General features: G+C 42.1%; 1 long non-coding RNA gene across 1 annotated transcript; it reads right to left on the reverse strand.

Moving 5' to 3' along the window:
* Positions 1 to 12,210: 12,210 nt before the first annotated feature.
* Positions 12,211 to 56,069, reverse strand: LOC128352940 (uncharacterized). Its single transcript, XR_008320725.1, has 4 exons — positions 55,944 to 56,069; positions 36,009 to 36,073; positions 35,662 to 35,749; positions 12,211 to 12,339 (listed from the first exon to the last, which is right to left on the reverse strand). It is a non-coding gene; the product is annotated as an uncharacterized LOC128352940 (long non-coding RNA).
* Positions 56,070 to 72,089: the final 16,020 nt, after the last annotated feature.

Below are 72,089 nucleotides of genomic sequence, written 5' to 3' on the forward strand. Positions count from 1 at the left end.
AGCTCAGGACTGCCTGTGTAATGCTGCAGAACATGTTAGCTACTTATTTTAAGATGTTATACTTTATGGCTATGTTTCTTCATATTCGCTTTAGTCACCAGTGTTTTTGAACAAACTAACTAAACTGCTAATGAAGGGGGTTGCTGTAGCACAGTACTGTGAGACTGAGGATCACTTCCTTATTGCTGAATATTTTTCTCAAACCAATTATTATTTTGTGCCCATCAGTGCCAACATATAGCTACACAATAGTGTTTGAATATTATAATAAAGCCTTTTGGAAGCAGGAGAGATTCTGATATTTCAGGCAACACTGTATAATATTATTATTTTTGGCAATAGTTAACCTCTTAAAGTCAATCACTGGTTGTCTCTCATGAATTTTTCAACATACTGCCTTTTTCTAGCTGTTCTGATCCTTTCTTTGTCTTTGTTTCCATCATTATGCCATTTATATAATCCCACTGAGGCCTTTTCAAGTAGAATTAGAACAGCACTTAATTAGTGGAATTAGAAATGACAAATATCACAGTTTTTATTCGGTTGATCTTATCTAAGCAGTTCAGTGGATGAACTTGAATAATTTGAAACTGACTTTTAAAATCTTCCAAGGTTTTGAAGAGTTCGGTTTTTATATTTCCTGATGCCTTTCTGAATGCAGGATAAATATATAAAGAGATAAATATATAAATAGACATTGGGAACGGATGCATTCAAATGAAGCCATACCAAATGCAAATGAATTCAAATGAAGCCATACCAAATTTGCCACAAGCTCATTTGTTTCATTAAAGTTCCTTATTTTAAACGAAATTAACTTGCATACAGTTGTATTTAGGGATTATTAAATAAGCAGCAAGAATGACTACACACACACACACACTTATAAGGCTGACCTTCAGAACTGTTGGAAATCTGATGAGAGATTTCTCTTTAATATCTTGAGAGTCAAGAGGTTGCTCTGTTGGATAGAAGGGAGTTTAAGAAACTGCCAACAGCATTTTAATCTTAATTTCTTCTAAATTAAGTTCTTTCTTAATATTTGCTCATGCTGATATACATTTCTTGTCTGATGAAATATGTCTTACAAGATGTTATTGAATATAAAGGACTTTAACACGGACCCAGCAAAAAGAAACTTAGTTTGCCTCTAGATTAATTTCATTATTCAATCATTTTAGTGAACTTTGTCTTCTGAATATATTGACCAAGTGAAGCCAGTTTTTGCAATTCCCTATTTTCCCCTTCCAGCTGCAGCCCCCTGTGCCACACATGATTGTGCATAGGGTCCAGCAGTGCTCAGGAGTGAATTATGGGGGAACACAGGGACTACAGAGGGTAGGAGGAAATTGGCTTCTGTTCTTGTAGTGTCTTCTGTTCTTGAAAAAACAACTTAGTGACATCATGTGCTTGCGACGATCTATTTCAACTGCACAAGTGCACTGGAGTGCCTCACAGTTCTCAAGAGCTGCTGGGCCAGACAGACAGGCCCAGCGGTCACTCCGTCCACAGCCACCACTGTGGGCGGGAGGCCTGCTTGGCTCACCCCTGGCCACCAACCCTCAGCCGCGCACATGGTGACTGAAATTAAGAAACAAATCGGAGGTTTGGCGGTGAGGCAGCAGCGGGGTGGGTGCAGGGTGGTAGAAGGAGCCCCCCCTGGCCATTTGGAGACCCCCAGACCTTGGAAGCCATGAACCAGGGCCCCAAGGTCTGGGGGTTAGAGCTCCCCTGCACAGCACTAATCCCCAAACTAGGCCCCATGGTTCTGAAGCAGGTATGCACAAGTGTGCAACCATTTAGGAGCTGTCCCCATGCTCTGAATGTGCTCTGTTACTGTGGAAACATGTCAGTGTGCAAAATTGCCTGCATTTTGGAAATGCAGAGACTAGTGTAGGGGCTAGAACTGCTTGTACGCTTTTGTTTGAAGCACACATGCAGCATTAGTCAGGATGTCATTCAGTGAAAATTTCCCCCTACGTGCAGCATGACTCTAAATGCTTTGGAGACAACTCTGCACTGTTAGAGGAGATATGGGCCACCATATAATGAATTACATTAAAAATAATTATAAAGAACATACTCAATGGACAGAATAAAATTATACCAGACAACATCAGATGGCACTGTCCATCAACATACCTTGCCCAACCTAAAAATCTCAGGGAAAGAGCCAGATCTTCACAAACTTTCAGAAGGGGATAGCAAGGTGGTGGGCCTCCAGTGAAGTAGGTTTCAGAGCATTGGGCATACCACAAAGAAAGTACTCCTCTAAGTAGATACCCACCTTACATATTGGCAACAGCACTCTAAGCACGGCCTCACATATAAAATGGAGCATACTAGGAGAAGAAAGAAAAAAGCCAGCACACCAGTAGCTAATATGACAGGGATGTGTGAACCCAAAAAGCAGTCCTGGCTAAAAGCTGAACTGCATCCTTCTGCTCCAGCTGAAGCTTTCAAATATTTTTTTTAAGGGCAGCTCTTGTAGAGTGTATTACAGTAATCCAGTATGGAGATTGCCAGGTCATGTCTTACTGTGGTCAGGTCACAGATGATGAACCAGCTAAAGCTGGTAAGAAGAAAATCACAGTCACTGCTGCTTGGCCTTCCAACAGAATCCATGGAACAACATCACTCCTGAGCTGTGACTGGTCTTTTAGGATAGTACAGCTCATCCAGGAGTATTTGTACATCTATTCCCAGGTTGTCAGATTTCCCAACCAACAACTTGTCCATCTGTTAGGATTAAGTTTGTGCTTGTTCTCCCCCACTATATTTATTTTATTTAAGGAATCTGTATACCGCCCCAAACCAAAGTCTCAGGGTGGTTCACAACAACAAAACACTAAACAAAACATTAAAATCAATTAAATGCCTAAAACAGTTTTAAACAAATCAATAAACAATCTAAAATTTAAAAAGTTAAAAAGCCTGGGTAAAAAGATAAGTCTTCAGACACTTTTTAAAAGCCGCTAGAGACAGGGAGACTCTTATTCCCACGGGAAGCACGTTCCAAAGTCTCGGGGTGACAACAGAGAAGGCCCGTCCCTGGGTGGCCACCAGACAAGTCACAGATGAGCCTCCCCTGATGTACGCAGTGGACGATGGGGATCATGCAGAAGGAGACGCTCTCTTAAATAGCGTGGGGCTAAGCTGTTTAGGGCTTTATAGGTTATAACCAGCACTTTGTATTTTGCCCGGAAACTTATTGGCAGCCAGTGCAACTCCTGTAATATAGGAGTAATATGGTCTCTTCGAGATGACCCGGAGACCAACCTGGCTGCCCCATTTTGTACTAAATTGCAGTTTCCGGACTACGTACAAAGGCAGCCCCACATAGAGTGCATTGCAGTAATCAAGTCTGGAGGTTACCAGCAGGTGTACTACAGTTCTGAGATCATGAACCTCAAGAAACGGACGTATCAACCGAAGCTGATAGAAAGCACTTCTGGCCACTGCCTCAACCTGGGGAACCAGGGAACGGTGTAGATCCAGAAGCACTCCCAGACTGTGTACCTGTTCCTTCTGAGGAAGTGTGACCCCATCTAGAACAGGTAGATCAATATTGCTTCCCTAGTGACAACCCCACACAATAAGTACCTCCGTCTTGTTCGGATTCAGTTTCAGTTTGTTATCCCTCATCCAGCCCATTACTGTTTCCAAGCAGGCATTCAGAGAGGATATGACTTCTCCTGATGATGTTGGCATGGAGAAATAGATTTGGGTGTAAACAGTGTACTGATAGCACCCTGCACCAAACCCCATATAAAAGCTCAAATTTTGAAGAGCATTAGTCTCCAAACGACACCATCTGGGATCTGCCAGAAAGGTAGGAGTGGAACCATTGCAAAGCAGTGCCTCCCACCCCCAGCTCCCTCAGTCGTTCCAGAAGGATACTATGGCTGATAGTCTTGAAAGCTACCAAGACATCCAAAAGGACCAACAGAGTCACACTTCCTCTGTTGAGTCCCTGGAGGCATTTATAATTGCCACCAGGCTCTCCACAACAACCTCCTTGCCAGATAATATAACCCATGTTGGGCAAGGATCAAGAAGACAGTTGGTAGGGCACACCGTTTCGAGCAGCTTGTCCCCATCCTCAGGAGTCACAAACGGAAATTGATCCAGTCTAACCACAGAAGAGGGGTTGCTGGATACCTCTGCATCTGACACTGAGATAACTGTGGAGTCTAAGTGTAGATCGACCCAAATACAAGATATTTTGTCCATAAAAAACTCAATAAAGCATCACAGCGGGCAACTGATGTTTCCAAATTCTGATTCAAGGGAGTAGGGGGTCCAACTAGCCCCCTCACAGCCCTTAATAGCTCTGCTGGATGAGAGTTTGTGGAAGCAATATGGGCAGAAAAGAAACACTTCTTTGCTGCATGTATAGCCAGAGCATAGATCTTTAAATGCACTCTATGTCGTAATCTGTTGGACTCGAGTTGAGTCTTCCTCCACTTGCTCTCTAGTCGTCTACCTTGCCGCCTCAGCTCCCGCAGATCTGCTGTATACCAAGGAGCCATTTTTGAAGCTGGTCGGAGAGGACACTTAGGGAGCGATCATGTCTACTGCCCCGGTGAGTTGACTATTCCAGTTCTCACACAGGGCATCAGCAGGCTTGCTGGCAGGGCCAACATTAAATCCTTCCAAGGCTTCTTGGAATCCTATTGGATCCAATAACCTTTTTGGCTGGGCCATTCTAATAGGCCCCTCACCCCTGCAGAGGTGGGATGCAACTGTGAGTCCAACCTCAAGCAGATGGTGGTCCATCCATGACAATGGGGAAATCACAGGAGTCCCCACCTACAGAACATCACCCTGCTCAGAATGAAAGATCAGATCAAGCATGTGACCAGCAACATGTGTTGGTCCAGAGACCACTTGGGATAGACCCATAGTTACCATGGCCGCTATGAACTCCTGAGCTGCACCAGACAACGAGGGATGTGCGAACTGGTTCGAGTTCGAACCGGCTCGGTTCAACGGTTCGAACTTGTACCAGACAGGGCTCTGGTTTTGCTCTTCTGGTCTGAGTTCGAACTGAATCCAAACCAGTTCAGTTTGATATGGTTCAAACTGGTTCGAACCGGTTTGGATGTGCCATGGAGTGCCTAGGGTCTGTTAAGACTTTGTGTGTGTCTGTGCTCCATTTTGTGGATCATTCTTCACTTTTGCTCCTGGCCTCTATTTTGTGAGCCTCTTTTCCAGACTTTGCATTGGCTTGGCTATTGATCATTTGATTGGCCAGAATGAGTCTTGCGCTCTGGTAGGCTATTGAGTGTGCCAATGTTTGAGAGCTGGCACCCTGTTGGCCGTGAGGGTGGGTGGACAGTGCAAAGGTGGGGATCCCAAAGGAGGGAGTTTCAAACCTATTTAAGCCAAGCCGCTGGCCTAGAAAATTCTCTTTGGCTGCAGTTGTGGGATCATCTGGACCTTGCTCTGCTGACTAGCTGGTGTCTGTGTGAGTCCTTGACTGTGTCTGTCCTCCTTCTCTTTCTTTTGTCCATTCTCTGCCCTGTGTCTGTGACTGTGTTACTTTACAGATTCTTTTCCCATCTATTACTGTTGTTGTGTTTTCTTTTTCTCATCTATTCATTCTTTCATTCCTTTATTATTTGGCCAGGGCCTTAGGCCTTGGCCCTTACCACCCCCACCCCCACCCCATCCATCTGCATTGATTTCATACCCTGCCTCTCTTCTTGTTCATCTCTTTTCCTGCTGATTTATTTTTGCTTTGATTTTGTTCTTTGTTTAGTGTGCTTTTTAAAGTCTTTTTGTTGTTCCTGCCTCCCTCCCTGCCATCCCATCCCCTGACTGGATCCCATCCCAGGCCAGTCCCCTGGCTGACCCAGGGCCTAGGCCAGGGGTGGGGAACCTTAGCACTCCAGCTGTTTTTGGACTACAACTCCCATAATCCCCAGCCACAGAGGCCAATAGCTAGGGATTATGGGAATTGTAGGCCAACATCTGCAGGAGTGCCAAGGTTCCCCATCCCTGGCCTAGGCCCTGCAGCCTGGCCTGGTCTCCTCTGACCTCCTCCTGTGCCCTAATCCCCCCCAATCTATTTTCCCCATAATAAAAAAATTCCCTCCCCCCCGCAACTACTCCACCTAACGCCTGTGCCACCCACCCAGGGTTCCCCCTTTGCTTAAATTTTAAATTTCCCCCTTTGCTTAAATTAAATTTTAAATTTCCCCCTTTGCTTAAATTAAACACCCCCTTCCCCGATTGGCTTTTTCAAACTTAACCAAAAGGTTCCCTTCACCTCACCTCAATTGGCCTCCCCCCCAGTTAAAAGTTTTCCCTTCTCCCCAATTGGGTTTTTTCAAAAAAAATTCCCTCCCAGCTCCGAATTAATTGGTCTTTTTTGCCCCTTCCCCCCTTCCAAATTATTATTTTTTGCCCCTTTCTGGCCTTTTTCATACAGTCTCCCACCTTTACTATGTCTGAGCAACGTGAGCGCTGTGTTCAGGCCAGGCCTCACCTAAGGTTGGCAGGCAGAGGTGGGAAAGGCCGGGGGCAGGCTGTGCCTGCGGCTGTGGGGCAGAGAGGGTGAGGACTCAGGGACGAGCCTGACGATACCCCAGTCCTCCCCACTGCAGAATTCTTTGCCCCAGCTGAGAGGTTTGTGCACAGGCTAGATTTCCCCCAGCCTGCTGCCGGCTGAGGCAGAGGCACTAGGGCTGTGGTGGGTCCCTTGGTGCCAGGTGCTTCTGGGGCACCGCCAGTGGTGGTGGAGGAGACTGCTGGTGCAGGGGAGCAGGCAGAGGGCAGGGAGGTTGTTACGGCTGGCAGCGATGCCTGGCTACTACTGCTGTGTGCCATCCAGTTAGGTCTTATTGGCTTGTGTGGGCAGCAGCTGCTGGCTGTGTGCTATGCCCATGCTATGGTGTGTGATGTTGGTGTACCACTAGTAGTAGTAGTAGTAGCAGCAGCTAGTAGTCTGTGCTTGGTTTGGTTTGGATTAGTCCCCTGGCCTGCCTGGACCCCTTCTTGGCCTTTTCAGCTGTAGTATGTGCAACTGTGCATCCATGGAGAGCAGCAGAGCAGAGCAGGTCAGCTTCTGCCTGTGGTGGCCTCAGTGGGCAAGCACTGGGGCGGTGGGTTTTTTTGGCATCATCCATCCTGTAGGAGCAGCAGAGCAGGTCTGATTTTTCTCTGTGTGTGCTGTGCTGGCAGGCAGCAGTGGCTTTTTAGATCATTGTCATTGTCAACACTAGTTGGTGGCCTTTGTCATCTTAGTTGCTTGGGTAGGTAAGGTGGACTGACCTGGGTGATGTTAGGGTGCCCAGATAGGGGCAAAAAAGCTGAGGTGGCAATTGATGGGTGCCCCTAGTATTTTTTGGTGAATGGGGGGGGGGGAATTATATAATGAGGATTTGGGGCAGCCCCAAACTCCACCTCTGTGGGGTGATAGCACCCCAAAGTGGGTCTGGGCAAAAATGACCTCAATCCCTCCAAGAAATCCCCAGACTGATAGGAGTGATGGTTTTGTAAAATGATTTTCTAAGGCAGGGATCCTCAATGTTGGGCCCCCAAATGTTATTGGACTTCAACTCCCATAATCCCCAACCAAAGGCCACTGGGGTTTCGGATTATCGGAATTGAAGTCCACTAACATCTGGGGGCCCAACGCTGAGGATCCCTGTTCTAAGGCATTAAATAATATCTCATAAGGATTGATGACTTAACCTTTCACCCAGTGACACTTTCAAGCAATCCCTATGAGATATATTTAATGCCTTAGAAAATGCTAAAAACAAACAAACCATCACTCCTATTAATCTGTGGATTTCTTAGAGGGACTGAGGCCATTTTTGCCATGGCCCCAGACCCACTTTGGGGTGCTACCACCCCACAGAGGTGGAGTTCAGGGTTGCCCCAAATCTTCATTAAATCCTATGGGAATTTTTCTCCCTAGAAATTCACCATCAATCCTAGGGGCAACCAATTGCCTTGGGAATTTGTGAGTGGGAGACACCCATGGGTGCCTACCACCCACCCTAGCTTTTTGCCCCTAAGTACTCTACAGAGGGAGTTATGGGCAATTGATTGCTTTGAGGTTTAGGTGGTAGTTGGCAGGACTTAATTGCTTTGAGGTTTAGGTGGTAGTTGGCACCCAAGGGTGCCTACCACCCTACCTACCTTTTGAAACCAGTTCGAATTTGAACTGAACCGGGGGGTGGTTCAACCAAAACCAAACTACCACCACCCCCGGTTCGAACAAAATCGGGTGAACCGGTTTTATGCACATCCCTACAGACAACCTGGTCTCGAAGTGGATATTGAAATCCCGCAGCACCATAAGCCTGGGGGACTCCAATGCCAAATCCAAGACCAAGTCCGCGAGCTCAGTTAAGGACTCTGTTGGGCAGCGGGGTGATCGGTACACCAACAGAAGTCCCAATCTATCCCTGGTCCCCAAATGTAAGTACACACATTCAATATGATCAGAAACTCTGACAGGGATCCTGGTAAGGGAGATATTATCCTTAAAGACCACAGCTACTCTGTCTCCCCGCCCACGCTCCCTTACCTGCTCCTCTACAGAGTATCCTGGAGGAAGAAGCTGGGCTCAAACTGGACCCCCAGACTCCCCCTACCAAGTTGCTGTGATACACACCTGGTTTGTACACACTCTGTGATACATTCATTCATTCATTCATTCGATTTCTATACCGCCCTTCCAAAAATGGCTCAGGACAGTTTACACGGAGAAATAACAAACCTATAAGATGGAACCCTGTCCCCAAAGGGCTCACAATCTAAAAAGAAACACAAGATAGACACCAGCAACAGTCACTGGAGGTACTGTGCTGGGGGTGGACAGGGCCAGTTACTCTCCCCCTGCTAAACAAAGAGAATCACCACGTTAAAAGGTGCCTCTTTGCCAAGTTATACAAACCTTCATCCCTGATCAAATCATGGATAATTTAAGATTTGTTTTGGACTGACCTAGCATTACAAAGGAGCAAGGCAATGTTCTGTGGGTAGTTGGCACTGCTCCCCAAGGTCAAAGTGCTGGCAGGGCAGCCGGAAGGGAAAACAGCTATTAAGTTTCTGATTTCCCTTCCCCTGAAACGGCCTGCTGACTTGCCAACGTAACTTCTTCTATTCCCCACCACCACTGGAATAGCCGCCCTGAGACCAATGGACACGCCCTCCCATCTCCCCATCTACAGACAGACTCCAAAACATTCAAAACAGATCTTACCCAAGCCTTATATCACCCTTCCCCCAACCCTAAAAATGCTGAAACGGGGGAGAGGGGTAGCCCTTGCCCTCGTTGCTCCCCGAAGTGGCTCCCCAAAGGGGTGACCCCCTTTGGTGTCACCCCTTCAATGGCAGCCCTGGCAGTCTCTTACATAGCCCAGGGGTGGGCAGATGGAAGCCCAGGACCCCAGTCCTGCCAACACTAAGCAACGACAGAGGCGACAGGCAGAAGTCCCATAGGCAGGCAGCAGATGAAAGAAGAGCAGAGGAGCAACACCCAGCACCAGCTCTCACCTTGTGCCTCTTGCTGGTGGATGGTCTCCCTCCTCTGCTGGGCACCGGGAGCAGGCAGCTACAGTCCCAGGCGCTGGCAGTCTCCTATGTAGCCCAGGGGTGGGCAGATGGAAGCCCAGGACCCCAGTCCTGCCAACACTCAGCAACAACAGAGGCGGCAGGCAGAAGTCTCACGCAGTTTACACATTATTGTTGTCCTTTTTATGAATGCCCCTCCCGAGGCCTCGTGCAGTGGGGAGGGTGATTTGTCCCAATCCCGCCTTGGCACAAGCCCCAGAAGACTGCCCATTGGTGGGCTTGTTTGAAGGGGCAGGGCTTAAGCTGCAGTTTGGCTGCTCCCAGCCCCAAACATTCAGTCTGAGCCAGGCTTTCCCCTCCCTCCTGTCCCTAGGCACAGAGCAGGCTTCGGCTGGTTGTCCTGTTGGGGGCCGAGTAGGAATTTTTGGCTTCTAACAAGATTGGCATGTGTTGGGAATTTTTTCGCCTACTTCGCTCTGCTTACCTAACCTTGTCTAGTTAGTTATGGTCACAATGTTGGCAGGGACAGTGCGGGCTGGGTTGTCAGGAATGGGGGATTGAACATCGGTGAGCACCCTTGGGCATGTAATCTGGTGGATTGGTCAGACGCTCCCTTGTGGTTTTCGCGGCCCAGGGATGCTGGTTGGCCATGAGACCAGCTTCAGGACTTCGCAAATCCTAGGGCTCAGCGGTCTGGGAGCTGCAAAGGACTGGAAGTGTCCAGACCCCTCCAGGGTTGACTATGAAGGGATAGGAGCAGGTTGATTACCTGCTTCTTTTCTGCATCAGGATGTGTCGCCCAGTTAGGACACGGGCTAGGACTGTGAAGTCTGAACCCGGTCTTTGTTATGCCCGCACTGTCAAGGGGGGTGGAGCGTTTTTTCCCTCCTTCTGTCCGCTACTCAACTAATTAATTTCAATAAAGTTGTGGCCCATTATCCCAACACTTGGTGTCTGTGTCTTCTTAGGGCTTGGGTATGGTGACAATAGAGTTATTCACAGCTTATGTTCAAACGCTATGTATTCTATATTTTCATTGGATCCGGACCCCGTTGACTTTTCATATGGCTGTAGGTAAAGTCATTTACACAAAAAATGTGCCTGCAAATACAGACATAATGGGTGAATGGCCTTATGAAGAGAGACAGAGAAAAGGGGAAGAAAGAATGAGCCAGACAACTGAAGAAATATCTTTTGTGCTGCCTGGAATTTTGTACAGGAAGAATGAGAAATTAATTTGCTCTTGCATTTCAAAGTATTTCAGTACTCATTTATGATTGGCAACATGTGCAGTTGTTTGAAAAATATATGAATGACATATGTTTCATTAAAGCTGTAGAGTAATAGCTTAGGGAATTAACATTTCAAGCTGGAACTGAAGAAGAAAGTAAAGGTTTAGTTCATACTTAGCTCACGTTTAGTTGCTGGAACAATAAACAAACAAATACTGTAGTAGAAAATAGGTGCAGGTGATAAAATGCAAGTAATAGACTATGAGACAGTTTTAAAACTCAGGTGCATTTTGTTGACCCATTCGCTCTATTCATTTTTATCTTCAATGTTCATTGATTATGTGGAGGGGAAGGGAATGACACCTGATTTGTTTTATGTCCAAATCTACCCGCCCCCCAATCACCCCCGATTAAAATTGTATTTGCTTTTATTTGATTTGGATTTGGACCAGTTCAGACCACTTAACAAGGTCCTAGGGGCACCAAATTTGGGTGGTCGGTAGGTCTCCACAGGTGCCACCTACCACCCAAATTTCAAGGTGGTTGAACACTTGGTTGATTTTTAGTGAATTTTTTTAGATTTTACAGTTGAACATTTCCACCATAGGAAACAATGGGGATTTGAAGTTGCCATATCCTAACCCTAACACGGATTTAGGGATTTTTGAGGTGTTTAGACTCTTTGGTGTATAATGAATCCTCATAGGGATTCATTATGAGGAAAGGTTATTAGACACCAAAGAGCCTAAACTCTTGAAAAAAATCCTAGAACATAAACTGAGTAGTAGCCCACTGCCACGCAGGTGGGTGTATGGTGTAGTTGGCAAATGGCAGTTGACAGTTGGCACTGAATGAATAGAAGAAATGAAGGTGTGTAATGAATACTCATAGGGATTCACTGAGAGGAAGTTATTATACACCAAAGAATCCAAACACTTGAGAAATAGTGCTCATACATTATGCTCCATAACCCCACTTCTACAAGGGCTAGAGCTTAGCTTTTTCTTTTCTTTCTTTTTAAAAAATGAAAGCTGGGAATCTGGGGGAATTAATAGGAGAGATACGATCTTGAACTGATTCGAATCGAATCAGGCGTGATTCAATTTGGTCCCAAATCTAACCAATGGACCACAGGGGTGATGTGTTTTGTCTCCAAATCACCTGAATCAGCTAGATTTGGGTACAAATCTATTTGTACCCGAATCAATTTGCACATCCCTAAAAATAGTTTTGGAGCCAGCAGTGGAAATATTCAGAGTCAGGGCGGTTCCGGTGGGGTGTCCTTGTTGCTCCTTTTCCTATTTCGAGTCTACAGCCCTTCAAAAAATTCTACTTAGCCCCAGTTGAATAGAATGGAACCATAAAGCTCAATTACATTAAATAAGGAGGGACAAAACCAGCAATTTTTCTCCTCTCACATTTTAATCAAGCTGGAAAAGTATGTTGAGGCTTGTAAAAGTTTGTCACTTCCTGGCAGTGGGCTTTACAAAGCCCCTGCGTTTTTTTTCAGATTCTGCTTGGTAGAATTACAGCAGCATCCTCCTCCTACATGCCATCATCAGTCTTAAGTGTCCTTAAAAGAAGAAGAGCACAGGAAATAGATATATCAGGATCTAATATTTTCATCCGTTTGAGTTTCATGCTTATTAAAGCCAGTTCTCTTCCTAGTTGTTCTGTGAAATACCCCTCATCCCCCCCCGCTTGTACTTGATGTTCCACCATACCCTGCACATAGCTGTGGACTGCAGTTATCACAGCAATCACTTATTATGGAAACTGACAATGTTCCACAGAAGATGAAGAGAAGCCTTCACTTGAATAGAGCAAAGAGAGGTTGTCATGAAACAGTTCAAAGCGCTTTGGTGAATTTCCTGGAGTCAAGGGAAATAATTTGCATTTGCAGTGCATCACCCCTAAAGCCCTGCCATTGCACTGTTTTGGCTGTTAAAATAACTATTTCCAGAGCCAATTTGTGAATCAAGGCAATTCACAAAGCGGCAGAGCTTCGTACCATAAAAATAGATGCCAGAGATAATTGGGCAAGGTGGTGTCATGTCACTTGTGTGCAGTTCATTAATTAACTGCTTGAAACTGCTATAAAATAATAGCCATGTCATCAAGAAGAAAGTATAGAAATGGAAACTAAAACTGCTGTAAGGAAGAAAACAGAAGCAGCTGTTATTAAAATACCCTCAAGTTACCATTCATTTTTAATGGCTACCCTCTGGCCTTTCTACTGCCAAAACTGAACCTAGACATGCACCCAGCAGGCCTCCTGCTTATACTATTTCTGGCGAAGCTAGACTCTTTAGTATTGAAATCAATTTAGTTTCCAAATTTTTAATATGTAAGGGGTCACATCTCCAACCAGGCCAAGTTTACATTCAGTTGAACACAGAAATGATGGTGGAGAAGCAATTCAGTGCTTTTTCTTGTTAGAGTGAGCTAATGAACCAGTTCTCAATCTGTAATCGTAGTTATGCCGCTAAGTAGCCACTAAGTAATCGTAGTTATGCCGCTAAGGGGCCAGTTCTCACAATCCAGTAATTGTAGTTATGCCGCCGAATGTCAGATGGTGGAGAGAAGAGAAGGCACACACACTCCAATTCCTGGTCATCTTCATGGTGAAAAGGACCAGGAAGTGATTATATGTGAGAGTTCAATCATAGTTGCTCAATGTGGGCCTCAAACATTGGTGATCTTAGATCTGAAGTAGGTTGGCTGGTTTCAGTTGCCATGCCAAACAATTATGATGAATTCCCCTTTACCAGTAAAAGGCAGGAGGCTGGGGAAAGTAGAGCGGGTGGGAGGGGAGTAAAAACGTACCGTAAAAGTGCTGCTGCTGGCAGCTGCGGCCACTGCCATGGAGGGGGAGTGGCAGGCATGGTGCTGGTTCCCCACCACCAAACTGTGCTGGCTCCACACACACCCCACCCCCATGACCAGAACTGTCCCGGAGTACTGGCTAGATAGTCCAACTGTGTTTTTGTCTTAAAGGGGGGAAATTAGCTTGGCTTAGGGAGCAGTTTGGTTCCAGTATTAATTTAAGGAAGTCTTGGTGTATTGGAAAAGAGGAGGAGGGAGACAGTTTAAAGCTTTATTAAGGATAAAATGGGGATACAGAAGAAAAAAAGAGTTTGGTTAGGCATATACAATAATTCTTGGCTAATATTCTGAGAGTCTTTCTGGAAATAATTTAGCTGAAGTCCTAATGGAGAGTTAGTCAGTTTGGCTAAGGTTCTAAACTAGAGCCTGGATGAAGGCTTGTATTAAAGAGTGCCAGTGAAGCAGAGAGGGAGACAAAGAGAGAAAAGCGGTTGAGGAAGCTTAGAAGGGCAAGATGATAGCTTCCTTCGTTGGTGTGTTTATTTCATGTTAGTTGGCCTCTTCACCAGTAGACAGTAGAGGAAAAGCAAGAAAGAAATGAACAGTAAAAGACTGCAACTCACATGTCTGAGTGACTGCCAGATAGTGTAATCCAAGGAGACTCCTCTATATGATGTGAAGACTCTATCTCTGAAAACATGTGGTGGGGTCAAGGCAGATATTTTAAAAATGTACTCTGAGGCTTGAACTGAACCAATCAAAGGGGCTTATCCTTCTATACAGATGTGCTGCATTTAGTGAATGGAGCTGAGTGGCAACTTGGTGGCGACTGGGAGCTGGGCCTTCTCTGTAGCTGCTCCTAGCCTATGGAATGCAATTCCAGCAGATATCCATTATTGAGGCTCGTTGTTGGCCTTTAAGAGAGCCCTAAAAACTTACTTGTTTGGCCTGGCCTTCCAAGGTTTTTAAATTGTTTTTAAGTATAATTGGTTTTAAATGGTTCTGAACTGTTTTAAAATGATTTTTATATTATTTTAAGCAGTGTGTTTTAAATGGTGTTTTTAAAAAAATAAATTAACCTTGTTGTGCACTGTCCAGAGCCTTTGAAAGGAGCAGTCTAGAATGTAATAAATGGATGGATGGATGAATGAATGAATCAAGTTGCTAGTTTCTATGGACCACTTCTTCACTAAGTCCTCACTAGGTAATTTGTTATTCATAACAAATTGGGAAATGTACCATATCTTTGCTATTCCTAGAAGGAGTGTTTCAAACTGTTGTCGCAAATAAATACTATTCATTTTCTTCATCTAATCAAGTACGCAATTGCATGGAGAAAATAAAGACTGTATGTTTGTGTGAAGCTGCTGAAAGAGCTCTAGATAATCTTTCTCACCAGCTACTGCATGAAGAATTCTATAGAACCAGAATTTTTACTGATAATTGTATCAATGGAATGCTAGCTCTATTGCATTCTCCATGCAATTTCCATAACTACAGTGGTTCCCAGAAGTACCACTGTGAGAATGATAATTGCAGGATTATAGCTGGAGTACTAGTTGAAAAAGTACAATTTTCTCCATGATACTTCAGCCTCTTTTTAGTCCTGACCTAATGTTTGTATCTGTATAGCGACACTGCGGCACAGAGACAAATGAAAAAGACCAAATAAAATAAAACAATATGGGAATTGCTTAAGTGAATACTAAAAATTTCCAGTTCTATTCCTTGGTGATGCTGATTCTTTCATGATAACAAATGGAACAGGATCATCACACCATGATGAATTAACTGAAACTTTAGCACACACTTTTTTGTCAGGTTGCTCACAAATCTGCTGAAAATTTAAGGAGTACACTGCTGAGAGAGGCCACTCTTCATACTTATCTCTGGATATTTGTGGAAAATGTCTAACTTTAATGAATCCAAGGCTTTGTCAGAGATGGTTCATGAATTTAAACAGATGAAATATTTCTCTGAGTGCTTATTCTACTTTTGACATTGCTCATATTTGATCAGTTAATGGTGTCTCCTGCTTTGCTATTTCTAAAGGTCAAATGAGAAAAATTAGTTTAAGAGTGTTTTCTGACATCACATTTAACCCAAAGCAAAGTGAATGCAATCCACTGTGCAGTATTTCCATGATGTGATCAATATCCTGAAGGCAGCTGTTCAAAAACTCCTTTAATCTCTTGTTAATGTGCTAGCAGCATGATAATATGTCTTTTCTTTATACACACTACCTTATAGAGGAACCTTGTAGATGTACTTTTTTGAGAAAAGAATGAAAACGATACAATTAACTGACTACATCTCTGTGCCCCTTGGAGGGCCAGAATTCATTGTATGGTGTAAACCTATGCAATCATATACTACATTTCTGACTGAAAAAAGTAGTAACATCGGAAAAAACACTTTTTTTTTGAAGAGCATACTTGACAATGAAATGGTAACAGCCACATCATATCTACCCAATCCTATTATCCTTTCGAAATAAAATAGAATGGCTTATGTCCTAACAAAGTATTTGCATAACAAGCAGTTGCACTAGAACAAGAAGATTGTATGGGTGTGCTAATTTCCTTTAATCTCTCTAAAAGACGGGGAGTTGTGGTACTGCACTAAGGTGCTATGGTGCTATATAGTGCATATAAATTATGTGTGCTATAGGTTGCACAACCGTTGCACTCAGTAGCACACTAGTCTGGAATGCAAGCTCTAAACTTAGTGCAAGTAGCTAGCATTAGCAGCTAATAAGTGCCACTCTGGGGAGGGGGGGAGATGAGGGTGGTCAAATATCACCTTAACCAGCGGTACCCACCACCAGTACCCAGAATGCTGTGCGAGGTGGAGGTGCCTAGCCCATCATCCTGCAGGCAGGCTGCTTCACTGCCACTGCTCACTTGGTCTCCACATATGCACAGAAGCCACTTGAGCAGTTAGCATGGCACAGAGCTGCTGCAGTAACCCTTCAAATGGCCTCTGTGCACATGTGGAGGCCAACTGAGCGGGGGGGGGGGTGCAGAGAAGCCTGCCTGCGGGATGCTGGGTGCCTTTGCCCCTTCAGAATTCTTGGTACTGGCAGTGCGTAAGTTTGCCACTGATAAGCATGATATTTTTCTGCCCTGACTTCCCCCCAGAGCAGCACTCACCAGGCCCTACTGGTAGACATGCAAACCTTTGTTGGAGTGGTCCTCTGAAGGACAGTTGTGCTCATGCAAAGTTCATGCAACTGAACTTCTGTTGAATAATTTAGTCAGAATGTCAGCCAGTATTATATTAGGGGTATACACAGAACCGGCTGGTCCAGTTTGGTTTGAATCTGAACTGGACCCGAACTGGACTGGTCACCTCCTCGAATCCCATGCCCAGTAAGTTTTCCAGGCAGGATTCGCAAACTTTTTTCTTTTTTTTTTAAACTTACCCCCTCTGGGGATATTCTCCAAGGCAGTGGGGTGGTGGTCCACATAGGTTCCCCTCCCCCTGCTGGCCTCCCTTCAGTCCAAAACCAGCCTGTTTGGCCATTCTTGGGGCCTGTTCAGGCCTTTCCACCTGGCACGGTGGCCATTTTGGAGGCTGCTGCACCTGCACAATGGGCCTCTGTGTGACCTAGGTAGGGTTTAGTCCAGGGGTTCGGTTTGACCCTGAACTGTCGAACCAAACCGATTCGACTTTGAACCTGTTTGCACATGCCTATATTATACTTCTGTGTGCATCTTGTTGTTCCCTGGAACTTGAAATCAACGTTTAACTTACAACCAACATAAATCTTCTGTACTTTGTACAATACATGTAAAGCATTTTATAAGCACAAAAAGTACAAGTACACAATAAGATCAGAGGTCAGACAAGTTATCCTCCCAAGTGGGCAGAGTGGGGAAGTTTTGCTGCTTGCATGTGTAGAGGGACTGGAGGAGTTATGTCCCTGTAGCCTCTCATTATGCATGTACATAATGGATGTCAGCCATTGTCCTTACAAGTCAGGGCTACTCATCTGTTTTTATCTTTATCTGTCGTTCCATTTCTTATAAGTGTCATTTTTAAAAATTAAAAAAAAATCAGTTTATCGCTGAGTTGTTTGTGTAGCCACTTGACTTTTTTAGATGTGTCCCACTATTTGTTGTCAATGGAATTCACTGCGCCCTTATTCTCTCCTTCTTTAGAAACTCCCACCTGACTTGCCCTCATTTCCCCATTACTCTGTCTAGCCACTGAATCCTACCTAACATTTCTCTAAGTATATTAAGATCAGTTTTCCTGATATCTATGGCATATGTTTGATTATGCTCACATTTGACATTCTCTAAGATCAAGAATTTCAGCTATACATGCCATTTGTCTCAAAGTTTCCACTAGTTCAACCTCTTTGACCCACTTTTCCATATATTTCAGGATCAAGCTAAGGATTGCCCAGAGGCGTAATTAGGGAAAACGGCGCCCGGGGCAAGCACTGAAATGGCGCCCCCCCACTGCCCCCCCCAACATACTACATTATACTTAGGTTTTTCCTCACAAGCGCCCGCCGCCACCGCCAAGCCAGGCCACTGACTGGCCGCCAGGCGCCAGCAAAGCAATGGGGGGGGCGCAGGTGGCGCGGAAGGGACCGCTCGTGGGGAAGGGGGCACCGACGCGCTCCTTTGACTGCTGCACTGAGCAGGAAACATTTGTATTAACAAAATTTTTTAAAAAAATTGTGGTCCCTTTGGGTTGTTTGTGGCGCCCCCCCTGCCCCCCCTATAGTTACGCCTCTGGGATTGCCAATCCCCCTTGTCCTTCCCTCCATTTTTTGAAAAAGTAAGACATCAGCATGTCATATCAGTCATTATGAAGTTTCTTCCCCAAAAGATATCAGGGTACTTGCAATCTCCTATTACAACTAATTCTTGCTGATGAAACATCTGTTTGTTGTTTCAGGAAAACTTTGTTGCATCCTTTCTTTGGTATGGTGTTCTATAATAGACTACAGTGTCATTTTCCTCCTTGTCTATTTTAAGCCAGCTCTGTCCACTGGGTATCATATGTTCATTTTCTTGGACTTCTATGCAGATGTACAAACTTTTGACATAATGCTACTCCTCCTCCCTTTCTTTTGCATCTATTCTTCTGAAACAAGTTATATCATTTTAATTGCTGCGTTCCACACTTGAGCATCAACCTACCAAGTCCTAGGTATACCTATCAAGTCATTTACCTTCCTGTCTAATCTTGAAGTTGAAGCTAATCTGTTTATTTCCCATACTCTGTACATTAATGTATGGGAACCTCACAGTACCACTATCTGCAGTACCATGTATCCGCAGTGGCATAATTGCCACCTGACCTTGATAGTCATGGATACAAAAGGGTTAAATCCCACAAATCCATGATTTGAAGATGGCCAGAAATGACCTTGTAGGTCATTTCTGGCTGCCATTTTGTGGCTCATTCAGTACAAAAAAATCCTTTTGTGTGTGTAAAAATTGCAAAATAATGGAGGAATTTAGACTTCTGGGGAGCATTGCTGGACAGCTGGAGACCCGCAGAGCACAGTAGGTCACTTTACTCCCTCCCCCACACATTTTTTGGGCAATTTTAGCATGGCTTTCCCAGCCTCCGGGAACATAACCTTCCCATCCCCATTGCCACAATGACCTGTTATTTGCAGTTACAGTGGAGAACGGAACCCCCACGGATAAAGGTTTCACCTGTATACAAAACACAAATCTCATAGATATTATTTTCCAATGCCTCTCCTGCTATTTTACTGTTTGGTTTGATAGCGAACCCCATTACCCCTACCCATTTTTTCCTGTGGCACTCAAGTTTCTATCTTTAGTACTTCGTTCACTTTGGGCTTGCATTCAGTTGCTTGTCTCCATGCCCCACTGGCTAAAGCCCTCCTGATAAGGTTAGTCAGGTTTCTGCCCCAAACATTATCCCAATTCTTGTGACATGCAGCCCATTTCCTGCCACTAGTGTACTGTACTCAAATAGGCAGTGGTCAGGAGCACTTTTTGTCAGCTTCAGCTGATACTGTACATCAGCTACATCCATTTCTGGAGGTAAATGAGCTCAAAACAGTGGTGCATATGCTGGTAACCTCTCGGCTTGACTACTGCAATGCATTCTATGTGGAGCTGCCTTTGTATGTAGTCCAGAAAATGCAGCAGCCAGATGGGTCTCTGGAACAACCCAAAGGGACCACATAACACCAATTTTAAAAGAATTGCACTGGCTTCCAATATATTTCCAAGTGAAATACAAAGTGCTGGTTATTACCCTTAAAGTCCTCAACGGTTTGGGTCCAGGGTAATTAAGAGAGCATCTTCTTTGTCATGAACCCTGCTGCCTGTTAAGATCATCTGAGGAGGTCCGGTTATGGTTGCCACCAGCTCATTTCAAAGTGACTTGGGACCAGGACTTCTCTGTGGCTGCCCCAGGGCTTTGGAATATGCTCCCTGTCAAAATAAGAGCATCTCCATCTCTGACTACTTTTAGGAAGACTCTCAAGACTCACTTGTTTTCTCAGACTTTCAATTGAATTAATTTTAAACTGTTTAATTGCTTTTATTATATGAAATTGTTTTAACTTTTTTATTCTGGTCAATTGTTTTGTTTTTACTTTGTTTTATATTTGTTGTTTTAAACTGTGTACCCTGCCTAGAGATACCCATATCTCTAGGAGGGGTATTAAATGAATGAATGAATGCTAACTGAGCAAAGAGGCACCTTTTTAAAAGTGGTGATTCTCTTATATTTGGCAGGGGGAGAGCAACTGGCCCTATCCAACCCCAGCTCAGCATCCCTCCAGTGGCTGTTGTTGGTGTCTACTTTTATGTTTCTTTTTAGATTGTGAGCCCTTTTGGGACAGGGTGCCATTATATTTATTTATTTATTTATAACTATGTAAACTGCTTTGAGAACTTTGGTTAAAGAGCGGTGTATAAATATTTGTAGTAGTAAGCAAGTAAGTAAATAAAATTATAAATTTTACCATGGACAGCAGGTGGGGTGGTAGCATGAGCATATTAACTGCTCAAGAGTCCTTTATTGTTTATTACTATTAAAGTAAAGTAAAGTGTGCCATCAAGTTGATTTTGATTCCTGGAACCCACAAAGCCCTGTGGTTTTCTTTGGTAGAATACAGGAGAGGTTTACCATTGTCATCTCCCGTGCAGTATGAGATGATGCCTTTCAGCATCTTCCCATATCGCTGCTGCCAGATATAGGTGTTTCCCATAGTCTGGGAAATATACCAGCGGAGATTCGAACCGGCAACCTTCTGCTTGTTAGTCAAGCATTTCCCCGCTCTGCCACTTAAGGTGACGTTACCTTCATACATACTACAAACAAAGCACTTAGCTTTGCTATGGGTGGATTCAGCTTATGGAGCAACTAACTGCAGCCTTCCCAAGAAACTCAAAGGCCAACCGCTCATCTGCAAAGCTGACCAATATTAATCAGACAACTAATATGTTAATTCATTAATTTTAATTTAAAAGCCAGTGTTCTAGTACTAGCCATTGCCCCCCACCACACCCCCAGCTTCAATGATGACACACACACCAAGCACTGGATGAAAAGGGCCACAACTTTATTAAATGTTTTGGACTAGCAAACAGGATATTGAAACTCTACCCCTTGCAGTGCGGTCATAACAAGGCTGGATATCAGACCTTGTATCCTTCCTCGGGCATTCAATGGGTGACACACCCTGGCTCAAAGGTAGAAGCAGTGCAAGCCTGCTTCCTCTTCATCCTTGCCAACCCAGAAGGTCAGGGAAACTTCTAGGGCTTCACGCCCCCAAGCTGCATAGCCTTTAAGGTTTGTGAAGCCCTGAAGTAAGTGTAATAGCTGATTGTAGCCCCTGAGCCATGAAGCCTCTAAGGTCAGATGGACCTCTGTACCCTTCCAAAATGCCCAAGGGTGCTCACTGATACCAAACCCTTTTAAACATCCACCCAGCCTGCACTGCACCTGCCAAGTTGCAACCAAACCATTAACTAAGTGAAGTCAGAATGGAGGGAAGACAGAAAGGAGTAGACGAAAAAACTCCAACCCAGCTAATCAGTTGGGGAGCCAAAAATTCCTCCTCGGCCCCCAGAAGGATGACCAGCAATGCCAGTTCTGTGCTCCAGGGAGGGAGGGAGGGAGGGTGGGAAAGCCTGAGCAGTGACATACTGAGAGGGGAGGCAAGCGACGGCCCAATGGTCCATCAACGCCTGTCCCTTACCTCCTCTCCTTTTATCAGGGTGGCCCGTCCTGCGGCTGCTTAAGTGAGGCTGGGGCAAACAACCTGCCCCCCGCACGAGGCTGTGGGCAGGCCCATCTTCCTATTTGTGGCAAAGAGTGTCAGTAGGCACTATGCAGTCAGACGCAGGGGTGTGTTTGTTTGGTTTTTGGCCCTGCGCTGTTGGTTAAATGAAACGCAAGGCTTCCAATTTCAGAAAGGCCTTAAATAGAAATAAAAAGCAGAATTGGAGATGAACAATGATAATTATAATTAGCAAAGGCATAACTGTGTTTCATTCATATTGCTAAACAAATAATTGATATTTAGAACATCTAGCTAACTCAAACTGTTGTTTAGGCATTAGCCAACTATCAGGCCTGGTTTAGGAATCCAGCAAAAGCTAAAGTTTAGACATGCTTTCCTTCCAACTGTTCAGCACATTCATCTCTAGGTACAGTGGCCTCTGGAGACAGGGGAAGAGCATAACTATTGTTTGTGAATCGAGACTTCATACCAAACTAGACCTAGGTCAATACCTCTTCCAAACACGGTATCTGCTACTGATTTGTTGTCCAGTTCAACCCATACTTGGTTAGTTCTGATATGATGCCAAAAAAGAATTAAGGTATCTTAAAATTTGCAAAAATGTTGATATGACCCACATTCTCCACAGCATTAGGACTGTGTGATCCTGAGAGACGTATTTCTGCAGGAAGGGGAGAGAAGCGAAAATTGCTTCTCTGTTCCCTGATACATAACAAGCCTTCAGTGAAGCTAGGGTCCAGACTTTCTGTAAGGGTGGAACTCAATGTTAGCCCTCTTAACATTGCGTGGCATGTAAACCAGTGAAATGTATATCCATTTTAAAGGAATATTGTTTCCCTCCTGTAGCTGCTGGCAGAATAATATTTGTCCTACCCACTCTGGGGAAAGAGATATGAGGCTATAATAGTGTGTCTGATCATGCAGACACTTGTCACATTCATACATAACACAGAACCAATGGTACAATGGACCCAAAGTTATCTTTCCTCACCTCCCGCACCCTGCTTACAGGTCCACATTCAGACAAAATGGACATGAGCCAAATTGCAGTCAAGGTTCCTGCAAAGAGGAGGAGTAACTGGGCTGTGCAGGATTCCTTCTGTCTTGAAGGACAGCCCCGCTAGCCAATCACAACTGCAGAGAGGGAAGAAACCCTCAACTCTGGTTTCAGCCAGCACAATCTGCAGTTCCACATTCAGATGTATAGCAGGCAGCTGGAAACCTTGGGTACGAGGAGCTAAAATCACTACAACCTGAGGTTTCAAATTGGAATTTGGCAAGGGAAACCTCGGGTTGCTTTTTGGATGGGTCAGAGGGCTTAAATTATTCAGACATACACTCTGCCTTAGTAGCAAATGTAGTATTTGGTATGGGCTCCATGTTTTTGAGGGACCCGCACGCCCGGCTTGAACTGCCCCTCTTCTTTCTGCTCTCTACTGCTCGTGCAGCCTCTCTCCTCACTGCCTGGTGCTGCCGCCCATTCTCTCCCGACTCCCGAGTTGGCCGCCCCCCAATTCCAATTGGCTGCCCGCCCGCCCGTCGCCCATGTGCTTCTTCTTGTGGGGCTGATAAGTGCAGGCAATCTGCCCCGTGTGCACTCCCTCCCTCCTCATGCCTCAGGCCCAGGCAACCTCCTATATTATTCAATGACGATGACACCGACCGACGCACTCTTGCTTGTCGCCCATAGCCGCTCCGTGGGCCTTCTCTCTCCTGCACACAACGTCATGCTTCTGTGTATGCTCACAAAGAGAGCGTGTCACTGACTGTCTAGCCGCCAACCCCCCTCCCGCCGCCACCGCTGCCATTTCCTGCAGGGTGTGCTGCAGCCTGTGTGCTGAACCGATGCTGCTGGGCATGTCAGGTATGTGTGGGGAAACTTAAAGAATGTGCACTGCTGAGAAGTGGGCTCAGCCCTCTAGCTCCTGCCGCGGTGACTCCTGTTTGCATGCGGATTATTGAACACAAAAGAGGGGTGGGGGACGTTTTGCATAGTTGTTTATTGGATTTATTTATTTATTAACCCATTTTTATACTGCCCAAAACTTATGTCTCTGGGCAGTTTACAACAAAATAAAAACAAAGTAAAACATTAGTTAAAACAAAGATGAAAAGTTTAAAACATTACAACAATTTAAATTTTTTAAAAGAATATTTTAAAACAGCATTAAAACCATTAAAACAATATTAATTAAAAGCCTGGGTGAACAGATGCATCTTTAAAGACTTTTTAAAAGCCTTTTGCAAAGCAAAGGTCAATTTAGGGTTGTTGTTATTATTAGTTGCAAACTTTTTTCTGCCCATTAGATTAGTGCTTTGCTTACCATGGGTCAAACCATGATGCCTCACTCACTGTTTTATCTGCTCTCCCTCTGCCACTGTCTCACGTTTCCCTGGATTGTTTCATGGCACAAAAAGCATTGGCCTCAGGCCTGATACAACGTGGTTTTGTTTGTTTAGTTTGCTTGCAATGTCAAGGCATAAATAATACTAATAATTGTATTCTATGATGGGGAAGTGTCTAAAAATGATATACTTTCAACCATACACCATACAACCTCTCTATCAGTCTGTGCGTGAACAGGGCACATTTAAATTGTAGTTTTCTTACTTTTGACATTTGAAATTGATATCTACATGTAAGTAATAGTATTACTGAAGTGTCAGACATTTGTCGTATTATCTGGCTGTATAGCAAATGAAAAAATTGAATTACTTTACTATGTAAGTAAATAATTTATGTTTCAATATTTATGTGCATTTTTTTTTTAATTTGGGGCCACTTCATAACATATGCTACAGGCCCTGCACTAGCTTAATCCGGCTCTGGACATACAGGTTTGGCAAACTCCGGTTCCTTCAGCTCTGGTTTTCCGTTAAGTGTGAATGCAGCCACTGAGTGTTTGTGTTACCCTTCTTTTTGTGTTTTTGCTCTGCCACCCACCCTCTGATACAGACCACACTGCAGATAAATTTCAGGTTCAGTTGGTATTTCTTTGACAAATCTTTCAGTTTCATTGTGGGCAGAGAAGGAATGTAAGTTAAACTACACTGGTGGTCATGCTGAGGAATGAGTTTGCTAAAGTTTTCATTCCCCTATCAGTGTTTCAGGGACAACTGGCTTGGGGGGATAGAGAAAGTGCAGCTACCCTTAAGCCCTGTCTTGCTTCTTCCCTAAGGCTGACTAGTTCATGTGGCTGACACAGGAATGAACTCCCTTTTGGTGTGTTGGCTGTCAGCAGCGTGAACCAGTTCATGACTGGTCCATCTCTTGGACCCAGGGTAGTGCTATTCATACAGGATTAATATCAAGAAGCTGTACCTTCCAACTCTTGTTCTTAAAGACAGGGAGACTGTACTTAAAGGCTAGAATTTAGGTGTTTACATTGCTGCATTCTTCTTGCTCCATGTAATTTTAATAAAGTTCTAGTGCATGTCTCATATCTTCATTCTGGGTTTGTGGGGAATGAGTATTGTTGAACTATCTAATGATAATACTGAGTTTATGTTCATTGAAAGGAGATATTTGCTCAATTATTTATTGATATGTTGATAATATGCTTATTTGAAATGAAATGTTATTGAAATGTTGATATTATTTTGACTATGTGTTGCTATGATTTTTTTTAGTGTTCTATGAACAGTTTTAAACCCAATTTCTTGTAAAGAGTGGAAAACAAATTCAGAATGAAATGCTTTAATAATGTAGATAATAAAGGCCTTTTTTTGTTAAGTATGTTTAAGAATTCTAATTCTTTATCAAATTTATTAAATGTGTTGTCTTTTGGGAACCAAGGATCAGGAGCTAAGCATAGTCAAGTTGAACAGATTTTTTAATTTTCAGATATTAAGTCTGTTCATAATTATTTTGCAGTGAGAGTGTATTTCAACAAGTTGTTCTAGTAAGAAATAATCTGACAACTTTCCTTTCAGTATCTCTACAACTGGACTAAATTTGGTTCAAATCGAGGTCCACAAGTTAGATCTCTTGCATATCAAATGTTAACGTATCCGCCATCTTGGACTGGGGTGGATGACATCATTACAAACTACACAATTGAGGCGTCTCTGTGTGTCACTCACTACAACCTTACCAAATTTGGTCCAAATCAGTTAGATAGTCCTCAAGTTAGTGCACTTACACCTCAAAAGTTCACACATCTGCCATCTTGGATCAGGGTGGATGACATCATCACAAACTATGGCATTGAGGTTTCCCCATGTGCCCCTACAGCTGTAGCAAATTTGGTTCAAATTGGTTAGGCAGTTCACAAGTTAGCCCACTTGAGCCTCAGAAGTTTACTCATCTTCAACTGGGGTGGGTGACATCATCACAAACTATGCCATTGAGGTGTCCCTGTGTGTCACTCACTACAACTGTACCTAATTTGGTTCGAATCGGTTAGACAGTCCACAAGTTAGCTCATTGTGCCTCACTTGGAGGGTAACAACTGTACTAAATTTGGTTCATATTGGTTTTGGCATTGTGAAGTTGATGTGGGGGTGGGGGGTGGGGTCACACACACAGAAACACAAAATGCCGGGTGATCTCCTAAGCCTACTGGAAAGTAGGCTAATAAAATGGTAACATGTCTCTCAACAATTTGGCTTGTTTTATATGGTTTATATTGGGAAACCTATTGATTATTGTAACAATCTTGATTTATTAATGTAACTCTCCACTGTCAAATTTAGACTGTCTTCAAAAGATGTGCTGAGCTATCATTATGCACTGACATTCTGATGGTCCACACTGCTGGAAATTGTAATATTGCATCAATGTACACTTAATGTGATTGGCAAATACCATGTCCCAACTGTGTTTGCAGAAGTGGAAGGCAAAAACCTCACAAACAGAAACAACATATCTGACAGTTCTTTCAGAAGGACTGGCAGTGGGGAAACTATCAAGAGAGGTACAAAATTAAGTAGCCCAAGATATCCCAGTGCAAGACTGCAAAAATGGTGAAGCCTAGGGACATTGACAGGCAATGAGAATAGCTTCAAGTCTCACATGCTATTGCTATTTTCTTCACCAGCTGTTTTTCCAGTAAAATACTACTTTGTGTTACTTTTTCTTTGGCAGAAGAAAATCTTCTATAGGATTATAGAGGGTTGGTCTTTACATGAATACTTCAGGCTTTCAGAAACACACAATTATGTAGCTAAAGAGAGGAACCTTGTATATCAAAGTCATATATCAAAGCCCAAAACAACTTGGGCCCTAGGTATTTAAGAGAATGCCTTCTTTGCTATGAACCACACCACCCATTGAGATCATCTTGAGAGGTTTGTCTGCAGTTGCCACCAGCTCATCTGGTGGCTACTTAGCGACGGGCCTTCTCCATCCTTCTCTCACCCCAAGGCTTTTGAACATACTTCCTGCTGAAATAAGAGCCTGTCCATCTCTTGCAACTTTTTAAAAGGCAGTCAAGATGCATTTATCACCTAGGCTTTTAATTAGATATTGTTTTAATTGTGTTTTAAAAGTTTTAACGTTTTAAATTTTAATTGTTGAAATATATTAATCTTTTTTATTGGTTGTTTTTATTGTTTGGTTGTAAACCACCCAGAGAACATGCGTTTTGGGCGGTATAAAAATGTGTTAAATAAATAAATAAATAAATAAATAAATCTATGGGCAAGAGATGCTGTGTCCTGTTGCCCCACACAGGATAAGGCCCTCACTCGAATCATTGCTGGAAGGCTGGGCTAATCGGAAACGGCTCACGCAAACGGCTCACTTTCCAGGCTAACTACAAAACCCAGGAAGCTACAGGCTGTACCTTTGCGCTTGCCTTGATGTCACACTTGGTGATGCACCTGGCACTGCACTGGGCAAGACAAAAGTGATAATTTAGCATGGGTATGCTAGAACAGTCATTTATGCCATTGTTGCCCTTTGAAACCTCTAGTAGGAGGCATCGTGCTCCATGACCTGTTCATAGTTTTTCCTAAGATTAAAAATCAATGCTGTTTTCGTTTAAAATCTTTTTTTTTTAAAGCAAGCCATATATAGTGACTGAAAGAATTTCTTGATTTTGCTGCCTGCCTGGGATTGCATAAACCTGATAGGCCATAATAGCACAACCCATCAAACCAAATACAGATCCATGTGCTATATTTTTTGGTGAGTTGTGCAGGCCATAGTTACATATATCGGTAAATTGATGAATAGATGCATTATTATTATTAATGTATCTTTCTGCATTAATTGTCAATAGATGCATTACTGTCAATATTAACTTTGGACTGAAGTTCTAATTCTCATTTATTCTGTGCTCAGTAAAAAGCCCAATGACTAAATCAGGGTGGCTTAGCCTATTGGTCCAACTAACTGATAGGTCGGATCTCAAAACTGAATTCCAGCCTGACCTAAGGTGGGTCTCATCAGTGGCGGTCTCTCTCTCTCTCTCTCAACATCATGCTTCTAGGCACAAGAAAGCACCACAACCAACTATGGACAGAAGACAGCACTCAGTGGCTGACATCCTAACAAATATACACTTCAAGGGAATGCAGGAGTACTTCCGCAGGTGCACTGCTACATTAGAGCCTTTAGAGTCCAGAGCACTCCCTACACTCTGGGAATGCTCTGGAAAATTGGAAACATGTCACTGGGGGTCAACAATGTGTTTTCAACCTTCCAGAGCACTTCCAGAGCATGTATGGGTTCTGGCACAACAGCATGCACTCAGAAGGACCAGGGCAGTTTCGCAAGAGCTCCTGGCACATCCTTGCAGTCTGTTGAAACATGCGCACTGTTGTTTATCAGGATGCCAGCTATTGCAAGCATCAAGTGTGCAAGGCCAGTTATAGGTCTCAGCCAGAAATTGAGGTTGGCTATCAGTTCAGTGTAATTAAAACTACTACCCTTATACATGTTACACATTGCGATTTTTTACAACATTATTTAATAGATCTGTGCATTTTCAGAAAATCCAGATTTGGATTCATTAGAACATAAAAAAAGGACCTAAGGCCCATCCAGTCCAGCATCCTATTTCTCACAGTGGCCCACCAGATCCCACTGGAAACTCATAGGCAAGAGTTGAGGGCTTGCTCTCTCTCCTGTTGTTGCTTCCCTGCAACTGGTATTTAGAGGCATCTTGCCTATCACCCTCAGACTAGTAGACATTGATAGACATGTCCTCCTTAAATTTATCTAAGCCCTTCTTAAAGCTGGTAGCTGTCACCACATCTTGTGGCAGAGAACCATAGGTTAATTATGTGTTGTGTGGGAAAGTACTTCCTTTTGTCAGTCCTAAATTTCTTGACAAATCATTTCATGGGATGACCCCTGGTTCAAGTGACATCCCAAGCCTGTTTACAAAAGTTAAAATACAATAAGACTCCTTAAAATCACATTTAAAATCTTAAAATTAGATTTTAAATTTGATTTTAAGGAGTCTTATTGTATTTATCTTTCTATCAAAGAAAAAAGCAGGAAAGCTAAGAGACCTGGCAGCCCCTATTGGGGTGCCTGAACAAATAAGAGAGTCTTTAGTAGTTTTTTAAAAGCCACAGATGTCAAAGAGCAGATATTCACTGGGAGAGCATTCCAGAGTCTGGAGACAGCAACAGATAAGGCCCCATCCCACGTCATGACAATTTAGCCTCTCTCAGCATTGCCACATGGAGCAAAGGCCCCTCTGACAACCTTGTTGGGTGGGAAGAAATCCTTGGGGACAGGAGGGCCTTCAGGTATCCAAGACCCAAACCAAACCAAAACCAAACTGAGGCTGTGCTAAGGTCACTGCCTCCATCTGAGCATCCAAAAGGTCCATCAACACCCCCAAGCTTATCATCTGCTCTTTCAAGGGGAATACAACTCCATCCAGAATTGAATCACCCTATCCCGACTGGCTTTTCTACTGACCAGCAGCACTTCCATCATTAACCTCATTTTAACAATCAGTCAGACAATCAGTTAATCAATCCTTTCATATGGTAATTGACCAGCAGAGCACAACGAACATTAAGTAAAATAAAATGATTGGTTTTCAAGCCATTAACTCGAAACAATAACTAAGACAAATTAACCAAGTGTTGACGAATTTTACAAGCTATAAAACAAAATTTGGCAACACTGAAAGAAATTAAATCATTCTGTTCAGACAGTATGTACTGAAGGTAAAATGGATCTGTATGGCCTGGGAAATTTACTAAAAAAGGGGTAATAAAATGAGTTTGGATATCCATATAAAAGAGGCAGTATAGGATGACATAAGTGGCTGATTCAATAGCACCTGTACCACAAGGGCAAAGCCCAGGTACATATATCTTCTTATACTTTCCTTAATAAAGCTGTAGGAAGGGCATTAAAACAGGCAAGGGTCAATTCTGTTCTAAATTTTGACATAGTTATCTGATCCAAATAGCTCGCTGACTTTAAAATAGTTAATTGGTTGCTCAGGAATATATCTCTTGGAAGGCAAGCGTGATCTGATTGATCTTCCATATCCATTACCTATTGTCTAAATGCTCTCTTAGCCTGCTCAAAACCCATCTTTATAAGGACTTCCTGTGAAAAAAAACCATAATAATATAGTTTCTGTTGAAGAGATATTTTCCACTTTGAATCAAAATTATCAACTAACATCAGAGGAACCAATCCTACAGGAAAGAAAGACAACCTTAGCCAAGAAGGCTAGCCTTAGAGAGCACATTCTTCTGCATGATCCCCACTGCATGTTAAGGTCATCTGAGGAGGTCCTTCTTCAGTTACCACCAGCACGTCTGGAGGCAACTCAGAGGCGGGCCTTCTGTTTAGCTACTCCTGGGCTGTGGAATGCAATCCTGGCAGAAATCCGTAATCTGAGTTCATTATTGGTCTTCAGGATATCCCTTAAAACCGATCTGTTTGGGTTCGCCATCCAGGGTTTTTAAACTATTTTTAAACTGTAAAGGTTGGCCTGGTTTTCCAGTGTTTTTAAAACTGTTTAAAATGTTTTAATGATGGTTTTATGTTGTTTTTACAGTTTTTAATTGTAACAGTTAATTGATTTTAGTTTTATTTTAATGTAAACCACCCTGAGCCATTTTTGGAAGGGCGGTATAGAAATCAACCAACCAACCAACCAATCAAATAAATAAATAAGCAAGCAAGTATGCATGCATGCACGCACGCACGCACGCAAGCAAACTCATAACCATAATTCCACGTCCACCTTAATAATACCAGTTTTTCAGTGGAGAACCAAATTAGGTATACAATGTGCAACTTGGAAGATATTTCTTAAAATGTTTGATTGTACAGCCTCCAATGTGACAAAACTATCATAAGGCTCAAGCTGAGCTCCATACAAGAGCTGTGCATGGGATTTCACTAAGAATAGCTTTACTGCTGCTGGATAAATAAAACTCCTCTGGAGTAATATAAATATTTTATAGCTGAAGCCGATTTCTGCATGTTCTGGGATACAAAATCCAAATGAGCACTCCACGTACCAGTAGCTTGAAAGACTACGCCCAACTATTTGAAGATTTTTATCTGTTCAGTTTTAGGGTACATTTAATTGCTATGTATGTATGCATTTTGGGATGCTTGGTAAGATCTAAGATTCTAAGGATCTTAGAATAATTAATCTCTTCCTCATTACAATATAAAGCAAGACAGCATAGTGCATGTTTTAAGCCAATTGGGGTCTGAGAACAATTGGGGTCTGAGCCAATCCAAAAGCTTTTCATTTAAATGTTTGGCATACAGCTTACTAATTACACTCAAGAGACTTACAGTGATTCACGTGAATCATTAATTTTACCCTTGATTAAGGATCTACCAGGCAGAGGAGATGAAGCATATGTTTTATTTCTTTTATCAGATCATCAAGCACACGTTACCCATAATGTGGCTAAATTTTAATAGCAATGAATATACAACAACAACTAATGACCACTGTAGTGGAATAATTTATCATGCCACTGTATATTCGTAAAGTTATGCTGTTGTTATACTGTACGTGTATGACATTGAGGCTATTCCCATGATCAGGCAAAATCGGGCTAGGGGGAGCCTAGTCCAATATATCTCCTGACCATGAGAACCACCGGGCTCGTAGGCGAGCCCAGTGGCCTCTAAGCGGTTAACCCGCTAAATTACCCCTGCCCTAAAACCAGGTTTGCAGAGTGAGTGCTCAGCAAATCCAGTTTTTTTAATTGTGTGTTGCTGCAGCGTGGCTCCGTGCTGCAGCAACTCACGAGTAGACCCCCGACCGGGAGGCTTAAAAACAGCCTCCTGGCTTGGGGGTCTCTCCTGCATGCCCTGGGTGCTCGCGCAGGGTATGCTAGAGCTTCCAGTGGCCACGCAGCCCCTGATCCTCCCAGGTCCCGCCGGCTCAGTAATGGAGCCAGCAGTCATGTAGATGGCCACTTCGGCTGCCTGGAGCAGACTGCCTGCTCACGTGCAGGGAGAGTGGGCTAAAACCGCTCTCCCCACTAACCCTCCCCAGGCAGCTCCCACTGATTGTGGAAGCCACCTCGTGTTTTTTCTTCATGCTTCTGTACTGGTCAAAGACTGCAATAAAGTCTGTCTGTCTATCTATCTATCTACCAATCTATTACTCAAGAGACTGATGTGATGGTTGGCAGGGGGATCCCTTTTATTTACTTACTTACTTCATTTCTATTCAGCTTTCCCTCCAAGGAGCCCAGAGTGGTGTACATAGTTAATTTTCTACTCACAACAACCCTGTGAAGTAGGTTAGGCTGAGAGAGAAGTGACTGGCCCAGAGTCACCCAGCAAGTATAATTTTTATAAATGGTAATTATTATAGCTGTGCCCCAGGCTCTTGGGACCATCACAGTATAGTCTATAAAGGTAAGCAAAGAAGCCAGAACAGGGATCCACCATTCCAAATTGTTACTTATGACTTCTACTGTGACAAAATCATTACCTGGAGCTTTGCCAGGTTTAAGTTGTTTGACAAGAGCCACAATTTGCACACAAGTAACCAGGACCCATAGAAGGAGCAGATCAACATCAAGCTCCAAATAAGTGGTGGGAAGCCCTTTCTTTGCATACCGTGTATGAAAAGGATTCTCCCATACTCCAGGAGATATTAAATATGAGTAGCTGGAGAGACTATTAGCCGAAGGTGGTGTTACAAGACACCAAAACAAGGCTGAGTTCTTCATCTGAGAAGCTGAAATCAGTTGATGCCAAGAAGCTCTAACAGCCTCCCTTTTTTGTAAGCAATAACTGCTTATACTGCTATTTCAACATTAATAAGTCCTCAGTGGGATCCTAGATGAATCTTCGGTATACAATTTAAAATACCTTATCAACTTTCTTTTCCTCAGGGCACTCAGTCAAAGCACGGTTAGGAAGAAATAGACTTATCCCTAGAGGTATGGATTTCTGATGTGGATAGTGCTGGTCGAAGCTAATGGATATGTTTAGTGCAGTTTTCTACAACTGGAGCATCTGATCCACCAACAAGTAAGGAATGGGTCAGGTTAGCTGGCTCTGAATATAATATTTTAGCAGCCAGCACTTCCTGTTTGGGTGACCACTTAATATGGGCAGGACATAGCTCATCATCCAAAGTACTGTTATATGAGAGGGATAAAAAAATTCTCTCTCCACACCATGCATAATTTTATAGACCTCTATGATGTTGCCCCTCATTCATCCTTTTTCTAAACTAAAAAACCCTAGGTGTTATAGCCTTACCTCATAAGGAAGGTGCTCTAGGCCCCTGATAATCTTGGTTGCCCTCTTCTTCCCAGTTCTATACTTTTCTTTTTGAGGTATGGTGACCAGAACTGTTCACAGTCCTCCAAATGTGGCCAAACCATAGATTTGTGTAAGGGCATTATGATGAGCAGTTTTATTTTCAGTCCTAATAATTCCAAGCATGGAATTGGTCATAGTTTTTTCATAGCTTGTTCATAGCTGCCACATATTGTGCCAACAATTCCAACTAGCTTTTTTCTTCCCCACTGCAGGAACAGGCAGATCTTTTAAAAGGGATTAAAAGGACATCACACCTTTTAATCCCTTAATGGCTAGAAGGGAAAGTGATAAATTCTTTCTCACCACAAAAACAGAAGCATTCAAAGTGCTTTCACTTTGTGCTTTTACTATGTGCTTCTGCAATTGGGAAAGAGAAAAAATAATATAAAATCAAAGGAATGTCCTCCTTTTTCCTCCAAATGGTGTTGGAATAATGGCGCTTCAGATCCAGGAAGTTTTATAAAGTTTTGGCTTGAAACAAGCTGGATTTCACAATTTTTAGTCATTTCTAAAGAAAAAAATCACAAATTCACAAAACAAAACCCAGCTGATTGACCCATAGCTTTGGGGGGGGGGGTTGCACAGAGTCCTGCCAATGTGGACTTCATGTCTGCCAGATTTCATAACTGCCCATCCATTCCAGACATATAAAGGAGTGCAAAGGGGGCATGCTGTTACCCCTTTCATGAAGGCAAAGAAAAGATTCCTCCACATTCTGGTGAAATGATGAACCAAGGGGAATCATCTGTTTCAGAAGTTTTTGTAAAGTTCTGGCTTGAAACAAACCAGATTTCACTATTTTTAGCCATTCTTTACAAAAAAAATGCATCAAACACCATGGAATTGACCAGTTGTTTACCACAGAGGGTTCCTACAGAGGGTTCCTTCCTCCTTCCCCACATGTTTCACAAGTATCAAGTCTCTAGGACCAACCAGTGATTTTTAATGATTTTTTTTCCAATTTCCCCATTCACTTCTATGGGGGAAAACTGTATTCCACTTTGCTAAATCCAAAATTTCAAAGTTTTCCAAAATGAATTTCAATATTTTGGAATTAATTCCAAAGTTACTTATCTGATTTTTTAAAAAAACTGGATTCAGTAAAATCTGAATTTTAGAATCTGAATTTGCACAGGCCTACTATTTCCATTGTTTCTGTCCTAGTTCTCAGTCAAGGACTAGTATCAGCCTTTAGAAAGCCAGTTTTAAAAATTTGGGCATTATAGCTTTTAATGTCACTCAATGTGAGTGAGAAGATTTATTAACTGGAACATACTTTTATTGTTTTAGGTTAGATCATGTAGTACATTTGGAAAAGAAATGTAATGTAAGTGGGGCAACTGAAAGTAAGAGTGAAATAGCATTTGGTAATATTCATTACCCTGTCAACATATTTAGTTTCTTTCCAGTGACTTCTGTAAATGCCTGACAATTCTCATAGATACTATTATGTATTAGTATTTATATACCATTTTACCTCTTTGATCACATACATTATCTTAGAAAACTTAGAACAAGTAAACATTGGCTACAAATTGAACCAGGATAAACACTTGGATAAACGACATTAAGGGTTGACAGTGACTAATAGAACTCCCTGCTAGTGCTGTTCTATCTAGATTTATTCTTGTGAACTATTGTAACATTTCCATCTCGAAGCTCATCTCATCCTTTTTCTTCTTCTACTTCTTCACTCTTATAACTATGGTCCACGCTGGAGGTCATTTCTCACTTCAGCTGAAGTGCATGGCATTGATTACTGTAGCCTTACTTAAACTTTGCTTGAAAAGGAGGCCAGATTAAATCACATCTTGCTTTACTAGGCTGGTTGACATTAATTAGATGCTCATATGGAGTCCAATTTGGCATAAGGCAAAACGTACAGTTTTCCAACTGCAAGATTTGGAACCTATGCACAGTGGATGCAAACAGCCTAATTAACAGCTTCCTCCAAGACAAACGTTATTAGGTGCCCAGCATTGTGTCTGATATTCTCATTTGGCAGGCACTGTTATAGGCAATGTAATAATAAATTTTAAAAAGAGACAATGAACTTCCAAGGATATGTAACATACCTGGTATCCAGAGCTCAGCAAAACTGCCAGTTCTGACTACAGGGAATCTCAGTCCATAAGCCTTCATCACTGTAGCTTTCAGTGTTCACTTTAAATTAAAAGAAGGAATGGTGGTGAGTATGAACTAAAGCTTAAGTAGCCAGCTTCAGTTTAAATTGCTCATGATAACGACTGTCTAAAGGACAGAACTGCTGCAAAGCAATTTCAGATAATTACTCTTTACATTAAAAGAAACCAGAAAGAACACAGCTAATTAGTTCACAAAGAAAAAGGTGAGGTTGGCAGCTCAATAAGAGCTCCTTAGAAATCACATTCACATATACAGTATTGTAAGAGTTTCGACATACCACAAGTTCCAGCTATTCGTCCATCATCTCCAGTCTGAGAACTTTGAGTGAAGTGAAAAGGTGATCTACCAAATGTAAAGAAATACTTGCAAGTTCATTCATTGCCAAGCAAACATTGCCACAATATTATTGCAATAAACAAAGATGCACCTTCGACAGAACTACATTTAAAGCAGAGAAGAGTTTGGAAAGGTGGAAGATTCAGCAAAGCAGTCCCTCAGATTGCATTTCCCTCTCACAGTTCTCTTTGGCTTGTAACAGCTCACTTCTAATCCCTTCATCTGTTTTTCCCCCTCCTCTCCCACTTTCTAATTTTTCCCCTCATGCAGAAAATCCCAGGTTCAATCCTTGGCATTTCCAGGTAGGTCTGGGAAACAATCCTGCCTGAAACCTTGGAGAGCCACTAATGGTCAGTGTTGACAATACTGAGTTAGCTAGATCAATGATTGGACGAAGTGTAAGATGGCTTCCTCCTTTCCCATGTCCCAAAGTTGTAGCAGGAAAGGGAAAATGGAAAGCACTTCCCCTGAGTTTAAGGAGCCTGGTTCTAGGCTACTCCTTCATAAATTCTGGGGAGAACAGTTAAAAAAAACAAAACAAAAAACACCTGACTATATATTCCAATTCCTGTAGAAGGATTGACAGGAGTGAATCAGAGACACAGTATCCAGCAGCACAAGAAATTTGGAAAGCACAAAGCTGACAATGCAACTGGTGATACAAATACAAATACGATGAATATTTATGTACCACTTTCCAACAGCAGTTCCCAAAGCAGTTTACATTACAAAATGTAATGAAAGTGGTTACATAAACAAACAAACAAATGGGGGGGGGGGAGAACCGGCTCCTTGTCCCCAAAGGGCTCACAATCTAAAAATGAAACAGAAGATAGACATCAGCAACAGCCACTGGAGGGATGCTGTTCTGGGGATTGATAGGGCCAGTTGCTCTCCCCTTGCAAAATAAAGAGAATCACCACTTGTAAAAGGTGCCTCTTTGCTCATGTACTGGAAGATCTGAGAGAACACCCAAAGGCAGCAGGAGGAGAGCTAACCAAGTTCAGATCAAAGATGTGATTACTCAACACTGTAAATACAATGAAGAGAAAATGCTTGGTAATGCTAACAGGCTTTCCATGTTCTATGAATGAACACCTTGCCATGTGTAGTGCTTCAGGTGGTGAACAATAATCAGTACAATCAATCAATAACAATGCATCATGAAAACAACAATAACAACAATCAAACACAGGTAAGTGTTCCAGCATAAATCAGCATAAATTAACAATCAATATTAAAAAAAAGAACAAACCAGTCAATATGAGCAGTTCACAAAGGTCAATTGCCCACTGAAAGCTGTCTAAAACCAAACATTTTTACCTGCCAACAGGGCCATCCCTAGGAAGGTGCAGGACTGGGGGTGAGGGGCATCCCCCTTGACTACATCCCTACTTCACCACCACCCTTTGCCCTGCTGAATACTCAGAAGGGCACGCCCTATCAGCCACTGCTCCTCACCCTTCTTCCTGCGCAGTTAGATGAAATGTGTAGAGGAAAATTCCCTAGTAGTTTTAGGTTTAACTTAGCGCATAGCACTAAAGAGTTCCATCACCTCCCCCAACCAAACTTCCCAGTGCCGCATGAGCTGGATACTAAATGAGAGGCGTGTGTGCACCCTGATGCTTAATCAGGGCACACATGAGCCTCACATTTCGTATCCAGTTCACGCGGCGTTGGGATGTTCGCGGCGTTCGGTTGCCCCTCTCTCTGCTCAAAGGCAGAGGGAGCCGATGGAACTCTTTAGCACTATGCACTAAGTTAACCCTAAAGCTACTAGGGGACACAAGCACTCCTTTCATTTCATTCCACTGACCAGTGAGGAGGGTGAAGAGCAGCAGCTGATGGGGAGTGTGGGGGTGGTTGGGCCCATCCCTGAGGCCAAGGAGAGTGCAGGGCTGGAGGCGATCACCCCACTCATCCCACCTAAAGGGCAGGCCTGCCTGCCAATGAAATGTAGCTGAGGAGGGAGTTCTATAACCAAGGCAATTTCCTAAATACTTGATACCTCCCTGAGTATTCTGACGGGAATTGAAAACTACTTATCCAGGATATTAACAAAATGGGAGTGGGATATCTTAAGAACTGCCTTCTCCTGTACAAATATATTTCTAAGCTTTAAGATCTCCAGCTGGATTGCTACTCTATGTCCTTCCTCTTTTAGAAGTGTACTTGATGGTATCCTGGAGTAGGGCTTTTTATGTAGTGGCCCCTGTGTTGTGAAATGCCAGCTCATTGGCAGTTCAGCAAGTCCTCTCCATAGTTAGTTTCTGCTGTCAAGTTAAAATTATTCAACAGATAGCTGAATGCTCAATGTCTGTCTGCTGCTGACTGTCTCTCCCTGCCCCCCGCCACCGCTGAGGTATGTGCTGCCTGTCTATTGTTATGAATTATTTATAATTGTATCTTATTATTGTTCACTGCAATGTGTGTTATTGGAAAAGCCGTATAAAAGTTTAATAATAAATAAAAATATTGAGGGACACTGCAGGAACAAACTTGCTGCGCTTATGGCTTCATGATTAATTTGTTGGTTTTTAAAAAATCATATCACAGACTTTCAGAACTGTAAGTCTTCTAGTCTTGTAGGTCTTGTAGTCTAACCCCATGCTCAGTTCACAAAACTGCTATAGCAGACTTCTGTGTGAAGACTTTAAAAAAAAATGCACCACTTCATGAGGCAGATGGTTCCACTGCTTAACAGCTCTTAAACTTGGCCAATTCTTCCAAATATTTTTTTCCCAAATTCAATTTTTATTGATTTTAACAATAGTAATATTATCATTAACAAATAAAAAAAAATTGGACTTCCCGCGATTCTTCCAAATATTTAGCCAAAATCTGCTTTCCTTTTATTTCTATCAATTGGTTTTTCCCTCAGGAGAAAAATAGAAGTCAATGCCTTCTTCTGTGTGACAGCCCTTCAAAGGTTTGAAGACAGTGATCATATCTCCCCTTATTTTCCCCTTTCCAGGCTAAACAGTACTGGATGCTGACCAGACCTTAGAGATCATGGCAAATATAAACCCAGTTCATGGCAACAGTAACCTAGCAACTTTTTCTGCTAAAAATGAAATAATGGCTTCAACAAATAAACATTAGAGCTGGCTATCTAGAATCAAGATTTCAATTAAACTGCAGCATTCAAATGCCAAAGTCCCATGCTTGTATTTGCATTTGGAAACAGCTAGTGCGTGGATACCTGCTTATTTCAATTTAATTACACATACACACACATGAGCCATTTCAATTTTATTCATTGAATGCGCTGTTTAGCAAACAATGGTAGAATTAATTTGAATAATTCATATTTTTATCAAGTATTCAACTTGGTTTTATTCATACATATGTTTATATAAAATGGTTGAGCACTTTATAAACGGTACATGAATTATTCAATTGATTTTATTCTTTGCTATATATAACTGTATATATAAAAACACTTTCTAAGTTTGGTCTAAAAATAGCCTCAAATGCTGCATTGCCTGTTCAGTGGGAGATCTGGAAACTCTGGAATGTCTTTTCTGTCAGCTTAATAGCTTAACTTTTGAGATGGTTGCAGACTATTAATGAAATCACCTTTCAATCCACTTCATAATAATTTCCCTGTTCACTTTTCTTAACACTGTTTAAGATGACTCTACTTCTGTACTATGTATAGAAGTAGATAATCAATACTATAAGATTATTCACATAAGATTTGAGGGGATTAATTCTCTCTCTCTTTTTCGGTTTGACTTGTTTTTCAGACTGTCTGTGCTGAATAATTGTGAGGTGTCCATATGGGTAGGGCTGTGAAGGGAGCTTGATGGTTGCAAGGACAACTCCATTATGGATAGGTAGCATAACTACAATTGGGCAAGGGTAGACAGTTGTCTTGGGGCCCGCTGCCTCGAGGGACCCCCAGAGGCAAGTCACATAACCCCAACTCCCAGCAATGTTTCCCGGGAATCAGGAAGGAAAAGGAGCGACAAGAAATCTGTTGCCACCTGCCCACCGCAGTTTCAGACAGTTCCAGTTTGATATGGTCTCCTCACCACCCTCTTGCCTACGTTCTGTCCTCTCATGGATCGGAGGTCAGAACTGCACATTTTCATTTGGCAGTATCCATTCCTTATAAGCTCTCAGGCAGTTGCGGCAGCTGGTAGGCTCTTCCCCCTTCTGCTGCACAAGGCAGCCAAACATTCCCATTGGGTGCTCATGCACACTCCCCGCCCCCAGCCAACTGCTCACCTGCCTGCCAGCTGCTCAATCGAGCACAGCCGCCGGCACCACTGCCACCCACAGAAGAAGAACTTTCTCCTTTGTTGTGTTGCCAACTTCTCCCTGTCCTGCCTCAGTCCAGCACGCTGCTGGAGGAAGAGCCAAGGAAAGGCAGGTGGTGGCTGGGGACCAAGGTAAGAGGCTACCTGGTGCAGAGGCAGCTGTTCAAGGGAGAAACAGCGTGCGCGGAACACCTGCTGCTGCTACTCTGCCGCCTCCAATGCAGCTGCCGAAAGTCTCTGAGGGGCTTCTCCTCCTCCCTGTTCCTTGTACGCCAAGCCATGCAGCAATAGTTTCCACACCACTCCTGTTGTCCCCCCCACCTCATTAAATTTCCTGGTGTGCGTCCCTCTCCTGTGCGCTCTGTCGCCAACAGAGGGTGAGCGCCCCTCTCTTCTCTGTGGTCGCAGGCACCTGCCGTCACACTCTGACAGTGACAGGGTGCACAGGAGAGGGACACAGTGGGAAATTCGTGCTGCTGTCTGCTCGGTAACCCAGTCCAAGCCTGCTTTCCCAAGGGCCCGACAGGAAACCTCCAGAGCGGGCTGCTAGCATGAACCTATCTCTCCCTCCCTGCCCCGCAGAACAAGCGGCCATGGCCACGTCTCTCTGCCTGCCACTACCTGTTGCAGTGCTGAGCCACACTCATCCTCCAGCTTAGCTACCCCCCCTCCACCTACCCAGGTGAGCTCTGAAGGGGGAGCCACTTCTGCTCAACTCACACAGTCATGTCATCAGCCATGCTGGTCACTTCGTGGTGGTGCTGGTCTTCTTTATAGAGTATTATATTATAGTTATTTATTATATTCCACCTCCCTGAAGGATAACGTGTGTGCCTTTTACCAGTTGCAAGGTTTTAGGGGCAGGGATGGTCATGGGTGGGGGGAGGGCAAGAGGAGGCGGAGGCAGCTGCTGCTGCTGTTGAATGAACAATGTGTGAGAGCTGCGCTGAGCTGCTGGAAGTGTTAAACAAGAGTAGGGATAGGAAGGTCTTGAAACTGAAGTCACTCCTGGTTTCTGGAAGGCTAGGGTTATAGTGGAAGAAGGGTGGGGGAGAGGGTAGCAGCGTATTCCTGTTCTGAATTCTTGCTCCCTGCTATGTCTTTTTGCGGATAAAATACAAGGATAACGTAATGTGTTGAAAAATTTCCTCTTTCTGAAAGGATCTCTTCCCATGCTCCACACAGCCACACACATTGCTTTTATTTTAGCTTTGTTTCAGCATTCAGGCATACCTCGCCTTTTGTCCCCTTGGTTGTGATGTTATTTGCAAATAGAGAACACTATTTTTTTCTGCATTTAGAAAACAATTATTTTAAGCAGTCATCTTGAAGCAGAATGTGTTTGATATAATCCCATGCACACTTTCTTTGGAAGAAGGACATTGTAGGGAGACAGAAGGTGGGGGGGGGTGAGAAGCAAAAGAAGAAGGGTTTTATTACAGGTGTGTTTATTTTTAAATCCACTTGATCTTCTATGTCTATCCAAATTTCCTCCTCCCAACAACTAAATGTTCAATAAACAATATTGACAAAGTCACATTACCAGCTTTTGTCTGTGAAGTTTTATTATTTGTTAAGCACTTCACTAAAAAATAGTGCTCCTTTCTCTATGGTGCTCCTTTCAGTTTAAGGTATTTGAAATATGTCACTTAATTATTATACAAAGCTGAGCAATGGAAGCTGCCAGTTTCTTTGCAACAGAATAGTACAATGAAGTACAGAATTCATCACTAAGCAATATCAAGCTGTACTGTCTTTCTTGTCCTACAAAAGAAAACAAAAAGAAATCTGAGATTCTTTTAGATTTGTTCACCTCTTGCCTTTTTAAAAACACATTTTATTTTTTTAAAAAAATAATAATTAAAATGATTCACAGCATGTATTTAATTCCCAATAATATTTATAATTCTAAGAGGGACAGGCTTTATCTTAAATGTGATAATATTCCAGGACCATGATAGTGATTTTTCTATGGGTTAATCTTGCAGAGATGTTATGAACTGCTGAACTTGTAGAAGACAACAGTGTGCTGAATTTGACTGTTGAAGGCGAGAAGAAATTAAGTGAGTTTGAATTACATCTATCTAGCTCATGATATCTTAGCATCTATCTAGCTAAGCAGCATAAATATTCTTGCCTCTAGTGTTTCTAGTGTGTTCTAGGCATTAAAAGTAGCACAAATATATAGTATTTGATCTATATCACTATATATTGTGAAGTGTGTGTGTGTGTATTCAGTGAAATGTATTTCCAGGCAGCATACTTATTTTGAAATATCAGACTTAAATTCTTGGGGGCCTGGGATGTGCGGACTCCCTAAAGGAGAGGAAAGCAGTGAGGGGAGGGGCATTTTAAAATCTCATCTCTGGGCCCACTCCAACCTTGCTACACCCCTGGTCATCATGTGACCCATTTGTGATAGCCAATCTGTAATCCAGAGCGCAACAGAAAGTAGTTCATTGCATCCTCTGTCCTATGAATCAACTGTTACTCTCAAACATATTGTTAAATATTGTGACTTTTTTTTTAATGAGGACCAAGAGATATTGGTTGACATTCTGCACAGTGGGGTGCAGGTGTAAGGACCCTGCCAGGACTGTTGTGGAATGGGAAAGGCAACCCCAGTGGTGTTGCACAGGAGGTCAGGTTATACAACAACTCAAGCAGATATGCAGTTGTGCAGTAGGGAAAGCATGGACACTGCTTTAAGTCAGTGCTCTGTTTGGATGTAACCAGTGCATGGATAACTGACCCATTCAGAACAAAGTCCTCCACCCAGAGTTACAAAGTTTCCTGTTTTCAGAGTTTCTTGTCAGTTTGCCCACATCCAGACCAAAATGTGCTTCAGCCACTGGTCCAAGGTTTCCGCTGACTGCTGCGGATTAGATGGCCCTTTTGAGAGAGTCAAAATTGGGTCAAAAGCACTGGTTCAGGGTTTCCACTATCTGCTTTGGAATAGATGGCCAATCAGGAAGGTCAATTCACTCTAGAAAGCATGGAACTTATTTAAAACTACAATAATAGAGGCTCAGTTGGAAAGTATACCAAGAAAGGTACCATCAAGTTCAGGAGGATGCCAGCATGGCTAACAAGTAGAGTCAGGGAAGATATAAAAGGGAAGAAGACTTCCTTCAGAAATGGAAGTCCTGCCCAAAAGAAGAGAACAGAAAAGAACATATACTCTGGGAAAAGAAATGCAAGGATACAAAAAGGGATGCAAAAAGAGAGAGTTTGAGGAGCATATAGCTAGAAGTTTAAAGGGGAATAACAACAACTTTAAACCACCACAACAAACATTTATATACTGCTTTTCTACAAAAGTATCCAAAGCAGTTTACACTGATAAACTGTCCCCAAAGGCCTCACAATCTTTTTAAAAAACATGATAGATACCAGCAACAGTCACCGGAGGTACTGTGCTGGGGGGGTGGATAGGGCCAGTTGCTCTCTCCCTGATATATAAATAGAATCACCATGTTAAAAGGGGGCCTCTTTTGTCCAGTTAACAGGGGCAGAAAACCTGCTAGGGAGGTATTTGGACCCTTAGAAGACGAGGGTGTGAAAAGGATTATTAAGGAGGATAAGGAAAAGCTGAATTTCTTTACATGTGACTTCTTGGTGGAGGAGACTGACCAAATATCCACTCTGGAACTGAGCTTCTCAGGCTTGGAGGCTGGAGAACTGAGCCAATTTGTGGTGATAAATGAAGATGTTCTAAACTGTCTTGAAAAACTAAAAATTAACAAATCACCAGGGCCACTGAGTGTGGATTCTCTGATAGTAAATGAGAGTGGATTCATGGTTTGTATTGAAAATCTCATTTGCTACTAGAGACTCTACACTCAGAACACCTCAGAAACAACAGAACCCTGAACCCCATGGGTTAGAAACCCATGGGGGTGGCTGGCACCCTCTGTTCACTATACTGCCACTCGCTCTGGGCCACCCCAGCACCCCCCAAGTGCAGTTATGGGGCTGCTGAAACCTACATGATTCCCTATGGAAAAAACCCTTAAAGATGCATAAACTTCAACAAATCACCAAAAATCAGCCCTCTGCCCAAATCCTTTGAAAAAATTCTGGTAGCTTCCTTGCCCCCCTTGGGCACTACCACCAACCCCACACCACTCTAGGCCACCCCTTTCCCCCTGACGTGAAGCGATACACCTCCATCATACCTTATGGGGGACAAACTTAAAGATGCGTAAACTTCAACAATTCACCAAAAATCAGCCCTTTGCCCAAACCCCCGGCAATTTGGGTGGTAGCCTCCACCCATTAGGCGCTACTGCCCCACCCCACTCTTCCACCCCAGATCCCACTTTATGCCCCAAATCTGCCCCAAAGACACTAAAACTTCAACAATTCACCAAAAATCAGCCCTTTGCCCAATTCCTCTGCAATTTGGGTGGTAGCCTCTACCCATTAGGCACTTAACTTAAACTGAGTAGTACTCCATTGCCTTGTGGGTGGGAGTGGGGTGTAGTTGGCACATGGCAGTTGACAGTTGGCACTGTTGAAAAGACCGTCAAAATGAATAGAAGAAATGAAGGTGTGCAATGGATCCTCATAAGGATTCATTAAGTGAAAGTTATTATACACCAAAGAATCCAAACACTTGAAAAATAGTGACCACACATTTTGCTCCATAACTCCACATCTATAAGGACTAGAGCTTAGCTTTTTAAAAAAAATCAAAGCTGGGAATCTGGGGGAATTAATAGGAGGGATCCCAAACTCAACTTGATTTGAATCGAATCAGGTGCAATTCGATTTGTACCCGAATCTAGCCAATGGACCACAGGGGTGATTTGTTTTGTCTCTGAATCACCCAAATCAGCTAGATTCAGGTACAAATCGATTTTTATCTGAATCAATTTGCACATCTCTACTGTAGAAGTCTCTGTACCCTGTAAAGTTGCTTTTAAAGGTACCTTGCAACTGGGAGTGCTTTTTGAATTATCTTTGCAGCTGAGTAACCATGGTTTTTAAAATGTGCCTCTCCAAATACCAGCTGGAGTGCTCTTTGAGAGTATTATTGAGTGTTTCTGATACCTGTAACAAAAAGCTGAGAAATCCTAGTATTTTTGAATAAAGTTTTTCTCTTTTTGTTCTTTGTATCTGAGTGGATTTTTAACTCAGGAAAAGGGGTTTTACTCTGGTGCAAACACATCTCGTTTGACTGCTGAACAGCTCACACTTCTAAGTTTGCTCTTCACATGTAAGCTGCACGTGGAGGGTTTTCTGTACTTTTCCATTGGTAAAAGAAGAAGAGTTTCCCTAGAATTTTGCCCACACAAGGGAGGAATTACACTCTGTTAAAAAGTGGGCATGGTGGCAGCAATTACCAAAGGGACAGTTTCAAGTTTTAAAGGAACAGCCTTTGTTGAGCAAAAATAGAGAGAATGATGCATCATTTTTGTTTCCCCCATGTGGGCTTGCTCTGAGACAAAGGCTGGGCTTAAATCCACTATTTGCTACAGCTCTATGTGGAGCTGCCTTTGTACGTAGTCTGGAAACTGCAGTTTGTCCAGAATGAGGCAGCCAGGTTGGTGGTCTTTGGGTCATCTCGGAGAGACCATATCACTCCTATCTTAAAAGATCTACACTGGTTGCCGATAGGTATCTGGGCAAAATACAAGGTCTTGGTTATAACATATAAAGCCCTAAACAGTTTGGGCCCTGGCTGTTTAAGAGAACATCCTGTTTGCTATGAATCACAATGCTCATTGAGATCATCAGGAGAGGTCACCAGATGAGCTGCAGACATTGAGATCACCAGAGGAGCGTTGCCACCAGCTCGTCTGGGGATGGGCCTTCTCCATTGCTGCCCTGAGGCTTTGGAACATGCTTGCTGCTTAAATAAGAGCCTCCTCATCTCTTGCAACTTTTAAAAAGGCAGTCAAAACACATTTGTTCACCCAGGCTTTTATTATTTATTTATTTATTTATTATTTAATTATTTAACATATTTTTATACCGCCCAAAATGCATGTTCTCTGGGCAGTTTACAAAATTAGATACTGTTTTATAGTTTGATGTTTTTAAATTGTTTAAATGTTTTAAATTTTGAATTGTTGTAATGTTTTAACCTTTTTACTTGTTTTTATTGTTTTTTTTAACCACCCAGAGACTTGCATTTTGGGCAGAATACTAATATGTTAAATAAATAAAATTATAAATAATTATCTATGGAATTCTCTACCACAGAATATGGCAATGGCCACTAACTTGGATAGATTTAAAAGGGGCTTAGATAAATGCATGTAGGACAGGTCTGGCTACTAGTCTGGTGGCTATAGGCCACCTCCAGTCTTAGAGGCAAGACGTCTCTAAATACCAGTTGCAGGGGAGCAACAGCAAGAGAGAAGGCATGCCCTCACCTTTTGCGTGTGAGCTTCTCAGAGGCATCTGATGGGCCACTGTGTGAAACAGGATTCTAGACTAGATAGGCCTTGGACCTGAACCACCAGGGCTGTTCTTATGAGAGTTAGAATTGTTTATCATCAGTATACTGATGACACTTTAGCACAAACATTTGGATGATTTCACCCAAAAGTTTTATTAAGAACTTGAAAAGCACAAGATGAACTCCTGCAGCCAGGGGAAGAATATCAGTTTTTAGTATGTCCTTCTGGGATTGATCCTCCAGGTAAGACTGGAAACTCTGGATTGATCTGTAGAATTATTAATGTCTCTATTCCTCTGTTGTACTTCCTGGTAAATGTAGCATGTTAAATAATCTGAGAAACCACACTAGAAATGAAGTTTACCTTCTCTCTCCCCACCACACACAAATTACCCTTATTTTGTTTTACTCTCATTGAATCTCTTGTGATTTGTAACTTGTTATTGAACAAGTTTAATGATTTGCTGAGGACCTCATCTAGCAGTATTACCAAGCGACATGAGATTAGAAATATATGGTGATGTAGGCTCTCTTGAAATGAATGAAAATATTCAGCTACTAAGAAGGGTCTCCAGAGATCAAATTAGGAGCTAGCTGTGAAAGGAGATGTTTAGGCATGTACTGGAATTATTTATCAGCATTTTCTGCTTATGTGAGAAATAAGCAGACATTAAGTTTAAATTAAACAAAGAGGAAAGAAACAAGTTTTTTTCATTATTAAAAAAGTGATTTGACTGCTAATGATATTTCTGAATTATTTGCAGTTTAATAGTTTAGGTAATTTGCTGTTCCTGCCCAGGATCTAATGCTGATCATTCTTTCCATGGTATAATTAACCCTCTTTTAAGATACAAATGGACATATAATTGTGTATTCATTGTAAGCTTTGTACATTTTAAATTTTGTTTTTGGCTTGACATTTGTGCAATATAATGTTATTTGATGGCCTTCATCCACAATTCTAAAAAAAAAACTTGACTAAAAGTCCATTAAAAAGGAATAAATGGGGAGTTTATGTTGCACTTGTTTGTTTTTATTTATAATGAGCTGCTGCAGAGGATGAAGGCAGTTTAATTATTAGTTTTGAACATAAATGTGTTTTACACACACGCACTCACATTCTAGATAAATGTGTTTAAAATTCTTCCAGCCCAGTGTGAAATTATTATCTTAATTTATTGCTCCGGTGATGCAAACCTCCTTTAAAAATACTAAGAAATATTAAAGGTGTTTATATGTTGTACACCTGATGCTAAATTCAACTCTTATCAATGTTATTCAGTGATTGCTGATGGAATTCAATAATTACCAATTAAACAAGATCTCACAAACTATAGTTGAGAACTATAGAATTAAAATTATGGATATTTAGAAGTACTTTAACCCTGCCATGATAATTAGTGCTGATCTGACACCACCATTTTTTCCTACACCCCCAGGCACAGCACAATAAGAACACAGAACAACTTCTTGGGAGAAAGGGACACAATGTTATCAACAATTTAAGAATTAGATTTAGGAAGGGTAAACTCCACTCCCTGCAGTGCGGGCCTAGCCTAGGCTGGAGTCAGACAATCGTTCTTCCCAATCCTTTGGGGTGACAAACCCTGCCTCAGAGCCTGGAATCAGGACAATGCTGCCCCTTGATCCTCTTTGACAACCTGACAGGTCAGGGACCTTTTAAAGACTTCACTCCCCCAAGCCACACAGCTTTTGAGGTTGTGTAGTCTGTGGGGCAGGTATGAGTGCAAACCATAGCCCATGACCTGCACAGCCACCAAGAACAGATTAAGCATTTGCCTGCTTTAAACCAGCCCAAGGATGTTCACCAGTGAATCCCTGCTAATGTTATACGCAACCTGCACTGCCCTTGCTGTGGGAGAAGGCTAGCCTCATTTGGCCTTGCCCTCACACTCCTCCAAGAATTCAACAAGCCCGTGCCTAAGGTCTGGCAAATATAGGTCACAACCTTTCACAGAAAGATTGGCCCTACCAGGCAGGAACATCTGTGAACATGAAAACATGATCCCAGGATGGTAAACTACTGTTCCACCTATGGCAATCACCTCACTGCTAGGGTTACCAACATTCCATTGCCGGAATACAGGGTCATGCGGGAGGTCTTGGCGGGGAGGGGGGGTATCTGAAGTTGGGGTCATCCCAGGGGTAATCAAAAGCCTGAGTAGCAATGCAGTTGTAAAAACAAGACAACACAAGCCGCATTTATTTATTTATTTATTTAGTTAGTTAGTTAGTTAGTTAGTTAGTTAGTTAGTTAGTTAGTTAGTTAGTTTTCTATACCACCCTTCCAAAAATGGCTCAGGCTGGTTCACAAAGCTTATGACTTCACAAAGCTTCTTGTTCACATAGACCATCCCACTTAGACATAGATGAAGTGTCAGGTGAAAAACTAAGAGAATCTCCCAGGTTCACACACACACACACACACTCTACATCCCCGCTGCATCTTGCCATGGCTGTCACAGAAAGCCTCACTGAAAGGCTGCTTTATCTGTCAGAAGTGGTGAGTCAGTTAGCAAGAGTCTGTGGGTATACAGTGGTCCCTCGACTTACGTAATTAATCCATTCCGAACGCACGTTCGGAGGTCAAAATTTTCGTAAGTCGAAGAGCGCACCACGGAGGTCTGGAAACATTCGTAATTCGAGGAAACCACATCTAAAAATTCGTAGGTCGAGTAAGCTGAATCTAAACTGGCAACTACTTCCGGTCTTTTTTGTCGCTCGTAACTCGAAAACATCGGATGTCGAGTAGTTCGTAGGTCGAGGGACCACTGTATTTGCATTTGAAAGGCAAACAATTAGTCACTTGCAAGTTGTAAATAAACCCAGGCAATTGCTCCTGCAAGTTCGCAGAGCAATTCAGGGCTTCTTTTATTTATTTATTTACTTACTTACTTACTTACTTATTCAATTTCTATACTGCCCTTCCAAAAATGGTTCAGGGCAGTTCACATAGAGAAATAACAAATAAATAAGATAAACAAAATGGATCCCTGTCCCCAAAGGGCTCACAATCTAAAATCTAAATCTAAAATCTAAATCTTTGTGAACTTTGTTGTTACTTCCACATTATAATATGGACTCCACCCAGACTTCAAAGGGCTCAGTGAGAACACAATGGGGGATGAGGGAGAGCCCCGGGCTCTGCCAACAATATGGGGAAAACAGCTTCCTGTATGTTTGCCTCAGATACAGGATTTCCCATATAATACGGGACTGTTGGGGATGCTACTCATAGGAACATAGGCAGCTGCCATATATTGAGTCAGACCATTGGTCTAACTAGCTCAGTATTGTCTTCACAGACTGGCAACGGCTTCTCCAAGGTTACAGGCAGGAATCTCTCTCAGCCTTATCTTGGAGAAGCCAGTGAGGAAACTTGAAACCTTCTGCTCTTCCCAGAGCAGCACCATCCCTTGAGGGGAATATCTTACAGTGCTCACACTTCTAGTCTCCCATTCATATGCAATCAGGGCAGAACCTGCTTAGCTAAGGGGACAAGTCATATTTACTACCACAAGACCAGCTCTCCTCTCCCTGCCCATATCCCTGTTAACTTTGCATATGGCCCTTTCCATGCCCTTCAGATTGAACACCCCCTTCCATACTCTATGCAATAACATGTCAGCCCACAGAATAACAATGCCAGGGATCCCAACTCTAAGTGTTTCAAAGTCCTGCTTGGCTTGCTGAATTACAGAGAGACCAGTTCTCTGAGCCAAATCATTTTCACCCAAATGAACTATTAACAACTCGGGGGGGGGGGGCTAATAACTCTAATTGTGAGAAGAAACACAATTGCCCAAACCCAACTGGGTACGAAACTGCGTGCTAGCATGTCTGTGGGCACAGAAAACAATCAAGTGTCCACAGATCAAAGCTCTCCATTGTGCTGATGCAAGCTGCAAAATGAAACACTGAGCAACAAGCACCTGCAAACCAAAACTTCTGTCAATGTGGAATATGCTAAACTTTAACAAATGTAATGTTTAAAAGTACAGGAACACCAACACCCAATATACTTTACTTCAGTGTCTAATAAACCCAGCTGAGGGGCCAGACTAGTACTGCCAGTGCCAACACTGGTAGGTGATTCACCCAAATTTAACCAGACCCTGCATACCACCACCCAACTCCAAGAAGAAGTGCACTACATTTTGAATACAAATGCATTCAAAATAGCGTGAAGTAAATTGGTGGAACTGGCCTTCTTTAAAAAAATTAAAATAAAATAACTTTACTTACAGAAACGTACATACATACACTAGACTTCCAGAAACACAGACCAAATCCCCTCATACTTAGAAAAACAAGATCTAGTATTGAAAAAAGAATGTTCATGGGCTGCTAGAGTAAGTAAATCAAAGAGCCATTTTTCAATATCTGGAGGTATTTACATTTCCAATTTTGTAGAATTATGTGTTTAGCCACCAGAAAGGCCCTAGCAAGCCACTTCTGTTCTGCATCAGAAGGAAATCCTGAATCCTAATAGAACTGAAGTAGGATCTAGAGGATATTCCCTTGATATAACAACAACTACTACTACTACTACTACTACTACTACTACTACTACTACTGATATTTCTATAACAATCTTCAACCAAAGTTATCAAAGTGGTTTACATAGAGAAATACATAAATAAGATGGTTGCCTGTCCCCAAAGGGCTTACAATCTAAAAAGAAACATAAAGGCAAATACCAGCAACAAGAGCCACTGGGAATGCTATGCTGGGGTTGGATAGGTACAGTTGTTCTCCCCCTGCTCTGAGAATATGAGATAATCACTACTTTAAAACGGTGTCTTTTTGCTTAGTTAGTAGGGATCAGCTCAGATAGTCACTTATATTTTTCCAGAATGGAGATATGCAATCAATCAATCAATCAATCTATGTGATAAATAAATAATAGATGATAGATAGATAGATAGATATTACCTTACAGTTAAGAAACAGATGTAAGAGCTCCACCTCTCCTTCCCAATATCTCCAACATTTGTCACATTTGCTCATCCCATATTCGCAGAGTCTAATCGGAGTCCAATAATTCTAATCAGAGTCCAACTATTTTTGTTAGGCTAACTTAACCTCAGATCATAAGACACTATGGCAGTTTCAGCCAAAATCACATCCCATTGATGTTGTGAGATTGATACATTCAATTCTAAACTCCACTTAATTCCTTCAGAATCAAGTGGAATGGCTACATGGGCTTGAATAAAATTAGAAAGCATATTATGAGCCTGATTAGATTCATCAATATGATGGTAAAATTTGATAATATCTGGCGCTTCTGAAGCACTAATAGCATCTGGACGAAACCATTTGGATATACTATGCATTGAATAAATATATTGCCAAGCAGCATTTGGTTTTAGATCATATTCATTTTTTAAAAGATGAAATGGTTTGAAAACAGAAGCAGAGGATAATAATTGGGATAGAAAATATATATATATATTATTATTATTAGCCCAATTCAACCAACAGACAGGCCTTCTAATATCAGTGCCAAAGGGAAAATCTGTCCCCAGCCTTCCAGCATCCTCTTAATTCTAAAATCAGTAGTATAATCTGCCCAGATACCCACCCTTGCTTCAAAAGAGAAAGCTGAGATATAGCCAGCCAAAATGCTCACAGCCTTACCAGATTATTTGAGATGATCTAGAAACTGCACAATGTGCTTGGGAGGGACTGGCCATACCTCCCCAAGACCTACCTGCTCTCTAAATGCATTAAAGTTTTGGGTTTTTATGTTTAAATTTTTATTGATTTTAACAATATCTTAACATTCACATCACATTAAACAATTATTGACTTCCCGCTCACACCTCCTCGTGAATCAGCAACTATAGAATTAACCCTTGCTATAATAGTAATTCAAAACATATATCTTAAACCTTACAAACTCGATTTTGATCTACCCAACCTGCTATTATTACTAAATTTCAAACCCTGTTGTAAAATCAATATTAGGGAAATAGTTCTTTAAGTATAATAAAAATGTTTTCCAATTTTTTCTTAAAACATTCCAAATTTTGATCTCTTATCGGTACTGTGAGTTTTGCCATCTCCGCATATTCCAAAATTTTTATCAGCCAATCTTCTTCTGAAGGCAGTTCATTACTCTTCCATTTTCATTTCAGAAATGAAAAAGAAAAAGAAATGCATTAAAGTTTGGGGGTCAAGTGCTGCATCAATTGCCCTGTGTGCCTCTAATGGCCAAGGCTCCAGATCACCTCCAGGAGCTCCTCCAGCACTGCCACCAGAGCTAACTCCCTGAAACACCCTCCCTGAAAATAGATAGGGCATCCATGATTTCATTCTGTATGTCTTGTACATGCTGGGCAACTAACAGAACAGTAAACTGGAGACAATGCAACACAAATGTGTGCACAAGGCCCATCACTTTGGCAGAACAAGATGTCTGTGTGTTGATAAGGTGCATGACTGCCAGGTTGTCTCACCTGAAGTGGACAGTAGCATCACTAAATTCTTCAGCCCAGAGGTATTTGGCATATCCACCTGAAAATATCTCAGATAACAGAGCTGGACAAACCTCTGCTTTGGAGAACTGCTGGCAATCAGTCAGTCAGTCAGTCAGTCTTTAATATGGACTTTGACCAATATAACAACATCTAAAACAATATAAAATTTTCAACATAGCAGTAAGTGTGGATTGTCTTGGAGTAAGATATCTCATGGTTTCCAATTCATTTTTAATTACTATTATTTCTGATACCTTGATTCCTCATTAAAGGTACACTGGATTATAATTCGGTGCTCTGGAAATTCTGATAATTTCTGCATGCCAGTACATTCTGTGGTCAGAATTTCCTGCCATTTGAAATGACTATGGAAGCATTTATGTTTATATGAAGCACATTAAATGTGAGGAGAGCCAGTCTTATGGTAGCAAGCATGACTTATCCTTTTTGCTAAGCAGGATCTGCCCTGGTTTGCATTTTAATGGAAGACTACATCTGTGAGCTCTGTAAGATATTCCCCTCAGGGGATGGGGGCGCTCTGGAAAGATCATGTGAGGTTCTGAATTCCCTCCCTGGTATCTCCAACATAGGGCTGAAAGACACTCCTGCCTGCAAATTTGGAGAAGCTGCTGCCAGTCTGTGTAGACGATACTGAAATAGAGGGACCAACTTGGTATAGATAGAGGGACCACTTGGTATAAAGAAGCTTCTTAAGTAGCCTCTGTTTTAACCCTATTAAAGTAGTTTTGCCTTGCTGCACTGTATATCGGAGTATACAGTATGGCTAGGAATATGCACAAAAGAAGGTTTACTTTAAAAAATAATACAAATTCTCAATGTAACCTGCTTATTCTGTAGCAATGGAAAGGCAGCTAATTTCCAATACACTTATGAGAGGAATCCTTGACACTGGCCTTTCTGCCAAGATTACCCAAATGGCAGCTTCCTTGGGCTCCTCTGGAAAGCATTTGAATTTTAAAAAGCAGAGGCATAAATTTTGTACATGGCTGAAGTATAATGAGTTGAGATGAGCATGTTTCCCATGAGTAGCCCTTGCTTGCTCAGTGTTGATAGTTGAGCATAAAATGGATGGGTTAGTGAGTTGACTCATTGCTGTTGTCTGTGACCCTTTGTGCTGAATAGGTCTTCGCATTTAATAAAGATGTTGTCACCATCCTTCGCAAAACAGATATTACATTCCAGTTCAAGTAAGAACTGGACATGTTAAATAGTCAGTTGTTATTCTTGGATAGTGCTGTGCGACACTGAGACGAAGATGAAAAATTACCCTGCAGAACTGTAGAATATATCTCATACCCATACAAGAAAAAAAATGCAATTAATTAAGGGTTTAGGCTGATATATACTAACAGTATCTCAGCAATGTAAAGCCAAAATATGTTTCTCACGTTATCTCTTCTTGTTGAGTCGCAGTATTGCAAAGTTCTCTTGGAGTGTATAACAAGCACTGTGAAATGTCTACAAATGTCTTGGCATAAGGAGGTGATTTAACACAAGCCAACTGGGCTCGGTTTCAGGTTTATTCTTTGAATTAGCTGTGTTAGAATTCCCAGAAAACAAGAACACTTTGGAAACACTATGAGTCCTTTGATGTAGCATTTTATGGGATAAATTATTGTTATCCAAAGTATACTGGTTTCAACATGCTGCTGTAAAGGCTAACCTAGACTTGATGGCAGCAGTTCTGTGTCTGTTTAAACATGGGATTGTCCCAGTCACATAGAAAGAGTGGGGTGCTTTTAATAGCAAAAGGTAAGCATGTGGAGAGTAAAAATACCCGCCTCTCAAAGCTTACTGACCAGCCTACACAACCTCTCCCCAAGCAGTGATAAGGCAATGTCCAGCACTGGAGTTTAAGTGAGAAGAAAGATCCTTATGAGGTAAGCCATTGGGGGCAGTAGTTTTGACACTCTTCTCACATACACTCCTTTTGCTTTTAAAACTGGAACCCCACCCACTCTTTCTCTGTCAGGTGAGAGCAAAGGACACACACCAGTCCATAGTGTTCTGCACCTTCAGTTCTAGGTGTCAGTCAAAATGGGCCAGAAGTTTGTGTGGTCAAAGCCAGGAAGGGTCAAGATTCCAAGCAGCAATAAGCAAAAGAAAGCAGTGTCCTTACACCAGAGACATGTTGCTCAGACTCAGGAACAAGCTAGGAAGCTAGAGCTTTATACACCAGGTAGGCAGGATTAGCTTTTCCTGGAAAGACTACCACTGTAGCCTAGAAGCATGGAACTTAGTCTTCAAGCGTACAGTGGAATGAAGCTCTGGTTAAGCAGGCAATGTCTTAACCTCCAACTTCTTTCTTTCCTCCAACTTCACTGCTACCCACCTTGCCTTATACTATGTGATTGGCAAAGATTCACACTTACACACATGGAGGTGCTGCTGTCATGACTAGTCTCTTCCTCAGTTTGGGCCAAGTAAATAAATGCCCTTTTTGTTCTTAGACTAACCCCACACTTCACTCATTTAATGTGTTCCCAGCAGTTTTGTGCTTAAACACACAACCGCTGTTGCTCTCATGTCTAGTTCTGACCATAAGCTTAGGCAAACAGTACATTGGATATATAACACAATGGCCGCATTTGCACAACACAAAACCAGAGATGAAGGAACCACAGACACAACAGAAAATGGACCCGTGGTTTCTCTCCACAGACAGAGGTTTGTACCTTCAGTTTGTAGTGAGGTCTGCTGCCTGGAACTCTGGTTCCACAGTGCCAGCATTACATCTTAACACTGGCACCACAGTCTGGTTGCTTTGCAACTGGACTTGCGGGATGAAGCTCCTCCCTCACTCCATCTGCTATTGGCTGCCAGAGCTGTCCTTCAGTAATAAAGGAAGTCCAGGCAGCCAGTTCCCCCTCCTCTTTGCAGTCAGTGAGACCACAGAAAGGGAGCTCTCCTGAATGCCCAAATTTGCACAGGAGAGCGGAGGAAGGGGTGTGTGGAACTGCGGATCCATTGGACCTGCAGTTCCATACATGCGAATGCAGCCAGTCTCTCACATACATATAGTTTGAACTTAAAGTCAAAGGCTGATCTCAGCCTTACGAGGAAACTTGAGAGTAGCTTCCCTTTACTTGCACCTTTGCTTTCATATATCTTTCTGAATGAATCCTGTCTTTTATTAGTTAGGAAACTTAGTACATTTTCTCTACCTTCCTCAGTTCTTGTTATACAGAGCAGGTAGATGGTGATTTTCTTTCCTCCAACTTCTCTAAAGGGTGCAGAAAGAGGTAGAGATCTTTTTGATATCATTTGGACTAAAAGCCGCAGAAGGATCATGCCACTGTCTGCAATTACAGGAGTGAAAAAACACTGCTACATTCATTACTGCTAGTGCTGAAAAACCTGGACTATCACATGATGTAGAAAAGCATGAAAACTCATACTCTCATTTGAAGTTTGCTTCAGATATTTGCTTCAGATTGTACGCAAACATATGAAAGAATAGTGAGGGGGAAGGCATCCTTATTTATCAGCCGTTGCTCCTCCTGGTAAGACTTGGTTTCTGCATGATTAAATAGAAACTGTTAACTGCTATTTCTGGATGGGGGAGGGGAATCAAAACAATCCATCTCTGGAATATGTACAACCTTGAATGAGCTGAATTTCTGCATTATCCATACACTCCAGATTGGAGAGTGAGGTTTTGAACAGTTTGCTAGAGTGCTCTACTGGGTTTACAGATGGGCAAATGTCAGTTTGTGGATAATAAGCAATGTGCTGGAGAAATGTCGGCACCAATAAGATATAGTAATTTGTGCCCAAACGAGCAACTGTTTCAAAAGAACATCAGAGTCATTGCCTGGCATCACCTCCACATTGGCGGATGAACCATGTGGTAATTAATCAATAAGCATTTGATTGAATTAATTTCCCCAAACATGCAAGCTATTAAGCAAGGATGTAAAAACATTTAGAAGATAATTTGGTAATAATGAATGGAAAATGTGCTGTTTTTCAAAGGTTTCTTTGATTTTTCAGATAATCTAGGGCAAAACTAAAAAGAATATCAAGGCATTTTGTTAATAAGGCAGCCCTATGATCTGCAGTGTTTTGACAATGTCTCATTGGTTCAGGCAGTGGCCCAGCCCATGGGCATAAGGCCCTATTATTCAGTATCAGCATTGCTGCACTGGGTACCATATCCTATAATGATATCTCATATGGCTGTGAGCAAGCACACCTGTTGACTTTTTCCTCCTACACTGTTTTACTAGTGTGGGCAGGAATGATGTCATCATAAAAAAATGGAAGTGAACAATATTATTTTTATTTAGGAAACTTGTGACCTTTCACTTGTGAGCCAATTAGGTATGGCATGGGGGTACATTATAATGGACCTTCCACTTTTTTTCAAGTTAAAAGCAGGTGGTGCTGGTCCAGATCAGATCATAGCACTGTAATAAGATTAATTCCTTACCTCTTCCTTGAGTCTTTGAGACAGTTCACCCTTGAGTGACTGATACAAAGGATAACATCTCCAATCGAATGATAGTCAATCCTATAGCTTATGCCTTGTGATACCTAGTTGCTCCAAAAATTCCTTTTCTTGAATATTGTGAAATAAGGACATTAGCAAAGTGTAAGTCATGCCAGATCTCTGCACGGTAATAGAAGATGTTAGCATCAATATAAATTCAGCTCATAATTAATATAATGGAGCATCTGCCATTATGAATTTTAGATAAAAGGGTGGTTAAAAGATTTGTCACACATAGTACTTTTGCTTTGTATGTGTAACATCTTCCCATTCAGTGTAAATTGCTGCATGGCATTGAAGTCAGCAATAAATGGTGCAAAAATGTACAGAGCATAGAAATTAGAACATCCAGCAATAAACAATCTAAAAGAACTTTGTTATTTATCTCCACCATTAGAACCATTAAAAATTGAAGAAGTACTGTGATTCAATTTGCTTTTTCTCAGAAATATTGATCTTCATTTTCCACTATGTAGACCTTTTGGACTGCAGCTCTACATGTAAAATTAATTTGCATAGTGCTTTACACACACACACACACACACACACGAATGAATTTCTGAATGGCAACATTATGGCCTCCTTCATGTAATCGCTAGAATATTAAAAAAAAAAACCTTGAAGACAGAAATTTCTGTATCATATTATATGGAATTCTGATGTATATCATTAGCCTCAAAATTGATGCTCTGTAGAAAAAGATGTACTATAACAAAGAGATCTAATAGGCTTAGGAGAGTGGGTACAGGAGTTGTCAATCAAGAGAAGAGTTCCCTCCTGCGTATAAATCACATAGGGGGCAGTGCTGTGAAAAGATTGCTTTTTGACATCTTTCTCTGGATTCTGGCAACTGAGGAGACAACATATTTTTCAAAGTAGTCCCATTGAAATTAAAAAGAAAAGTTTGGCAACTTGGCCTTTCAATTCAAATTGGACTGCTCTGAGTAATTTTCCTGCTCATGTCAGCCATTATAAATAATTGATAATTTGTCTTTGGGTTAGCCAAAGACATATGTTAACTTGTATTTTATTTTAGTTCACTTTGTAATCCTTGTAACCACTTTTGGTTCTTCAATAAAACATTTCATGCTCTTATTAGGGACGTGAGCAAATATTAGGGACGTGAGCAAATATCAGGAGGCAGAGGGATTCTTTAAGGCACAGGGAGGGTGCTCTTACCTCTCCCACCACTTTTTCCCCTCCAGTGCTCTCCCAAAGATCTCTGCCGTGGGCTGCAACATACCTCCTTGCAGCCCCAGTCAGCGTCCTACCAGAAGTGGCTGGCACATGTGTGTGCACGCGTGTTGGCTACTTCCAGTAGGACACTGACCAGGGCTGCAAGGAGGAATGTTGCACCTCCGCAGCAGCGATTTTCAGGAAAGTGTAGCCAGAGGGGGGACAGCACCCTCCCTGCTCCTTAAAGAAACCCCCTGCCTCCAAACCAGCTCGAATGCCGGACCTCCGGACTGGTTTGGTGGTCCATAAAAGTATCCCTTGCTGTTGGAATGCTGCAACATGTCAGTGTTCTGATCATGGACAGAATCTGTCCACAGTTATGGCTTGTGTCAACATTTGGGTGGGTGAGGCTTCTGAGTGTACTTTCAGGACACTATATGCATATAGCATCCCAACTTTTTTTTTTTAACATCTGAAGAGGGCTAGAGCCAGGAAGAAGATCTCACTGTATTCATGGACATGTTTGGTCAAGCATTCCTTTTTCTATGGGATCATCACAGGAGAGTTTAACAAGTCTGAATAGGCTCTTTGGTTCTAGATTGTAATGTTACAGGGTTTTTTTCTCCATGGGGAAGAAAAATCTTCAGTTAGGCTAATAACAGATTATCATGATAAATAAACAAACCTTTTAACTATGTTCTGTAATTTCTCCCTGTTCGGCTTCTAAAATATCATATGGAATATCATCAGCATACAATGATACTGATGCTTGCAATAAATGGTGTTGTCAACCCTCCCCCCGCCCCAAGGAGCATCTTCCACTTGAATCTTCTGTGCAATTTCAGTAGCCATGGCAATAAGACCAAAAGAAAGGTGGCAATCCTGTTTAGTTCCCTGATGTAATTAAATTGGTTTTGAAATGTCCCACTTCCTGCAAATTCTTGCTACTAATCTGGTGTATAACTGCAGACACTCAAGCTCTTGAGGGCTAAATTTAATTTAAGAGAGGCTCCTATAGAATTTAATACTGAGAAGGAAAGAAATAGCACTAGTTGCTGCCAGTATGGCTTGTAAAATGTGCACCCATTGTTCTTTTTAAATGCAGGATGTATTTATAATCAGATCGTACACAATCAAATCATATCTTGTATACAGATATAATCATATTTCATTGTCTAATTTATTATTTATTATTTTACTTCTATGTTATCAGGGCTTTGAGGCTCTGAGAATAAAACAAATCTATACAACCATCACTATTTCCCTAAACTAATTTCCCCCCAATTCTGAAAAGTGTCTTTATACCCATTGTTAAGCTCAGATATGTTCATTTTCCAAGTCCTTATATTTAGGTGATTTACAAAACCATGTCAGAATGATACGGGTACAAAAAATGAAATAAAAAGGGGGCTTACAATGGAGAAGACACATCTGTGATGATAAGTAGACTGTTTAGAATGACTGCCCAGTTCCACCATCTACTTGATATTCTTCATGTACTTTCAGCAGCCATAGGGTTATCTGGTAATATAATCTGCAGTATACATTTAATCATGCTCTCAAGGAAAACTGAATTAGATAGGGTCACTTCTTTCCAGCCTTCTTCCAAATAATCTTATGTCATTTTCCCCGAAGAACTGTTTTAAATCTCCCTAATGTTCGTAGCATCCTGGAGACTGTATTTTAAGCCATACATCTTCTTGCAGGAGGATTTGAAATCCATCTCTACAATATATACATCTTCATCTTTTCATTTCTTCTACTCTAATTCAGGTTTTTATTATATTCCCCTTTTAACACCCTTGTTTCTTCAGAGGAACTCATTTGTTTATACCATATTTTTCATTACCTTTGCGAGTAGCTGACTCAAAATCGTTAAACCCATTTCTATATAATTCAGTAGTGATTATTATCATTTTGTGGGATACTCCTACTGATATACATTCCTCGATGCAGTGTGACTGAAACAGTCTGAAAGTTCATCAAAGACATTTAAGTAGTCAGCTGTTTATCAGATTTGTAATTACAAATTCATTTATAAGTTCAGAATCCCTATCCTAACTGCAGGCAAAAGACGTTGCTACGTTGCAACTATCTGAAGCTAAGCTTGGAAGAGTGTTGATTCCCAGGGGTTGAAGATTTGGAGTTTGGTTTGGAGAGCTGCTTATACAGAAACTCTAAAAATAAGTCCAGTATACTTTGCATACACTTCTGACTTAACACCCTTAGAGATTAACTGCTTACTGAAGCTTAAACCTGAATAGTGTTGATTCATGGAGTTTGCCACTTGGGAATTTGGTGGAGATGCTGCTGATAGGGAAATTCCACTACCTCTGGAATGTACTGTAGACACTAATTGTGGCAAGAACTTTTCTGCACACTTCGTCGGATGCATGGAGTAAAACATGAAGATGCTAACTATGTATTGACATACAGATGGTTTGAGGATCATTAAGGTTCAAACAATGAGAAGCAAAGTTAATAGAACAAAACAGCTACTGGCAGTTAAAATATCAAGTATTTAATGCAACAGGTAAGCAACTGGGGAAGCACTTATATTTTCTAGTGAGACAGCCATTGAGAAACATTGTTCAAATCCTGAAAGATAAAATCAAATTCTAATTTTGTACTTCTTGTCATTTAGAAATGGTAAGAGCTATATTATATAAAGGTTATATATAATAAAGTTAAATAAAAAGGCAATAGTTCTCAAACTGTATCCCAAGGAACCCAAGGATTTTTCAGATGGTTATCAGTGTAGAATCCAAGGGAAAGAGTTGTGCTATGCAAGGACAAGGCAGTGAAGTGGAAACAGGAATATTAATAGTTTAATGAAATAGCTAATACTAGCTTAACCCGTGCAGAGCATCTGCCCACTTGTATTTGATTACTCCCCTCACCCCCTGCCACAGCCCCACTTAACTCAGAGATCTCTCCACCCTCACCTGAGCAGCACTCCTGCTCCTCCTCCTCCATCTAGTTGCTTCCATCCCCCTCACCCCTTTTGGTCACTCCTCCATTCCTTTACTCCATGGTCACAGCTGCAGTGTTGCTGGCGCATATTGGTCAAGCTGCAGACCCCTATTCACAGAGACCTCCCCACATTCATGCGAGCCCCACTCCTGTTCCTCCCCACAGGAGCAAGAGCAGCAGTGGTTGATTGGGCCATTCCCCACTGCCACCACCGCCATGGCCGCTCATTCCTGTCAGGCTGCTGACGGGCCCGAGCCCGACCCTTGCCTGCCTGCTTGTCTCCCTCTGGCAATGGTCTCAGTAGCCCCAAATAGCAGCAGTGGTTGACTGGGCCCTTCCTTACTGCCAATAGGCGCTGCCATGGCCATTCATTCCCCTCAGGCCACTAAAAGGATCAGGCCCATCCCTCACCCTTCCTTCTTTCTCTCTTCCCCTCCCTTCTTTTTATCTCTTTCTCTCTCCTCCACTCGCTCTTCCCCCTGTCTTTCTTCCCCTCCGTTCTCTCTCTCTCTCCCCCCCCACTTCCTGAGTTAACTGATCTTGTTCATCTTGTTTCTTCATCTAATTCACAACAGCCTCCTTCTCCTGAAGGGGCTCTTTCCTCCCTCCCTCTCCCTCTCTCTCTCTCTGCAGACTGCTTTTTCAGTGCTCTTGATGCTGGCTGTTTGTTAGCACCACCTCTGCTCCATAACTGCAATACTATAATCAGTAGCGATAATCAGGCTTCCTATAAGGACAGTGTGCAAGCCACTACTGATCATCCTTGCAATGTGTAGTCATATAGGACTGGCTCAGATTAACCTCAGCCTGCTACCACTCATACACACAATAAGGCTGAAGCCTCCTCACAAAAGTGCCCGCCCCTACATTACTCAAGGACATTCCAAGATGAGTAAAGCACATGCCAAAAACATGTCCACATCCACAGTGATGTTGGATATGTTCTAGCATACATTCTTAGTTTATCTGGCCCATGTTCAGGAGAAGATCTAGTCAAAATATTGCTCTCACTTCGGAAACTTTGAGTTTTCGTTTGGTGACTTTACTTGCTTGTAATGTATCATTACAAATAGTCTAGAATACCTAAACTAGAACAGGTATAAGTGGGCTGTGCATCCTAAAACATGTCGCAGAGTTCTCTGAAACTAATTGGAGTTTGGGGACAGTGGTTCTTTGACAAATCCATCAATGGGAACAGAACCTTGATGGTAGAGAATTTGAAAACCACTGATGCTAAAAGTGTAGCCACAACTAGGGGTGTGCATGGAACTGGCTGGTATGGTTTTGGTTCAAGTCTGAACTGGACCCCAACCGGATCGGGCCAGTTTGGTCCAGCACCCCCTTGAACCCTCCCCCCTGGTTTGGTCCAGGAGGGTTCGTGAGCTATTATTTTTATTTTTTCAAACTTACTCCCTCTGGGGGAATTGTCTGAGGCAGCAGCGGGGGTCCACAGAGGTTTACAGCTCAGAGCCCCTGGTGGCGCAGTGGTAAAACTGCCGCCCTGTAACCAGAAGGTTACAAGTTCGATCCTGACCAGGGGCTCAAGGTTGACTCAGCCTTCCATCCTTCCAAGGTCGGTAAAATGAGTACCCAGAATGTTGGGGGCAATATGCTAAATCATTGTAAACCACTTAGAGAGTTTCGGCTATAGAGTGGCATATAAATGTAAGTGCTATTGCTGCTATTGCTATTCCCCCTACACCACCCACCAGCCTCTCTTAGTACAAAAAAATAGACCATTTGGTCATTCTTTGGCCAGTTTTTGGCCTTTCCCCCCGGTACAGTGGCCATTTTGGAGGCCGCCACACCTGTGCAATGGGCCTCAGTCATCCCTCAACATAAAGTGGGTAAATATGGGGGAGGGCAGTTTGATAATTTTTCACTGCCACATTGCTCACTCAACCTTTCACCTCTAAGTAGAATGCTATAGTCAGCAAAAATAAGTCAATTCAAGTTGCAAGCTTCATAAAATTCTATAACACCTGTAGTGATGTACTACAAGTTACTTTCACCATTAATATTAAATGTATGTGTGCACTCTCTAGAGTGTACACTCTATATAGAAAATATAATGTTAGTCTGCACAAATACAGCAACATTTGCAAAAATCATTGCCAATTTCACTCATCTTCTCTCCTAGTCAGGACCATTAGACCAAAGTCTATTTCATAACCCCTGTTCATGTATAAGCCTGATTTCTGAGCTGTAAACAAGTTGTGCCCTACACTTAGCAAAGCTAATATAGTGTTTTGCTTGGTCATGGGAAGGTCCTCAAAAACATCCTCTTTAATTTAATGATGGAGCAACCAGAACTTTTCATTCCAAGAAAGTGAATGAGGAAACCTAGGCATGCAAGAGTTTCACATAGGCTGCAGAATACTCAGATCCTCTGGACTATAGTATCCTGGTGTGTTTTTGGTTTTGGTTTTTAGGTTTTGTTTCATTTTTTTAAATTGGGGACGGGGATTGTCTTTACAGTGAGGGACTTTCAGAATTTGTGATAAACAAGCTCTTCATATCCTTCCTCGTTTCATTTTCATTCTACAGCTACCAAAAAATAAAGCATATTAATCTTATCAGAAAGGCAGACAAAGCCAGCTAAATAACAATGGGCTGACTATACTTTGTCTGCTGGCTAGACTTTGTCTGCCAGCCGTGCCCTACATGATAAACAGGCCCTCTCGGAGGTGCAGAGAGGTCTGGGCCACTTCCAGCTTTCGAGGCCCCTAATCATAATAAAAATTAAAAATGATGACACAAACACAAATAAGGCACCAAAATGAGATAATGTGGAAAAAAATTAATTCAACAAATGCTATTCTAGCCTTTTTCTGTGCTAAAAAATTGACGTGTCTAACTTTGAGACCCCTGAGCTTGACGGCCAGGCCAAATAGCCCTCCTGGTCCCTCCCAATTGGCCCTGGAGAGAAAGAAGCAAGTGCTACATGATTGTAAACATCCTTCTTCTCTACTAGTATGCTGGAATCCCATTCTTCAATCATGTTTGGATGTGGTTCATCCAAACCACACCATCTATACATGCTACAAATACTACTTTAAAGTTGTATTTGTAGCGTGTGTAGAAGGGCAGTTTGGTTGAATAACAAAGCTCAGATTTCAGAATGGCATGCCAAGGGAGGGAGAAGTGTGCATTTGATCATGCAGAGCTCACCTCCTCATCATGTGGCAGGGCTGGCAGATGAAATGGCATCCAGCACAAGAATAGGATTCAGTTTTAAAACAGATTATGCAACGCACACAAAATATAAAAGAGAATATGAAAGAGAAGCCAGCAGAAATCTAAATTTAGCCAGATCTTTAATAGCTGAAGGATTTTATTCTCGTTAGCAATTCATTATGGTTATGAGGTGATACAAAAATATTTCTGTAATCATAACACATTAAAATGTTTTCTATGTGAATTTTTGTAAGCAATTAATAATTCTTAAAATACTCTTGACTCATGGACGGGGGGAGGGGGGAGATACCAGAATGTCATTAACTTCTTAATGACTCACTAAAATTGGGCAGCCAAATTAATTATTTCATCTGAAAAAAGACATAGAAAAAATATATATTTTAATAGTCAAAACTTGCAAGGAATATTCTAGACTTCAAAGGGGTCAAGCAGAGCTCTCACCATCATTGTAGGCTGATATTTGCCAAGTCTGTTCTGTGAGAATATTGGAAATAATTATAAGTACTGTAGTTAAGTTCAGGCCGCATGTAAGCAGCTGCCATTCGGTTAACTTGTAAATAAATAATCAGGTGTGAATTTGCTTTGTTAAACTAAATTAAAATCCAATAGGATACTAAAGCTATGGGCCCAAAATTGCCTTAAGAACATGGCGGCTGCCAAAATGGCTGCCAATGTTAACTCTAAAACATTAAAATCATTCTGTGGCGTTCCTTTGCCTGCTAGCAATATGGATATGGTGTCATTTTTAAGTAATAATGAAATGAATAGGGTATATATTGCATATGCAAGAAGAGCAGGACATGCCAGATTTCTTCTAATATTTATTTTTTTATTTATTATATTTGTGCACTGCCTCAAACTACCATCTCTGGGCAGTTTACAGCAACATAAACAATTTAAAAATAGAAATTAAAACCTTAAAACAACTTAAACTAAAAATCTAGTTAAAAAGCTTTGGTGAATAAATGTGTCTTTAATGACTTTTTTAAAGTAGCCAGAGATGGGAAGGCTCTTATTTAATCAAGAAGCGCCTTCCAGAGTCTCAGGGTGGCAACAGAGAAGGCCCGTCCCTGTGTAGCCACCAGAGACAAGCTAATAGCAACTGCAGATGAACCTCTCCAGATGATCTCAATGGGTGATGAAAGAGTTCTCTTAATAAAGGAGTAATATGGTCTCCTCGAGATGACCAACCAGGTTGCTGCATTCTGTACCTACTGCAGTTCCTAGACTATGTACAAAGGCAGCCCCACATAGAGCGCATTACAGTAGTCTGTCTGGAGGTTATCGGCATATGTGCCACTTCTCTGAAGTTGTTAATTTCCAGAAATGGATGCAGCTGGTGTATGAAGCTGATAGAAAGCACCTCTGGCCACTGCCTCATCTATTTCCCTAGTCACCAGGGAAAGGTTTGGATCCAGAAGCATTCCCAGGCTGTATAACTGTTCCTTCTGCGGAAGTGTGACCACATCCAGAATATGTCAGCTATTTATTGCTTACAGCTCACTGGAAAAGCCCAGTACATTCTACTTATATTGATGGGGGCAGGGGGAAGCAAACTTGACTTATCAGAGGACTGTTTCTTGTTTCTAGTCCTGTGCACACCAAAAATGTCAGATTTTGACAAGATGCAACTGTGTTTTGTGGCTGTGTTGGCCCTTCCCAACTTTCATTTCATTGGTGTTGTGTAAGGAATCCATCATGCCTGCCAACTCTCCCCTCACCGGTGCTGCATGTTGCTCTCTCTGAAGCTTGAGTGTAAAATGGACCTTTTCTTTAATGAAACTAGGTTCTCAAGTGGCCCAGGGTACTTCAGGGTTCTCAAGAGGCACAGGGTGTTTTCTCCCCCACCCCCAGGACTTAAGTAAGGCTGAAGAACCATTTCAGGATGTACTATAATGAAAGGGAAAACGGTCAGTTTTAAACAGAACTGCTGAATGTGTATGTCCCTTCCAGAGTGCATGTGTGAGTATGTCCCTTCCAGAGTGAATGTGTGAGTATGTCCCTTCCAGAGTGCAGCCCTGTCTTCTGCCCCACCCACTACAAATAAAGAGGAAGTGGAGGAGGGCTCCATCAGATATTTTCTGCAATAGCAACAGCAAGACTCCTAACATTTTTGGAGGCTCCCTGCTATCATTGCAGATCTCCCCCAGACAATGCCTCACAGCAGGCATGTCAGATATCTCTTTTGGGTCCAACATGACACTTACTTGTACTAGTTAGCAGTGTACCATTCAAACTCCTGAGGAAATCACATAGGCTCAATGATTCATCAGACATTTGCTGAAAACTTGTTCCACAATGTCAGCAGCTAGGCTTCTGATAGTTATGACTTGTGGGAGGGCTCCCTGTTGTAATTACAGAGCTCCCTCAGACAATGGCCATGGTGAGGCATGCCAGTTTCGACCTGTCTTGGGTCTGATATGACACACACTTCTACTCGTTTCTGTTGCACGTTGCCTAGGACTGTCCAGGTTCCTGAGGAAATCACATAGGCCCAACCACTCATTAAGAAACAAAACTTTGCTTCTCCAGTTCCCTTTCATGGCTTTTTTCATCCCAAGACCACCTCAATTTCATTCTTAAAACACAGTAAGCAAAGAATATGAATCATTTCAGGGTTGTTGTTTTTTAACATTCAAGGAGCTGAATAAACAAAATGCAGAACTTACTATACCTGAAATGATTTCAGAACTTTTCACTGGATCATTAAGGCTAGGATATATTTCAAAATAGAAATGATTTCATTCTGTGGGCAATTTCTGAAGGAGCTACAATTTCTCCACCCTAAGCTGTTCCTTGAATGAGCCAAGATTAAGATACCAGCTCTATTTACGTTATGTGTGAATATCTGATCCTGCTGACAAGCTGCTTCCACATGGTGACTTTCCTCAGCTCTGTAACATTTAGCAATGCCAAGTACTTTCTCCAAATCATATGTAAGTTTCTTCACGTTGGTGCCAGAAAAAAGCTCTTCACATAATGAGAGAGATCCACATATCAATCTGTACTACACATAAAGGCAGAGTTTTAAAATCTGATGGAGAAGATTTACTTCAAGATTTACTTGTGTTTCACAACATGGTTAAACTTAGATAAATGTATCTGTGAGTAATCTTGGAGCTGAGGTCAATTCCTGTTCTTGGAAAACTGTATTGTTGGGGTGTAATGATCTACTAGCTTTGGGCAGGTTTGAACAATATGACCCAATTAGCCCACCAAATAATGGAAAAAGTGAACACAACTCCTAGTGAGTGCTCCATCCCACCACTGCAAAATCATGTGGCTGTGGATGTCCAAACCATCCATCACGAAATTTATACTAACTTAAAGTAGTAGGAAGTATTTCAATTGAATGGTGAAGAGCCATTCAGGTAAGAGCCTTCAGGTATCCTCCCCTATCTTATCACAAAACTAAGGGTTTCTGCCCACTTGATGAGGTCATCGGAGGGGGCTCTGCTATGTGTGCCAACAATGAGAAGGGCCTGGCTGTCATGCACGCAGGACAGGGCCTTCTCAGTTATTACCCCCAGACTTTGGAATGCTCTCCCAGTGGGCATCAGCTCCATATTCTCTATCACAGTTTTTAGAAAGCAAGTGAAATCTTAGCTTTTTACCCAGGCTTTCATATGTATGTTTTTGTTGCTGATGCTTTGTATTTTATGGTTATATTGTGCATGTTTTTAAAACTTTTAATTAGATTTGTATTTTTATATTCCATCGTGATATTTTTATTGTGCAATTTTTATAATATATTATTTTAAATGGTGAGATTGTTTTAATCTCAAGGCGGTATAAACATTTAATTTAAGGCGGCATAGACATTTAACAGTTTAAAAAAATAAATAAGTAGTGGGGTGGGGTGGACATGTGCAACTAGTACCTCATCATATCATTGGATGGGACCAAGTCTAAACCATCTCATTGTGTCCCAACTCAGAGTAAGAGTCTAGTTTCCAGGTCTCACTACCTTCTCTCCAAGCCTGTTAATATTTCTTTTTTGTATGGCAGGCTTGTTATACCAGAATTTATTTTCAGTGTTTAGAGTGATTTTTTTTTTGTCTTCCCAGTGTCTTTAACTGGATTACTAATATTCAGTGTAAGATGACAGAACAGCACCTGAGTTTTTATGATGACTGTATTTAGATCAAAGAAGATGTTATCAGTGTTCTGGATTGAAATTACAATACGAAACTGCTGAGAAATCCTATCATTCTTTAAATTGCTGATATAGAGCAATGAAGCTTGCTGCTGCTTAAGGTATGTTTAGGAAAGAAAATATGTAGCAGTTCTTATTCCAATTTAAATTTCAGAATTATTTTTCCTTTTTTATTTCAGAATTGTTTTTGAAATAATTAATCAATTAAATGACCCAGGCCTATTTCTTGAAGAAAGACAGGAAAGGAAATGAGAATAGAGAAACCATAGAAGTGACCAGTATTTAACCACAATGCAGACTGTACACTGATATTTTTAAAACACAAGAAAATAAAAGATAATTACTGACATGAAAAAAATTACTCAGAGTAGTCCCATTGCAATTACAAGGACAAGTTAGGAAATGTTCAATTAATTTCAATGAGGAATTTTTCTCATGTCAGTCAATGATAAAATGAAACATCAGGAAACTGTCCACCTATACCTTTCAATATCATCAGGATAACATTTTAAAACTGAAATCAGTACAGCTATACACTCCGAAAGATTTATAGCAATCCTCTGATACTATAACCTGCAACAGATTGTAGCATAGGTCTTTGGAGTACAACTGTATTTGTGCCACAGAGAAGTGGTCTTAGCTCTTTTTTTCCTTGCTGTATTTAGCTGTTGATTGTACCTTACTGGTCAGTTTAGTACATTTATTTCTGATGCCACAAATAACTTCCTAACATGACCTCGTTTTAAAGGCAGCCAGGTAGAAAAGCAAAGGGCAAATTAAAGATTATTGCACATCCCCATCCTCCATAAATTGTGTTCCTGTGATGTAAAGACTTGGTTTCCAATTTACAAGCAAATGGAGGCTTGATCTTGGTGCTCTTCTGGGCACTCTGCCAGTTTCACAATTTACTGCTGCCTTCCAGGAATGATTTGTGAGGTAATAAAAACGCACAGGTTCAAATTTTCATGCGTATTATGAGGACCTTGCCGGGACCAAACATTCCTGTAATTTTTAATCATCATTCTTTCATGATTACATCCAAAATCAATATTATTTTTCTCATTATTAAGAGAAGGAAAAACTAAAATAACAAATTAATACTCAGTTACATGCTCTAGTGCCAAGTTTTCATTGGCAGTACATCACTATAGACATAATTTTGAAAATCAACTTCTAAAGAGCTCTCTTGTAGATGCAAAAAGCTTAGATGGTTGCTCTGCTGACAATGCTACATTATAATTATAACTGTTGTTATCAGATCACACAGGTCTAGAACACAGAGCACTAGGGACCAAACACTGGCTCTCCTCATCACCATGATTACTGGTGAGAAGAAAGAACAGCAAGGAGTTCAAACTAGGACACTCACATGACAGCCCAGAATGTTTCTCACTTGAGAAATCCAGTAACATCAGAGAGCCAATTCTGTGCCAATGTCTCATATAAAAGCTTCCAGATTGACGGCACTCCCTAGCCCTAGTCAGCCATCATTATGGCTGCCATATGGGGAAAAGGACTAATCTCTTGTACCTGTAAGAGATGCATAGAAGAGGGAAGTTCAGCAGGTACAGCTGTCATACATGGGAAAGAAATGCTGGACCTTCTTACATTCTGATGTCATTCACACAATCAAAAACTATGTTCTGCCCAGGTTTGGAAGCTGTGTGTAGGAGGAAAACCTGAACTGATTGTGTGGAAGCAAGTTAGGAGGAAAACCTGGCTAGCTTTTCCTCCTGCCTTGCTTCCACACAATCACTTCCATCCAGGTTTTCCTCTTACCTTGCTTCCACACAACCAAAAATTGGGAGCACACACAGATCCCAAACCCAAGTAGAACATAGTTTTTGATTGTATGAATGACCTCTTCCTCTTCTGTGCATTTATTAAAGACTAGTGTTTTTAAGCCCGTTAGAATAACGGGTGCTAGACTATTCTCCCTCTTTTCATGCATTGTGTGTGTGTATGTGTGTGTGTGGGTGGGGTTTTTTATGCTGTGCTGTTGGGGGGGGAGTGCTGGTCTCGCTTGTGGCCACTGCCTCAGTTTTTTATTTTTTTAATTAATGTAGTGTGTTGTGCTTTGTGTTACTTTTTGTGGCTGTTGTAGTGCTTAGTGTTACTTTTATGTTGTTGTGGTTCTGATCCGGGGGGGCGAGGCGGTGGGGGAAAGAGAGCAGGAGCGACAGAGACGGCACCGGGGAGACAGGGACCATACTCCGGGGGCCGAGCGGAGGCTGTTCCGTTAAAGCCTGAAAGGGTTAAAGCTGCCCCCGCCGTTGCAGCGAAACTCCCACCCTTCCTCCCAGCTTCAGTGACCACCTCACCCTGGCCCTTTTCAGCTGGCTGAAGGAAAACTGGCATAGAAGAGGGAGAGAGAAGATTGCAAGCAGTGCTTCTCTCTCTGCAATGCCTCTTCCTGAACTGGCGCTTTGGACGGAAAGGACGCCTCTTGCGTCCTTTCCGCCCAAAGCGGCAGTTCGGGCAGAGTCTGTGCAGAGAGAGGAGCTCTGCCTGCGTGCTCCTCACTTCCTCTTCAATGCCGGTATTTCATCATCCAGCTTACATGGGACAGGGTAAGGTGGTTTTGGAAGTTGGGAGGGAGGCTGGGAGTTTGGCGGCGGCGGCAGCATTCTCCCTGTCAGGCTTTTTCGGAACAGCCTCCACTCGGCCCCCGGAGTTTGCTTCGGGGTTTGTCTCGTTCAGGTCCTGCTGGTTGGTCCTCGTTTTCCCGGTGGCCTCGTTGGTGTTCGTTTTCCCGGTGCTCGTGTTTCTGGCTCGTTTTCCTCGTTGGTGTTTTCCTGCTTTTCCCCTGGTACCAGCAAGCGTGTC

This window comes from Hemicordylus capensis, chromosome 4 (assembly GCF_027244095.1).
Source record: "Hemicordylus capensis ecotype Gifberg chromosome 4, rHemCap1.1.pri, whole genome shotgun sequence".
NCBI lineage: Eukaryota > Metazoa > Chordata > Lepidosauria > Squamata > Cordylidae > Hemicordylus > Hemicordylus capensis.